The sequence below is a fragment of the Phaseolus vulgaris genome, chromosome 5, assembly GCF_000499845.2.
Source record: "Phaseolus vulgaris cultivar G19833 chromosome 5, P. vulgaris v2.0, whole genome shotgun sequence".
Classification (NCBI taxonomy): domain Eukaryota; kingdom Viridiplantae; phylum Streptophyta; class Magnoliopsida; order Fabales; family Fabaceae; genus Phaseolus; species Phaseolus vulgaris.
In genome coordinates this window covers 20,289,326-20,360,816 of record NC_023755.2, presented here as the reverse complement: position 1 = coordinate 20,360,816, position 71,491 = coordinate 20,289,326, and the positions used below count along the sequence as shown (strand labels likewise).

The 71,491-nt window shown below is 46.4% G+C and overlaps 2 protein-coding genes across 2 annotated transcripts; one reads left to right on the top strand and one right to left on the bottom strand.

The window, feature by feature from the left end:
- The first annotated feature begins 10,765 nt into the window (after window positions 1-10,765).
- On the top strand, window positions 10,766-11,281 carry LOC137834103 (uncharacterized). Its single transcript, XM_068642168.1, has one exon. The coding sequence runs from the start codon at window positions 10,766-10,768 to the stop codon at window positions 11,279-11,281; it is 516 nt and encodes a 171-aa protein (XP_068498269.1).
- A 3,172-nt stretch (window positions 11,282-14,453) lies between these two features.
- On the bottom strand, window positions 14,454-43,714 carry LOC137834102 (uncharacterized). The gene is made up of 3 exons (XM_068642167.1): window positions 43,537-43,714; window positions 43,090-43,422; window positions 14,454-15,028 (listed from the first exon to the last, which is right to left on the bottom strand). The coding sequence occupies exons 1-3, from the start codon at window positions 43,712-43,714 to the stop codon at window positions 14,454-14,456; spliced, it is 1,086 nt and encodes a 361-aa protein (XP_068498268.1).
- Window positions 43,715-71,491: the final 27,777 nt, after the last annotated feature.

The following is a 71,491-nucleotide window of genomic DNA, read 5'->3' as shown; positions in this document are numbered from 1 at the left end:
CAATTGAGGCCATATGGGGGCTGCCTATACGGTTTCGTCGGCAATCAAGTGGAGGTAAGGGGGTATATTGAGTTGAGGACGACCTTCACAGATGGTTTGGCCTCACGGACAGAGAAGATCAGGTATCTTGTTGTAAACGCTCCGTCGGCATACAATATACAGTTGGGAAGGCCAACGCTCAATAGAACGGGAGTTGTGCCTTCGACAAGGCACATGAAGGTCAAACTACCGTCTATGAAGGGTTTGATCATCACCATTTGCTCTGACCAAAAGGAGGCGAAGAAGTGTTACGAAAACAGCCTCAAGAACAAGAGGTCTGTGTGCCACGTAACCACAACACCTCCCCCTGGCGTGGAGCCTGCGCAGGAAACCCGGCGAGTTTCAGATACAGCGTTGGAGGTGGTCGCCGAGGGCGATGTGCCTATGGAGGATATAGAAGCGAGGTCCAAGAGCGTCGCTCGATTGGAGGGAGAAAGAATGATGTGATTCCACTAGCCACATAGAACAAGATTCTTGACATTTTTAGGAATCACCTTGAGCTGGAAAATATAGAGGCACTTTTCTTAGAGTTGGATCATGGTTCTAAGACAAGAACTCACCAATTACTAGTACCAAATCCCAAACTCATTTGGATGAACCAAATATTGTCAAATTGAATCAACAAAGAGATTAAAATTGAAAAGACCGAACAGAAATAAACCAATATTCAATTGAACCGAACAGAATTAAGAAACAAAACAGAATATAGGTGCTGGAAAAATGGAAGAACCGAAACTAAAACAACTCAAAACACAAGGCAACATGAACAATAGAAGAAGAAGAAAGGAAGGAGAAGAGAATGCTCATGAAGATGGAAGGAGGATGGATGATCTCGCCACTAGAAGTGTGGAATGCTCCTAGATGAGAGTGTTGCCGCCACTTGAGGACTCCATGGATCCATCAAGATAAGACTAGGGAAGAAGGCTCCAAAAGCTCTCCAAAGGTCACTCAAAATTTGAGTATAGTTTTCTTAGATTAATTCCAATCTGAATTTTACAAAGAGAGCACATCTATATATAGCCTAAGGTGCTGAAAAAAGCAAGCTAAAACAATTCAAATTTCCCTCCCAAAGCTAGCTAAAACCGGCGCCTATTTCAAGCCATGAGGAAGGTGTGACTCCTTCCTTCACTTTGGCACCTCCTATTCTACTTCTACACCTATCTACTAACACACCCCCCTAAAGCTCCTAACTAAAGCCTAAAAGATGCTATAACAAAAGAGGTTTCTAAAGTTTCCCTCTAAGCACCTTCAACTAAAGAAACTACAAAAAGAGAAAATAAATGTCCTCTAGCTCCCAAAGCTTTGAACATGCTTCTTGTAATCCTTTGAGGTGGACTTTGACCTCCATGGGCGTCCTCCATTTGTGCCTCCACCTCTTCTTGAGCTTGTTGATTGGCCTCCATGTCCTCTTGAGCTTGATCTCCATCATACTCCCCGAGTTGGAGAGAATTCGACCACGAATTCTGGAGACCTACAGAAAAAGGAGTTAGATCGCTGACATTAAAAGTATGACTACCTAAGAATGTATCAGGCATATCTAACTCATAAGCATTGTCATTAATCCTCTTGAGGACTTGGAAAGGTCCATCCCCTCGAGGCATTAGTTTGGACTTCCTTTGAGTAGGAAAACGATCCTTCCTCAAGTGAAGCCAAACCCAATCGCCCTCATCAAACAACAATGCTTTTCTCCTTTTATTGGCAAGTTCAGCATACTTGCCAACCTTCTTCTCAATTCTCTTCTTGATGTCGTTATGCAAAGTTTTCACAAAAGAAGCCTTTTCATCCCCATCTTTGCACAAGACATCTTCAAGAAGGGGAATAGGAAGAAGATCAAGAGGTGTTAGGGGATTAAACCCATAGACCACCTCAAAAGGAGAATGGGAGGTGGTAGAATTTACTACTCGGTTATATGCAAACTCAACATGGGGTAGTAAATTCTCCCACACTCTAGGATTCCCCGAAATAAAGCATCTCAATAGTTGTCCCAAAGTTCTATTCACCACCTCGGTTTGACCATCAGTTTGTGGGTGGCAAGTGGTAGAAAATAAAAGCTTAGTTCCAAGCTTGCCCCACAAGGTCTTCCAAAAGTGACTCAAGAACTTAGGATCTCTATCGGACACTATAGACCTAGGAATCCCATGCAAGCGAACCACTTATTGGAAGAAGAGGTTTGCAATGTGGCATGCATCATCCACTTTGTGGCAAGGAATAAAGTGAGCCATCTTTGAAAAACGATCCACTACCACAAAAATGGAGTCCTTTCCCTTTGATGTCTTGGGTAAGCCTAAGATGAAATCCATAGATATATATACCCAAGGCATTGAAGGGATAGGAAGAGGAGTATAAAGACCATGGGGATGCATTTTAGACTTAGCTTTGCGGCAAGCTATGCATTTATCACACAAACTATGAACATGTTTATGCATATGAGGCCAAAAGAAATGTTCATGCAACACATCCAAAGTTTTAGCAACCCCAAAATGTCCCATTAAACCCCCCTCATGAGCTTCTCTAACAAGAGATAATCTAATAGAGCATTGGGGAACACAAAGACGTTTTCCTTTAAAAAGAAAGCCATCTTGAATAAAAAAGTCTTTGTGTCCTCCTTTAAGACACTCTTGATAGATGGGAGAAAAATCAAGGTCATCATGATAAAGTTCTTTAATGTGATCAAAACCAAGATATTGAGAGGTTAAAAGATTTAGCAAGGTGTATCTTCTAGAAAGAGCATCCGCCACAATATTTATTTTGCCTTGCTTGTGTTTGATCACATAAGGAAATTGCTCAATGAATTCCACCCACTTAGCATGCCTCTTGTTAAGTTTGTTTTGGCTTTTCAAATATTTAAGAGATTCATGATCACTATGTATCACAAACTCTTTGGGAAAAAGATAGTGTTGCCAAGTAAACAAAGCCCTAACAAGTGCATATAATTCCTTATCATAGGTGGAATAGTTGAGATGACTTCCCTTCAATTTCTCACTAAAATAGGCTATGGGGTGGCCCTCTTGAAGGAGAACAGCCCCAATACCTATACTTGAAGCATCACACTCAATCTCAAATGTCTTAGTGAAATTAGGAAGGGCCAAGATGGGAGCATTAGTCAATTTTTCTTTCAAAGTATCAAAAGCATTTTGTTGTGCTTCTCCCCAATGAAAGACCACATCCTTTTTCACTATGTCATTGAGTGGTGCGGCAATGGTACCAAAGTTTGGGACAAATCTTCTATAGAAAGAAGCTAGTCCATGAAAACTTCGGACCTCATTCAAAGATTTCGGTGTAGGCCAATTTTGAATGGCCACCACCTTTGTTTTGTCCACATGGACCCCTTTACAACTCACAACAAACCCTAGGAATTCTATATGATCAAGAGCAAACATACATTTAGCAAGGTTAGCATACAAATGTTCCTTCCTAAGGGTTTCTAAAACTTGCCTAACATGCAACCTATGGTCATTCAAAGATAAGCTATAAATGAGAATGTCATCAAAGTAAACCACAACAAACTTACCAATGAAAGGTCTAAGAACATGATGCATGAGGCGCATGAAGGTACTTGGTGCATTAGTTAAACCAAAAGGCATAACTAACCACTCATATAAACCAAAGTTGGTCTTAAAAGCCGTCTTCCATTCATCACCCGGTTTGATACGGATTTGATTGTAGCCGCTTTTAAGATCAATTTTTGAAAAGATTTTTGAACCATGTAATTCATCCAACAAATCATCTAGTCTAGGTATGGGATGCCTATACTTAATGGTTATGTTATTGATGGCCCTACAATCCGAACACATTCACCATGTGCCATCCTTTTTTGGCACTAAGATGATAGGCATAGCACAAGGACTCATGCTATCTTGCACCCACCCTTTCTCAATCAAAGCCTCAACTTGTTGGCGAATTTCCTTGGTTTCACTTGGATTGGTCCTATATGCTGGACGATTTTGTAAAGAAGAGCCCGGTATCAAATCAATTTGGTGCTCAATCCCTCTCAAAGGTGGAAGTCCATTGGGAGGATCTTGAAACACATCTTTGAACTCTTCTACCAAATTTTCCAAGCAATGAGGACTATCAACAAGTGATTCTACTCTAAGAGTTCTAGGGATGGCTAAAAAAAGAGGATGATGAGCCACTATTTCCCTTTCAATGTCACGCCTAGACACAAGGAGTGTAGGCTTAGAACTCTTATCTTTTTTATCTTTTTTATCTTTTTCACTCTCCCTCTTTTTCTTCATGATAACTTGGTCCTCATGGACTTCTCTTGGAGAGAGAGATTTTAAAGTAATCTTGTGACCATGGAATTCAAAAGATAATTTGTTGGTAAAGCCATCATGTAAAACTTTTCTATCAAATTGCCAAGGCCTTCCCAAAAGAACATGAGTGGCTTCCATGGGCACAACATCACATAATACCTCATCTTTGTATTTTCCAATGGAGAAATGGATGAGGACTTGTTTATTAACAATTATTTCTCCTACTTCACTAAGCCATTGTAACTTGTAGGGCTTTGTATGAGAGATAGTAGGCAATCCAAGCTTATCTACTACTCTTGTACTAGCCACATTTGCACAACTACCCCCATCCACTATCAAGGAAAAAATGTTGTTTTGAATAAGACATCTTGTATGGAAAATATTTTCCCTTTGACTTTCATCAAAAGGTTGTGAAACTTGTCCAAGAAGTCTTCTCACAACTAACAAGTCCCCTTCAAGTGGACATTCGCTCTCTTCCTCACTAGATGCATGAGAATGCAATGAATGCTTTGGAGAATCCGAATCATGCTCACTAACTACAATGCCCTCATGCATGTACATACTTCGTTTGGAAGGACAATTTGCAGCAATATGACCATAACCCATACATTTAAAGCATTTAGTGTTAGATGTTCTAGTGGGAGACTTAGGTCTAGAAGTTGATGGCTTAGATTCCTTGGGTTTGAAAGAAGAATCTTTGGAAGGATGTTTAGAAAAAGAAGTTTTGTTTCTCCAAGACTTGGAGTAGTATCCATCATTGGAAGCATTTTTAAAAGAGTTTTTCTTAGCAAGTTGGGCTTCCACCTTCATTGCAAGATGAACTAAAGAGCCCAATGATGAATACTCTTGTAACTCAACAATGTCTTGAATATCCTTCCTAAGACCACTCACAAACCTAGCAACCATGGCTTCTTCACTTTCTTCTAATTCAATTTTAAGCACAAGCGTCTCAAGCTCCTTATAATATTCATCCACATTTAGCGTGCCTTGTTGAAACCGTTGGAGTCTCAACATGAGGTCTTTCCTAAAATGTGGGGGCACAAACCTAGCGCGCATATGATCCTTTAAAGAGTTCCAAGAGTCCACGGGAGGACCCTTGTGATAGATAATGTCCTTTACAATTCCATGCCACCATTTCATGGCATAATCACTAAACTCTAGGGTGGCTAGCTTGAGCTTATGCTCATCTTGGATCTCATGGATCTCAAAAATTTGTTCACACTTAGCCTCCCAATCTAAATACACATTTGGATCACTAGAACCATTAAAACAAGGTAGTTTGACCGAAGGAAGCTTGGACTTTGCATCATGGTAGAAGCCATTGCCGTAGTGAATTCTTTCCCCTTGGTGATGATGTCTTTGTCCATGGACTTGGGGTGGAGGTCTCCTTCTCCTATGCTCATCTTCACGGCCAACATCATTTGAAGAAGCTCTAGAAGATGGTCTATGAGAATGATGTCCATCATGGATAGAAGGAGATGGTTTAGCTTGTTGTACCTCCATCTTTAGCATTTTCTCCTCCAACCGTCTAATTGTTCTTTGAGCTTCATGTAATTCACCAAGAATTGAAGCTTTGGAAGGAGAATTCTGCTTGTAGGATGCATCACTTGAAAATCCAGCCATTGGTAATTAAAAACAGCAAACACACAAAAACAGCAAACAAGTTAAAAATTAGCAAAAACAGTGAGCTTATGGCAATGAAACTGCCGAAGTGAACTAAGGCTGAAAAGATATCACTCTCAAAGAAATAATGTTCTTGCACCAATCTGATCTTGAGGCCTTGGAATCCTCAAATGAAATATGTCAAAGCAAGCACACCAATCTTAAGAGCAAACCACCACAAAACCAAAGAAACAATAAAGACAAACAAGAAAAGGTATAAGCAAGGAAAGGTAATTGCAAAAGGAATACTATATGTAAGACAAACTCAAAGAGTAAGAATGAAAGACAATCAAGAAAATAAAGAACTCAATGAGAAAAGTAGGCACACAAAAGAATACCTAAGGAAAAGCACTAGAGTAGATGAAGAAAACAAAAAATTTAGCTACTGGAATTTTTTTTTTTTATGCAAACTGTGTTTGATATTCACTGATTTAACTGGAACGTTGTAGAGCGAACTGGATTATGAAATTTATACCACAGAAACTTCAAGATGTTAACTCAATAATGGAACTGGAATCAATTAAAAACAGTAAGCCAATTGAGAGAAATAAATTTTTTAAAATCACTGCCAGATTACCGTATTTTTTTCGGCAGGAATGTACACTTTTTTTATTTTATTTATCATTTTTTGTGTACTTCATATTTTTGAATGATTCTTTTTTCTATTATTTTCTAACACTTTGAATATCTAAAATCCAGAATTTCAGAATTTTACAGTACGTAAATCAGTTGCAATAAGGAAAAACAGTAAGCACTTTTTTCAGAAACAGAGGAATCCTAATAGGAATAAAAAACAGGATGATGAACTAGCAAAGACATAATAGAAAATGATGTATTGGAACTTGTATAGGTCTAGAATACAAGTATGAACTCAAATCTAAAAAGAAAATGCACAAAGGATCAACATCAAATCAGAAAATTATATGACACCAAAGCAAGAAACAATCAAAACAATAAAAGTACTACTAGAAGTAATGACATATATGGAATAACATGACTAAGACAAAACTTGACATGATTCAAAAATTAAAAGACACATCACAAATTGTAACAAGTGAAAGGAAGCTTAAGGTAAACTCTAGGAAGGATAATGCCATTCCAAAAGAGCAACTATACTCATAAGAATTATGAGTGCCATAAACCTTTCCACAAACACTTGGAGCAAAAGAAAAACAGCAAGAATACTCAATTAAAATTCTAAAACAGAAACTTAAATTGCAAGAAATTAAAGAGCTCTTGAAATAAAGTGCACACAACTCAACAATTACACAAGAATGAACCTAAGACTCATGATACCACATGATGTGATTCCACTAGCCACATAGAACAAGATTCTTGACATTTTTAGGAATCACCTTGAGCTGGAAAATATAGAGGCACTTTTCTTAGAGTTGGATCATGGTTCTAAGACAAGAACTCACCAATTACTAGTACCAAATCCCAAACTCATTTGGATGAACCAAATATTGTCAAATTGAATCAACAAAGAGATTAAAATTGAAAAGACCGAACAGAAATAAACCAATATTCAATTGAACCGAACAGAATTAAGAAACAAAACAGAATATAGGTGCTGGAAAAATGGAAGAACCGAAACTAAAACAACTCAAAACACAAGGCAACATGAACAATAGAAGAAGAAGAAAGGAAGGAGAAGAGAATGCTCATGAAGATGGAAGGAGGATGGATGATCTCGCCACTAGAAGTGTGGAATGCTCCTAGATGAGAGTGTTGCCGCCACTTGAGGACTCCATGGATCCATCAAGATAACCGCCAGGGAAACAGGTATCGCAAGGGCGTTGATCTCCAGCAAAAAGAAGCCTTAGCCAGTGGAGGAATGGCTCGAGAAGAAGATCAACGACAAGACGTTTAAGCTGGGGAGAACCTTAGACAGCGAGACGCAAGACCAAATCGCCAAGGTGATAAGTAGAGACTTGGATGCATTTGCGTGGTCTTCTTCGGACATGCCGGGGATCGACCCCGATTTCTTGTGCCATCGCTTAGCAATGGATCCCCAAGTCAGGCCCATCCGCCAAAGAGGGAGAAAGTTCAACGAGGAAAAAAGGTAGGCGATCAAAGATGAAACGCAAAAACTCCTTGCAGCAGACCACATCAGGGAGATCCAATACCCAGAGTGGCTCGCCAATGTCGTTCTAGTCAAGAAGAGTAGCGGAAAATGGCGAATGTGTGTTGATTTCACAGACCTGAATAAGGCCTGTCCAAAGGATTCTTATCCTTTGCCGAGTATAGACGCCATGGTAGACAGTGCATCAGGGTGCAAGCTACTCAGTTTTCTGGACGCCTTCTCAGGGTACAACCAAATCAAAATGCACCCCATGGATGAAGAGAAGACTGCCTTCATGACGGAAAGGTCATGCTACTGCTACAAGGTGATGCCCTTCGGGCTGAAGAATGCGGGCGCCACCTACCAGAGGCTAATGGACAAGGTCCTTGCACCCATGTTGGGAAGGAACGTGCAGGCCCACGTAGATGACATGGTGGTGACGTCCCCGGAAAAAAGCAAACACGTCGTTGATTTAGAAGAGTTGTTCTTTACTATCGCCAAGTACAAGCTGAAACTGAATCCTGAGAAATGTGTCTTTGGTGTGGAGGCAGGGAAATTTCTGGGATTTCTCCTGTCAGAGAGGGGAATCGAGGCTAACCCTGAGAAATGTGCCGCCATTTTGGCGTTGAGGAGCCCCGCCACCGTGAAGGAGGTGCAACAGCTCACGGGGCGTATGGCCGCCCTGTCCCGATTCGTATCGGCCAGTGGAGAGAAGGGCCACCCATACTTCCAGTGCTTGAAGAGGAACAACAGGTTTGTCTGGACGAAGGAGTGTGAGGAGGCCTTCATAAAGCTCAAAGAATATTTGGCAACGCCACTCGGGCTGTATTTTGCCATAACTGAGAGGGCAATAAGCGCAGTGCTCGTCCAGGATCAAGATCAGGTCCAAAAACCCATCTATGGAGATCAAGCTCAAGTGGACATGGAGGCCAATCAACAAGATCAAGAAGAGGTAGAGGCACAAATGGAGGATGCCCATGGAGGTCAAAGCCCACCTCAAAGGCTTACAAGAAGCATGTTCAAAGCTTTAGGAGCTAGGGGACAATTATTTTCTCTTTTTGTAATTTCTTTGGTTGAAGGTGCTTAGAGGGAAACATTAGAAACCTCTTTTGCTATAGCATCTTGTAGGATTTAATTAGGAGCTTTAGGAGGGGGGTGCGTTAGTAGATAGGTGTAGGAGTAGAATAAGAGGTGCCAAAGTGAAGGAAGAGGTCACACCTTCCTCATGCCTTGTAATTGGCGCCGGTTCTAGAACTTTTTAGGAGGGAATTTTTGAATTTTTATAGCTTTCATTTCAGCACCTTAGGCTATAAATAGAGGTGCTCCCTTTGTAAAATTGAGATTGGAATTTAGAGTAAAGAAACTATACTCAAATTTTGAGTGAGCATTGGAGAGCTTTTGAGCCTTCTTCTCTAGTCTTATCTTGAAGGATCCATGGTGTCCTCAAGTGGCGGCAGCACACTCATCTAGGAGCAACCATCCTTCTAGTGGCGTGATCATCCAACCTAGCATCAATCTTCATGAGCATTCTCTTCTCCTTCCTTCCTTCTCTTTCAATTGTTCATGTTGTCTTGTGTTCTTGAGTTTTTTTTTGGTTCGGTTGTTCTTATTTTCCAGCAAGTATTTTCAGTTCTTTGCCTTTTAATTTCATTTTGTTCGGTTCAGTTTGTTTCTTATCCAATTCAATTCGGTGTTTTTAAGTTTTACCTCTTTTTGTTGGTTCAATTTGACAATATGAGGAACTTCCATGTGAGTTTGGATTTGGTGCTAGTTTTGGTGAGTTCTTGACTTAGAACATTGATCCAATTCTAAGAAAAAGTGCCTAACATTTGTCCAACTCAAGTTGATTCCTAAGAATGTCAAGAATCATTCTCTTCTATGCTATTGAAATCACATCATATCAGGCCTTAGAAAAGGCGGCGTTAGCGGTCGTATTTCCGGCGAGGAGGCTGCGCCATTACTTCCAGAGCTTTACGGTGTTCGTAATGACTGACTTGCCCATCCAGAAGGTTTTGAAGAAACCGGATGTAGCTGGAAGAATGGTTAAGTGGGCGGTGGAACTGTCGGAATTCGACATCAAGTACGAGCCTCGGGGATCGATCAAGGAGCAAAAATCTTCGCTGATTTCGTGGTCGAGCTGTCTTCCGAAACAACTCAAAACGCCAAGGATGACTTTCGTTGGGTACTCTCGGTGGATGGGTCGTCTAACCAGCTGGGCAGCGGGGTTGGGGTCATTTTGGAGGGACCCAACGGCGTGTTGATAGAGCAATCACTTTGGTTTGCTTTCAAAGCAAGCAATAATCAAGCAGAGTATGAGGCCTTGATCGCCGGTATCTTGTTGGCAAAGGAAATGGGGGCGAAGGTGCTGATGGCCAAGAGCGATTCGCTGTTGGTCACTGGACAGGTAACTGGCGAGTTCCAAGCCAAGGACCCGCAGATGGCAGCCTACCTGGAGTACGTGCAAGAGCTAAGGAGATCTTTCACTTTGTTTGAAGTGGTACACGTGCCGAGAGAGCAGAATGCCCGAGCTGACTTGCTAGCCAAGCTCTACAGTTCAGGCAAGGGGGACAGACAGAGGACCGTTATTCAAGAAACTTTGTAGACTCCTCGAGCATTCGTGGCAGACCACCAAGTTCTTCATGTTTGCAGGTCGACGGAAAGAACGGCGAGGAGCCATAGATCCCTAACGCAGGAAACTTTGAGGACGCTGAGGGTCAGAGTGCACCCAGCAGAAGAGGTGAGAACGATGCGAGTTTGCGCTATCCACGAACCAGACACATGGATAACACCATACCAACGCTATCTAGCGGATGACGTGCTTCTAGTGGACTCAACAGAGGCCAGAAAGATAAAGAAGAGCTCCAACAAGTTTACCCTTATCGACGGCGAGTTGTACAGGTTCGGATTTACACACCCTCTTCTTGTATGTGTACATGGAGAGAAGTGCATGAGGATTATGGCTGAGCTCCATGAGGGGATTTGCGATAGCCACATTAGAGGTCGATCTCTGGCGACAAGGACTGACCGTGCAGGCTACTACTGGCCCACAATGAGGGAAGATTGCAAGAGATATGCCCAGCGTTGCAAGCAATGCCAGCAGCACGCCGACTGGCACAAGGTGCCCCCAGAAGAGTTAAAGTCAATCTACAGCCCTTGGCCGATTCACATGTGGGGAGTCGACATCCTGGGGCCCTTCTCCGTTGGCGATCAGGAAAATGAAGTATTTGGTTATGGTGATCGAATACTTCACGAAATGGATTGAGGCAGAACCAGTGGCCCAGATCACCGCGCACAAAATCCTGAGTTTTGTGTGGAAGAATATTGTGTGCCGTTTTGGCGTGCCCAAGCGTCTAGTATCAGACAATGGGACCCAGTTCGCAAGTCATCCGTTGAAGAAGCTGTGCGAGGACATCGGGACACAACAGGTGTTTGCTTCCGTGGAACACCCGCAAACGAATGGGCAACTGGAGTCCGCTAATCGGGTTCTGCTGAGAGGATTGAAGAGGAGGTTGGAAAAGGCCAAGGGGTCTTGGACTGAGGAGGTTCCCCGTATAGTGTGGGCATATCATACTACTGAACAATCGGGAACCCACGAAACCCCGTTTAGCTTAGTGTATGGATGCGATGCGATGATCCCAGTTGAAATCCAGGAAAGCTCGCCGAGATTCCAGAACTTCGTGGCGGAAGACTCGAACGAAGAAAGGAGAATGAACTTGGATTTGCTGGACGAGGTCAGGGAGGAAGCGCGGGTGAAGGCGGAGGCAGTAAAGAGAAGAGTTGAGCGTAAGTACAACTCCAAGATAAAGCCAAGGCAATTCAGAGATGGCGACCTTGTGATGAGGAAGCCCCACCAGTACGAGATGGAAAACAAATTGTCACCCAAGTGGACAGGACCGTTCAGAATAACTGAAGCACTCGGGAACGACGCCTACCGCTTGGAGACGTTGGAGGGACGGGCGATTCCTCGCACTTGGAACGCCACCCATCTCAAGTTTTACTACAGTTACGGCCTTGTAAGTAACAATTAACTCCAACAATTTAGGATGTATCAGTTTAAACAATTTTTCAAGGGGGCACTCTTTTTCCCTAAGGAGGGTTTTAACGAGGCCACCCAGTAAAGAAGGTTTCGAAGTTTATCAAAGTTTCCCTGCTATCAAGTTTGCATGCTGTCTGTTTGCCAAGTTTGTGGGGAGAGACCCTATCGCCCTTGTGTAGTGTTAAAGAAAAATGGTAAATCCAAACTGCATGCATCCAGTACAAAATTTTCTAAACATGAAGTTTTTTAAGTCCTCATCGCCATATGGCGATCGGAGGCACAAGAACAAAGTTTTTAAGTCCTCACCGCCACCCAGCAATCGGAGGCACAAGTAGATTTAAAATTTTTCTGACCGCCACCAAGTGAGAAAGAGACTTAAAAGACCTCCTCGCCCTGAGCAAGTGTAGGCGAGAAAGAGATTTAAAAGACCTCCTCGCCCTGAGCGAGTGTAGGCGAGAAAGAGATTTAAAAGACCTCCTCGCCCTGAGCGAGTGTAGGCGAGAAAGAGATTTAAAAGACCTCCTCGCCTTGAACGAGTGTAGGCGAGAAAAAGATTTAAAAGACCTCCTCGCCTCGAGCGAGTGTAGGCGAGAAAGAGATTTAAAAGACCTCTTCGCCTTGAGTGAGTGTAGGCAAGAAAGAGATTTAAAAGATCTCCTCGCCTCGAGCGAGCGTAGGCGAGAAAAGATTAAAGTCCTACTCGCCATGAGCGAGCACAGGCAAGAACAAATTGCAAGACCTCTTTGCGTGAGCGAATTGAGGCAAGTTGAAAGCCCTCAGTGCATCCGGGGGAGGAGGAGATGTAGCCCCTGGGCAAGTTGAGGCATCAGGAAAAGTCCTTATCACCCTCGAGTGAGTTCAGGCAAGATGAAACTGAAAAGTCAGGGGTGTTAACGATCTCAAGTATGGGAAAAAAGGGTTGGAGAAGAACTCTTTCCCCTTGAGTGAGACACCAATATTGACCTAGTAAGACCAGTTAAGTTAGAAGTTAAAGGGTGGTAGGGGAGGTTTGCAGAGGGCATCCCACCACCCAAATCATTGTTCTGAAACTCAGGGAGGTAGAGAAGGATCCGAAAGCCGGCTCTACCCCCAGATGAGGGAACAATGATGTGAGTTATTTCAGGGTAAAGACTCGGGGAAGGTAGAGAGAGATACGAAAGGCAGCTCTCCTCCCAGATGAGCAAAGATGAAATCAGGAGGTGGTCCCGCAGGGGACGTTCTCAGTTAAGAGGAAGGTGACGCAGCCAGAAGCCCATTGCGTGAGATTGAAACAGAAAGAGAATCGCATGGCAAGGGCCGCGTCAACGAAGTTCTGGGCAACGACGTAGAAATGCCTTTGGCCCTTGGTAGATCGGGCGAGAGAGGTTTCAGATACTAAGATCGACCTAAGCCCTTTTTGCCGAGTAAGTGATTTCGTATTAAACGTTATTGTTTCAAATTAACCGTTTGTTTAAGTTAAGGTGGTTTGCAGAGAGTTAAGTACCGGTTGGTACAAGGTACGTTGAGTTGAGAAAAAACCATCCAGTTAAACCAGTTGATGGCACAGCAGATAAACTAGAAGATTATATATATATATATATGTGTGTGTGCACATGAGTATCGAACAGAATGAAAATTATTACATATAGACCAAGGTAAAACATAAGAGGTTTCAAGGCGATAAGTCAATTGGGGGTACGATCTTGCCGTCCACCACCTCGTTGTATATCGAGAACTCGGAGAGATCAAGGTCGGGATATTTGCAAGCAAACTGCTCCAAAGCAGCGCCAAAGCCGGAAGTGAGAACTTGGGCAGCCTCAAGCTGAAGCTCGTCGATCTTCATCTTGAACCCACTGTTCTCTTCACGAACCTGGGTGACTTCAAGCTCGAGCTCGTCGGCCTTCTTCTTAAACCCGCTGTTCTCTTCGCGAACTCAGGCAAGCTCAGCAGCGGTTTCACTTAGTTCCTGGGAGGCCTTATCCTGATCTTGCTCAACCTTTCCCAGAAGGGTCTCCCTCTCGATTGACCTCTTCTCCAGGTTGGACATCTTTTGGGCGTCAGTTTTCTTTGCCTCCTCCAGCGCGGCAATTTTCTCCCTCAGAGGGACGATCCTGTTCTCCAGCTCGACGGCGTCCTGGAGTTTTTCATGAAGTTTCTTGCGCAACTCTTTGTTGTCTTTGCGCACGCTTTGGAGCTCGTCCTTGAGGGCGTTTTCTACCCGCGAAAACTCGAGGCCTTGCATCAGCATGTCGCATTTGGTCTTCTCAGCTTCGGCTTTCGCAGTGCTTGCCACCTCCTGATTGATCTGGTTATCAAGTTCGAACTTCTCCAAGGAGTCCCTTAGCCCTTCGCCGACGATTTGGGGAAGACAATCGTCAACCATGGCACTTAAGCGCACGGTGAAGGACTTCAAGGCTTCTTAAAGAGGGGCTGGGAGGCTTGAGGTTGCTGGAGGAGGTGGAGGTTGGTGCTCACCACCACCCTCACAAGGTTGGATGGCGGGGGGAGCTTCGAGGCGTGGTGGTGAGGCAGGGAGTTCTTCGGCGGCTTGGGAGGAGGCATGCGTATCAGCAAGTTGCTCAGGAGCGGCTTCAGCAACTGAGGCGTTTGAAACGAGAGCATCTCCAGCGGACTCGAATGGTGTGGAGGCGTTGGGGGGGTTCTCGATGAAGTTTGGGGTGGCGCTCTCAATTGCTGGGGGCTTGATCACAGCCATCCTTTTCCTTTTGCAGACTAGCCCATCCTCGGTGCTTTCGTCCGCCTCTTCGTCAGACACTACCCTGGGGGCTTTCCACTTGGCCTTCTTGAGGGGTAGTTTCTTGCGTTGGGGGGCTGGAAGAGCGGCAACTGCGGGTGGACCAGCTGGTGGAGATTGGCCCTGGGCGGCGGCGATCTCCGCAAAAGAGTTCGGGATCGTTTGGGAGCCCGCCGCAAGTTTATGGGACTTGGCTATGGCGCGTAGCTTAGCCATCCTATCCTTCCCCAGTATCTTATCTGCATTAGTGGCCCACAGTTACCAATCAGCACAAAATTTCGGCACTTAACAATGCACCAAAAGGTAAGCAATATAAGACAAGGCATGGGGAAAGTTAAAACTGCACACAAGTCAGAACAGCGACATCAAAGCAAAGGCAGGGCAATGCAAGTATAAGCTAAGGGAACTCAAGGACTTAAGGACGAACCTATATGGACGTCTAGCTGGCCTTCGAGGAACTCGTAGGCGATGATGAAGGAAGTGGGCAGAACCACGTTGGAAGAGGCAACTCTTTTCCAGAAACCGCACAAGTCCTTGTCGAGCTCTCCCATTTTTTCTGGCCCTCTGGCCTTCTTGAAGCTTGACTCTTTCTTTCCCTTGTTCACCCAATACAAGGGGAACCCGTCGAGAAGGGAAGGGTCTTGATCGCTGCAGCATACACGCACGAACTTCCCCTTCCAATCCTTATAGGATTGCTGGAAGATGGAGAGAATGGACCTCCCAGCGACCCCATTGAGGCTGACCCATAGACGATCGCCTGGGTTCTTCACCTCGAACAAGTAAAGGAACACATCCACCGAGGCCAGATGTCCCAAGTGTGTGCAGATGATTTGGTAAGCCCGTACGAACGCCCAGCTGTTGAGATGGAGCTGGGCGGGGGCTATGTCGAGCTCGGTCAAGAGCTCCCTCTCAAAGCGTGTGAAGGGAAACCGGAGCTTGACCTTCTTGAACATAGTGGTGTAAACGAAGCAGAAGGGGGCGTCGTCGCTCCCCTGATCGTCGGTGCAGATGGGCTCACCGGGAGGACAAGGGCGCACGAATACTTTGTCATTGTGCTCTTTGCTCAAAGAGAGGTGTTCCTTATCACCTTTCTTGAGACGAAGGATGTCGCGGTCAGAGTTGACGGATGAAGTCTCACCCAGCAAGGTTGCGGAGGCCCACGGATATTGTCGTTTGTAGTCTGGAAGAGGCTTCACCATCGCGCTGGTTTGTGGTAGGCTTGGTTGTGGTTGGCTAGGATGAGAGGACGCGGGTCTCGCGACTCGGTCGGAAGGGACGTTGGGACCCCTTGGGGGGTCGCGGGAAGAGGAAGGGTTTGCCGTACGGGTTTTCGCCGGAGGGTTGCAAGGAGATGGAGGAGGGTTTGGTGTGATTTTTGAACGAGTCATCGAGGAAGCTGCAAGAAGACGAAAAGGTATGAGAGTTCGTAAACAGAAAGACTCGACAGAAGAGGAGGAGAGGGAAGAACAAGAGGGGCTTGCAGAGAAAGGTTCAGAAACCCTAAACGTAGAAAAGAGAAAACAAAGCTGTTCCGTCCGGTTGACCGGGGCGTCTTCGTGCGCGACCTCAACCGTTAGCTAAGGACTCCTTCCCACTGATTGCCTGTGAATTCCTGCAAAAAAGAGGACAAAGAGGCGCCCTAGCGGCCGTTTGCACTCCGACGCTCAAGTCAGCCAACAAGAAACACCAAAAAACTGTCCACCCACGTATCTGAGCACCGCGTGTGGCACTCTGAAGGTGGTAAAAGAACTGTGTATATGTGTGTGTGTTGTCTCCTTCGGGCAAAAATGTTCTTCAGTCACTTGTACGTAATCTCAAAGCACGGGCAAGCAACTAGAGAGTTTCTCGTAAATTTTCCAAAAGTTCCAACCCTTTTTCCGACATTCCCAGCGCTATTTAAACTGCCCCAGCATTTAAAGCGCCTTAAAGCGCTTTTAATCTCTAACGTAACGCACTCATTAAAGCGCTTAATTACGAAACGTAGCGCATTTAAGACGTTGAAACGCTCGGGAGCCCTAATAGTACCAGAATGCTCGAAAGGGAAACTGTATTGAATATCTTTAATTACCTGGCACCTGACTAGAGGGTGTTTCTATTCTGGCATGGCTGTCGTACACGTGGAGGGCCTCACGACGCCATGACCCCATCTGGGGGCGTTTCTACCCATCTGGGGACGTTTCTACGTGTGAGTCCTCCTGCTTGGGAGTACTACTGCGCTAGGGGTGGCTTTTTGGGTTCCAACTCATGCCCCCAAGTATCTAGCCACTTACTCTGAGACCGTATCTGCCTTCCTCTCGCACCCTGCACCCGGTTATCCTGGGCGTGACCTTCCTCTTGGGTCGTATCTGTCCCGAAGGCGTCTCTGGGGCGGCAGGGGTACTTCACGAGTCAGGCTGCCCTTCACTGGTACTATCACTATGGCCTTGAAGCCACCTTTTCCTTCTCTTTATCACTTTCCCGAGATATCGGGTCCTGAGGCTTTCCCACGGCGTCGCTCCCTCCATGGTCTTTTCTACCCATGGGTATCGGGGAACCATACTGTGATTTGCCTTACTTTTACACTGTTTGATCTGGCCACACCCTGGCTAGGCGACGCCTCCACCCAGGCGACGCCTTGTCTTGGCGACGCCTTGCCTTGGCGACGCCTTGCCTTGGCGACGCCTTGCCTTGGCGACGCCTTGTCCTATCTTGGCGACGCTTCCTCCTGGCGTCTCTACACCTGGGCGACACCTTGAGTTGACTTTGACTTTCCAGTTGTTGACTTTGACTTAGTCAACGCCCTGATACGGGACGGTACACAAGCCCCCCAGTCTTAAGCCGAAGACTTGTCTTCAGCGCAAAGACTAAAGCCTTGCCCCCACCATCCGCGTACCTTCCTGATGACGTGTCATTCTCTGCTGACTCAGCAATTTTTCGAATTACTGATGCGACACTTTCTGAACCACTGGGTATTCTTAATGACCGATTGGACATTCCCTGAAATGGGGATGATAACACCTTTTGGGCTACCCTTGATCGCGCGCCACGTGGCCCATCGCGTGGTCCTCCTTTAGAGACCTTTGCGTTTCCCCTGGGCAATCGACCCTCTGACGCGTGGCCCGATCCTACGGCCCTTAGTTAGCGCCTCTTGAGTCGCGAAATGTAACGTTTAAGTTACTCCAAACCCCGCGCTCACCCTACTGTTACATTCATTCACTCTGCTACTTTGCCCTGTTCATCGCCTCCAAAACCTCTTCTCTCTGCAATTGCGATTCTCCCCTTCCTGCGCTCTTCTACCGCCTCCATTTCAACAGCAAAGGTATGGTTTCGAGCACTCTCAACTCTTCACTTTTGCCGCATTATCGGAAACTGCCTGGGACTGTCGTTATTCTCGTATTTTTCTGGATATTGTTTGTATGCTTCGTTGTTCCTCTCGCTTCCCTTCGTTCTCTTGTGGGTGGGGCGCTCCTAGGGTTCTTCCATTTTCCCCTTTTCTTCTCCCCAAACCCCTTTTCTCTGAACCCTTTCTTTCTCTTTTGATCTTCAGCATTGGCGTTGATGGCGAAAACCAAGACCACCGCGCCTCCCCCGCTCCCCAAGTCTCATTATAAGGGCGAATATGACTTGGCCCCCGACGAACTTCTGGACGAATGTTCCCTCCTGAACTCTGTTGAGGACGTGGAGGCTCATAGGGGGGACCCTGCCCTCTATAACTTCAATGCGTTCCACAAAAATCACGACTCCCAAGTCCTGGTAAGCCGGGTGCGACCTGGGATGCCCGTTTGTGGGGACTCACGGGATACTGGGGGATGTGCTTTCTTCTTCCTCTATCAGATGGTGCTCAAGAGGGTGGGCCTGCGTCTACTTGGGGGCCTTCTTGGCGGTGGCTCTTGAATGGCGCTCCCAGGCCAGAAACGCGGTCCTGCAAGCTCATACCCTCCAAGCCTTGGAAACGAAAGCATCTACTCTGGAGGAGGAAATGAGGACCCTGGGACGCCAGAACGAAGCCTATCAAACTTCCCTGAGACAAATGCAAGAGTCCAAAGCGGAAACAGAGAGGCGACTGGCAGAGGCATTGGAGCTCCAGGCAGGTTTCTACACTCGGGAAGTTGCTCTTCAAGTGCAGGTAGCGGGTCTTCAGGAAGTGGTCAAGGCGGATGCAGAAACTCACAAGGACCTGAAGGACCGTTGCTGTGAACAGGCTGCCAAGGTGGTGCGGATGGAGGAGGAAATGGCCACCCAGGCTAAAGCTATGGACCTTCTCCGAGTTGACTACGACAAACTGCAGGTCGAGGTTAGCCGGCTTCGCGTGGAGAAAGAGGCTCTGGAGAAGCAGGTGGCCTCTGGAGACGCCGCCATTGAGGAACTGGAGAAGGAGAAAAAGTCCCTTATCCAGGAGATGGCGGGTACCTTCGAGGAGGGGTTCCAAGAGGCCCTGACCCAGGCATCCTGCGAGAATCCTGGCGTCAACCTTTCAAACTGCGACCCCACACACCACGTAGTCGACGGGAAGGTCGTGCCCATGGACTTGAACGACTGAACTGCTGCTCCTCATCCGCCACCTTCCTCTTCAAGCTGAACTCTTCATTCTTTACCTTCGTTTTTTGATTTTATCTATCAAAACTTGTAATTCTTTGAACTATCCGCACTCTTGTTACTGATTTGGGACGTTCGCATGGTTGTGTTTATTTCTTTGTCACATACGATTTTGCCTATGGGATCTCATTCTCATCTTTTCCCTTCATGCGCTTCACTTACTTTATCTGGGTTCTGCCCATTTCTTTCACTTCGTTGGGCGGTTTGGTATGATTGGGTAAGGTCGCCCGCCAACCCTTACGCCCATGGAGAGGCTCACTAAGTGGCGCCGTATCGTCCACGGGACGTCTCTGATACCGAAAGGCTCTTTCTTTGATCTTTTAACGCTCGGCGCCCACGCCTAAGGAGAGGCCTGCTAAAGCAGCACCGTATCGTCCCCGGGTGTCTAAAACGCTGAGTGCTGTGGGGTTTTTGTTCCCTCCATGGTCTTTCCTGCCCATAGGTATCGGGGAACACCCTGCCAGTGACTCGCTGGCGTTTGGCGGTCTCGTCTCCCTCCATAGTCTTTCCTACCTGTGGGTATCGGGGAGGCGACGCCTGCGACTAACTTTGCCTTTCTCTGATTTCTTCTCCCTCCTCAGTCTTTCCTACCTGTGGGTATCGGGGAGGTAACGCCAGTCGGTATTTGGGTTGGCGACGCCCGCGACATCTCGCGCTGTCGTCGCCCTTTACGTCCTTCCTGGCAACGCCTCGGGCGTTACCTTTACTTCGACATTGACCTTAATTCTTGCCTTGGTCAACGCCTGATAACAGCGAAGAGCCCAAGGCTTTGCCTGTGCCACCACGTGGCGCTCCTTTGTATAGCTGATGGGACCTTCTGTCATTCGACTTGATCCACGTGGCGCTGCTTGCATGGTTGATGGGGTATCTAGTCACTTCATTTTCTGACTCCTGCTGTACCCTTGGCTCACTTTCGACGGTGCATCGTACCACTGGATATTCTGCTGATACGACGTTTTCTGATTTAAACCAGTGGTGCCAGCGTCATCCTTTCATCTTCTGCCACGTGTATCAATCGCACGGTGCATCCGTTCGCGTCGTTTGGCGCTCTAACCGCTTTATTTAACTCTTGAAACTCTGGAACTATCTTCACCATTTTCTCACTCTTCATAACCTACTTGCGTTCTTTCTCCTTGCACCCTTCCTTCTTGCACCCTTTCTTCTCTGTCGAAGGGTTGTTAACCTTCGCTCCCCTCGCTCAACTCTTGCATTTCTGGCCATCCTGCTCTTGTTAAAGAATGTCCTCGCACGATGCTTCCTCCAGGGTCCGTCCCAAAGACTTGTACCCTTAGGCCTCGAGTGAACTTCTTGATGAGTGTTCATGCTTGCTCTCCACCAGGGCCGTACGGGAACACAAAGGGGAGTTGTGTTCTTATGACCACCGGGCCTTCGCAAGGAGGCACGATGACGACATCGCTGTGCTCCCTTGCACTCTGGGGGAGCCAGTGTGTGGAGACGAACGGGCCAACGACGGGGTCCCTTTCTTTTACTTTTACCAGGTGGTGTTCAAGACCATCGGGGTGCGCTTACCCTTCTCCTGGTTTGAGAAGGAACTGCTGACGGAGATCAACGTTGCTCCGGCCCAGTTATATCCCAACAGCTGGGCCTTTGTCAAGGCCTTCGACGTTCTCTTCGGGTTTCTGGGTTGTGCACCCTCGGTTGACCTCTTTCTTCACTTCTTTGAGGTGAAGAGACAGAGACACAACCTCTGGGTAACTCTCAATAATGTGCCCGGGAGGGTTCTCTTCACACCCTTCCAGAGCTCGTTCACCGGGTGGAAAGGCCGGTTCTTCAAGATCTGCCGTACTGACCTTGTTCCCGACGCTCTGGATGGGTTTCCACTATACTGGGTGAGAGAGGAAAAGGCCCTCAAAGCCAAACCCCTCAAGAATCTGGCTCCAAGTGATCAAATAGCTTGCCGGATTCTTGCTGAGGCGGGAGGCTTTGACTCTGCTACAGTGATCAGCTTGGAGTTCAACGCTAGGACTCTTGAGAAGTACATATGTGAGAACCACTGCCTTAGGCAACTTCGGCCTTCGTTACTTTCTAACTGTGCCTGTCTTTCTTCACGGTGTCTCTAATACATCTGTTCCCTTTGTGCAGGTTCGAAAATAAGCCAAGAAAAGAGGACACGACTTACTCGAGCGCTGCGGGCTGGGAAAGGGGCTTCGCCTTCCTCCAGTGATGACTCTGATGAGCGCTGAGAAGTGGCTTGTTTGTGTTTTTGCATTTTGTACTGAACATTGCTTGTAACAACAACTTTTCAATATCATAACTCTTTACAACGCCACTTTACTTTGCTTATGCTTCATATACCGCGCGACTTCCTTTTGTCTCGTTCTGCCAACGATGCATGCTTTTACTTGGGCGACGCCTTCTTTCTGGGCGACGCCTTCTTCCTTGGCGACGCCATGGCCTAGGCGGCGCATCACATTACTTCTAACAAGGAAAGATAAAGGCTGAAAACCAAGGCACTTCTTTTTCTCAACTGGTTTTTCCATTTATTAGGGTGACCTCATTAAAAAACCCCCGAAAGGGAAAAAGAGCGTCCCCTTCAACTAAATTGTTACATGCTGCTTACATAAGTCAACTGAAATAAAATTTTAAGTTGGCTGCATTCCAACTGCGCGGGATAAGGCCTCCATCTAAAGTCTCCAGGTTGTACGAACCGTTGCCCTTAGCCTCGGTAACTCTGAAGGGCCCGGTCCACTTGGGAGACAGCTTATTCTCCAACTCGTAAGGGTGAGCTTTCCTCATCACTAGGTCGCCCACCTGAAACTGTCGCGGCTTTACTTTAGAGCTATATTGCCGCTCCACTCTTCTTTTCATCGCTTCAGCTTTTATTCTAGCTTCTTCCCTGGCCTCTTCTAGCAGATCTAGGTTTACCCGTCTCTCCTCATTAGATTCCTCCACCACGAAGTTTTGAAAACGCGGGAGCTTTCGTGTATTTCTACTGGAATCATCGCGTCCGACCCGTACACCAAACTGAACGGCGTCTCCATAGTAGAGGATTGGGGCGTGGTGTGGTATGCCCATACAATCCTTGGCACCTCTTCCGCCCACGCCCCTTTGGCCTTCTCTAACCTTCTTTTTAACCCCCTCAGCAGAACTATGTTTGCTGACTCTACTTGTCCATTGGTCTGGGGGTGTTCGACCGACGCGAACACTTGCTTGATTCCCACTTCAGCGCACAGATTTCTCAACTGCTGACTGGCGAACTGGGTCCCGTTGTCAGATATCAGGCGCCTGGGTACGCCAAAGCGACACACGATGTTTCTCCACATAAAATGCTGTACCTTATGCGCAGTGATTTGTGCCACGGGCTCTGCCTCTATCCACTTAGTGAAGTATTCTATGGCGACGATCAGATATTTCATCTGCCTGATTGCCAGTGGGAAAGGGCCCAAGATGTCAATTCCCCATGTGTGGAAAGGCCACGGGCTGTATATGGACCGCAACTCTTCTGGCGGCGCCTTGTGCCAATCGGCGTGCTTTTGGCATTGCTTACACCGCTGGGCGTGCCGTGCGCAATCCTCTTTCACTGTTGGCCAGAAGAAACCTGCGCGTATTACCTTGGAGGCTAAGGACCTTCCTCCTACATGGCTTCCGCAGATGCCTTCGTGTAGCTCCGCCATTATCCTGGTGCACTCATCGCCACTGACGCATGTTAGGATAGGGTGAGCGAAACCGTGCCTGAACAACACCCCATCCACCAAAGTATATCTTGCGGCATTTCTTTTGATTTTCTTACCCTCTTCAGGGTCCACTGGAAGGGCCCCATCCGCCAGGTATCGTTTATAGGGCGTCATCCAGGTGTCTCCCTTGGACAGGACACAAACCTGCATCTGCTCTTCATCAGACACACCCGCGTATATACTGATGCGGGGCGCCCTCTGCGTATCTTGGGTTAATGAGGAATGACTCCTCGGCCTTCCCCTTGATGCATAAATATGGAGGACATCCACCCTGTTGTCTTCCACGAATCGATGCGGAGCTTTGAGAGTCTCCTGGATCACTGTCCTCTGTCTACCCCCCTTGCCTGAGCTGGCCAGCTTTGCGAGCAGGTCGGCTCTGGCATTCTGCTCCCTCGGGACGTGTATTAACTCAAGAGCGTTGAACGCCCCTCTCAACAACTGGACGTATTTTAGATACGCCGCCATCTGGGGGTCCTTCGCCTGGAACTCACCCGACACCTTCCCCGTAATCAACTGGGAGTCGCTCTTCACTAGGAGGTTCTGTGCGCCCATCTCCTTGGCCAAGAGCATTCCTGCAATCAGGGCTTCATATTCTGCTTGGTTGTTACTTGCCTTGAAGGCAAAACGCAAGGCCTGCTCGATCAGTATGCCGTCGGGTCCTTCCAGCACTATTCCTGCACCACTCCCTTGTTGGTTTGAGGAGCCATCAACCGAGAGCAGCCACTGTGAACTCGCTTCCACCTCTTGCTCACCTCCGGGCGAAAGTTCTGCTACAAAATCCGCGTACACCTGCCCTTTGATGGATCCTCTAGGCTCGTACTGTATGTCGAATTCGGACAGCTCCACTGCCCAGCGTACCATCCTTCCTGCCACATCGGGTTTCTGCAGCACTTTCTGTATGGGGAGATTGGTCATCACTACCACCGTAAAACTGTGGAAGTAATGACGGAGCCTCCTAGCAGAAAACACTATCGCCAGCGCCGCCTTCTCCAGTGCTTGGTACCTTGTCTCAGCCCCCTGTAAGGCCTTGCTTGCAAAGTAGATGGGCTTCTGACTCTGGTCCTGCTCTTAGACCAACACAGAACTGATAGCCCGCTCCGTTACAGTAAAATACAACCGGAGGGGCACGCCCGTTACCGGCTTGCAGAGAACCGGTGGCGTCGCCAGGTACTCCTTCAGCTTAATGAAAGCCGCTTCGCACTCATCAGTCCAGGCAAAACGACTGTTTCTCTTGAGGCACTGGAAGTACGGGTGCCCCTTTTCTCCTCCGGCGGAAACAAATCTCAAGAGCGCCGCCATCCGCCCTGTCAACTGTTGCACCTCCTTTACCGATGTTGGGCTCCGCATGGCGATAATAGCCGCACATTTGTCGGGGTTCGCCTCTATTCCTCTCTCGGTGAGCAAAAAACCCAAGAACTTACCGGCCTCTACCCCAAAAACACACTTTTCGGGGTTCAACTTGAGGCGGTATTTGGATATTGTGTTGAACAACTCCTCGAGGTCTGCCATGTGCTGCGCCCTACTCTGCGACGCCACCACCATGTCGTCGACATAAGCGTACACATTCCTCCCAAGCATTGGCGCTAGGACCTTATCCATTAGCCTCTGGTACGTGGCGCCCGCATTTTTCAGCCCGAAGGGCATCACCTTATAACAGTAACTGCATGTCTCCGTCATGAATGCAGTTTTGCTCTCGTCCCTTGGGTGCATCTTGATTTGGTTGTACCCTGAGAAGGCATCCAGGAAGCTTAACACCTTGCTGCCGGACGCGCTGTCCACTAAGGCGTCGATGCTGGGCAACGGATAGGAATCCTTTGGGCACGCCTTGTTCAGGTCCGTGAAGTCAACGCACATTCTCCACTTTCCGTTCGCCTTTTTCACCAAGACGACATTGGCGAGCCACTCAGGGTACTGAATCTCCCTAATGTGGCCAGCACTCAGCAGTTTCTGCGTTTCGTCTCTCACCACCTGTTGTCGTTCCTCATTGAACTTCCTCCTTCTCTGACGCACGGGGCGGACCGTAGCGTCCATGCTGAGGTGGTGACACAGGAAATCAGGGTCGATGCCTGGCATATCCGAGGCGGACCATGCGAAGGCATCCAGGTGGCGCGAAATCACTTCTACCACCCCTTCCTGTTCTTCTGGGCTTAGCGAGCTTCCTAACCTGAAAGCTTTGCCGCCAATCTCCCTTTCTATGGCGTTAGCTGCAGGCTGCTCCTTGCTATCATCTTCAACGGACGCCGCCTCTTCGACAGGCGCCGCCTCTTCTACGGGCGCCGCGTCGTCAGGGCCTTCCTCCATTGGCACACCTGCCTTGGGCCTCGCCCTCTCTGCTATGGCCGCTTCGGGCGTCAACCCAACGGGCGTCGCCTCAACCATCGTCGTGTCCGCTCTTGGCGGACGTTCGTACACCATAAACACGCCTCTTTTCGTCTTCAGGCTGTTTTCATAGCATTTCCTCGCCTCCTCCTGGTCGGACCTGATGACTATCACCCGGCCACTCAGGTCCGGTAGCTTCATCTTCATGTGACGGGTGGAGGACACTGCACTCAGACGGTTTAACGCCGGTCTGCCCAGCAAAATATTGTAGGCAGAATTGGCGTTCACGACGAGGTACCGAATGCTCTCTGTACGGGAGGCCTCTCCGTCTGTGAACGTAGTCCTCAACTCCAGGTACCCCCGGACCTCTACCTGGTTATCCCCAAACCCATACAAACATCCCGTATAGGGACTCAGCATTTCGGGGGACAACCGTAACTTATTAAAGGTCGACAGAAACATGACGTCTGCCGAGCTTCCTTGATCAACAAGCACTCTGTGGACCTTCCTTCCAGCTGTGACAACTGAAATGACAACGGGATCGTTGTCGTGGGGCACCACATCTCGGAGGTCTCTTCTTGTGAACACAATATCTGACTCCCAGGGCTCCCCCGAGAGCCTCTCTTCGATTGAATTCACCCCCCTCGCGTATTTCTTCCGCTGGGAGGCGGTGGGTCCTCCGCTGGAAAAACCTCCAGCAATGGTGTGGACCTCGCCAAGCACAGGCATCTCGTGTGCTGGCTCATCTGCCGGCAGCGGCAGGGTGGCGGTCGTGGTGGAATCTGCGACATAATCTTTCAAAAACCCAGTCCTCACCAGCTCATCTAGCTGGTAGCCCAACGACAGGCAATTATCAATTTGGTGCCCGAAAGCCTCGTGAAATTCGCACCAAGAGTCTTTGCGGGGCCCTAACACCTTGTCGGTCTTCGCCGGTCGCCTCAGCCTCTCGGCTATGTTGGGTACGACGATCAAATCCTTCAACTCAACTACGAAGTTATACCTCGCCGGTCTTGCAGTTTCTCTGGCGGGGCGTTCACCTCCTGCGGGGCCCCGGGGCTGGGCCTTTCTGGCTTCGTAGGGGCGTCTCGCCTCTGGCTTCTTTCTCCCCGTCGTGGTCTCATTGACTCGGACGGGTTGAACTCGCGCTGGTCCCCTCGGGCGTGAGGGCACGGCGCTGGTGCGCTTCACACATACCTCCCCTTCCGAAGCAATATGCTCTACCGCCCTACGCCGTAATTCAGCGAAAGTCCTAGGGCGATTGCGGATAATAGATTCTCCAAAGGGGCCGAGGCATACGCCTTTCACAAATGCGTACACGATCATAGGCTCCTCTGTTGTACCAACCTTCACGACCTGGGCCCCGAAGCAATTGATATACTCCTTCAGGGTCTCCCCCTGATACTGCTTCACGTCAAACAGGTCGTAAGAGACCGGCGGCGGGGCCTTGTTGGCCAAATACTGTTCTCTGAATAACCGCGACAATTGGCGGAAAGACGTGATGTGGCCCTCGGGGAGGCTAATGAACCAGTCCATAGCCATCCCGGTCAGGGTGCTCATGAAGAGCTTGCACTTGGCAGCATCAGAACCGCCTATCAGGACCATCTGCGTGTGAAATGCAGCCAGGTGCGTCTCTGGGTCCTCCATCCTGGTGAAGATCACCTTGGGTCCCGCGAACGTGTTCGGGATCGCTGCGTCCAGGATCTCCTGTGAGAAAGAAGTGGAAAACTCCCTTGGTGGGGACTGGTTCTCCATCTCGTCATGCCCAGGCCGCCTCCTATCGTTTCTCAAGCCCTGACGCAACTCCTCATTCACACGGTGGAGCTCTTCGTTCCGCTCATGCAAGGCGTCAAGGTCTGCCTGCATGCGCTCCTGCTCCATTTTCGAATCCGCCATGTCCTGCTGCAGCCCCCTCATTATTTCCAGGACCTGCTGCATGGATAGGTCTGTTGGGGCTGCGCGCGCTGCTCTTCGTCTGGTGGGGGCCATTGTCGCTCCAAACTCCTTCACCGTTACTGTAATTTGATTAACCTTCTCGAACTTGTGATGGGACTGATGTTTTATATCGGCCTCACGGTGGGCGCCAAATGTTCCGTCCGGTTGACCGGGACGTCTTCGTGCGCGACCTCAACCGTCAGCTAAGGACTCCTTCCCACTGATTGCCTGTGAATTCCTGCAAAAAAGAGGACAAAGAGGCGCCCTAGCGGCCGTTTGCACTCCGACGCTCAAGTCAGCCAGCAAGAAACACCAAAAAACTGTCCACCCACGTATCTGAGCACCGCGTGTGGCACTCTGAAGGTGGTAAAAGAACTGTGTATATGTGTGTGTGTTGTCTCCTTCGGGCAAAAATGTTCTCCAGTCACTTGTACGTAATCTCAAAGCACGGGCAAGCAACCAGAGAGTTTCTCGTAAATTTGCCAAAAGTTCCAACCCTTTTTCCGACATTCCCAGCGCTATTTAAACTGCCCCAACATTTAAAGCGCCTTAAAGCGCTTTTAATCTCTAACGTAACGCACTCATTAAAGCGCTTAATTACGAAACGTAGCGCATTTAAGACGTTGAAACGCTCGGGAGCCCTAATAGTACCAGAATGCTCGAAAGGGAAACTGTATTGAATATCTTTAATTACCTGGCACCTGACTAGAGGGTGTTTCTATTCTGGCATGGCTGTCGTACACGTGGAGGGCCTCACGACGCCATGACCCCATCTGGGGGCGTTTCTACCCATCTGGGGACGTTTCTACGTGTGAGTCCTGCTGCTTGGGAGTACTACTGCGCTAGGGGTGGCTTTTTGGGTGCCAACTCATGCCCCCAAGTATCTAGCCACTTACTCTGAGAGCGTATCTGCCTTCCTCTCGCACCCTGCACCCGGTTATCCTGGGCGTGACCTTCCTCTTGGGTCGTATCTGTCCCGAAGGCGTCTCTGGGGCGGCAGGGGTACTTCACGAGTCAGGCTGCCCTTCACTGGTACTATCACTATGGCCTTGAAGCCACCTTTTCCTTCTCTTTATCACTTTCCCGAGATATCGGGTCCTGAGGCTTTCCCACGGCGTCGCTCCCTCCATGGTCTTTCCTACCCATGGGTATCGGGGAACCATACTGTGATTTGCCTTACTTTTACACTGTTTGATCTGGCCACGCCTTGGCTAGGCGACGCCTCCACCCAGGCGACGCCTTGTCTTGGCGACGCCTTGCCTTGGCGACGCCTTGTCCTATCTTGGCGACGCTTCCTCCTGGCGTCTCTACACCTGGGCGACACCTTGAGTTGACTTTGACTTTCCATTCGTTGACTTTGACTTAGTCAACGCCCTGATACGGGACGGTACAAAAGCAGAGAAAACATCCCACAACGTATGCTCCAGACAGGTAATGGATGATGCAAACCGATTAAAATGCAGCAAATATCAGTATAAGTGATAAAAAAGTTACCTTTAGATGATCAGAAGAGTATTCAGAAAGATGGTGGTTGGGGGAATCGGAGCGTTCGCTGGAGCGTTTCGAGAGTTTGAAGAGAGGTAGAAGATAATGAAACAGTGAAATGGCGCGAAGTATTTAAGAATTTCGAACGTTGAGAGAAGCGCAAACGATAGTGAATAATGGCCGTTGATGACTCCACGTGTCGAATGATCAAAGAAGTTGGTGAAATGTAAAGTCAGTGAACAGTATGAGCGCCAACGCGCAAAAGCCACGTAGGCCGCCGGATTTAAACCTCTTTAGTCTCTTCGCTGAACAAGTCGCAGCTCGACACTGGGGGGCTTGTGTATTGACCAGGTCATCGGGTGTGATGATGTGTCTAGCACGTGACTATGTGGGGCGTGCTCAGCGAAACACGTGGACAAGAGAAAGATGAATGGTTCAGAAGTGAGCGTAGTCGCCGGTTCATGGAACTGGCGTTCTGTAGTGAACATGGTCGGTGGTCGCCGGGTTTATGTGTCATCGACGTGTTAGGCAACGGGAGATCAGGTGGTCTGACGCCGCCGCGAGAAGCACATCGCTGGATTTCCCAGTAAACTCAGTTGAAGCTGCTGAAGGCTCAGAAGAGTAAGTTCAAGCGTATAATTTCAGTAGGATGATTGTTGCGCCAGCATAGGGCGTGAACGGCGTGTGGGCTGAAGGGAACAACTTGCCTATCAGCGACAGGATTCCCAGAGTGGACATTCGTTGATGGCAAGGTTTCCTCAGCTGGAACATGCATGGCGCAGCGATAAGGAGGGTGCCATTAGCGACAAGCGATATCACAGAGATGGTGCACTTTGCTGCACCCGATACTCGCCTTGTCGGGTGGTGTTCTGGAGCATATTGCGTGCTAGCTTGCTCCTTGAGAAGGAGACTTAGCCGCGCGACTGGTTGCTACACAGAAATGACGCTCAAGTTACCTCAACCGAGATGACGACACGTGTAGGGTTGGATGCTACCTGTTATCCCAACCCAGATGATGACACGTGTAGGGCTGGGTGCAATAGAGAAATGACGCTCGAGTTATCCTAGCTCAGATGATGATACGTGTAGGGCTCGGCGCTACCTGCTATCCCAGCCCAGATGGTGACACGTGCAGAGCTGGATGCGAGCCATGCGTCCAAAAGCATAACGACCTGGAGAGAGAAGAAACCTAGCTATAAAGGTAAACTTAACAGAATTTGCAGAGGTACGTTTTCATTACGGCTCATTGCTAGGGTTGTGTGCCTTTAGTACGGTTCTGCAGAGCATATTTTCTCTCAGTTTCTTGGCTGTTCTTTTTACTGACTTGAGCGTCGGAGCGCCACCGGCCGCAGAGGCGCCACCTTGTGTTTTCAGGTTCTCAGAGAGGCTTTCTGTGGTGTGGACCTGAAGGGCACGTGGAGTCAAGCTGGTGAGGAGTTCGTGACGAGGCAACGCTCTAACGCTAAGTCAACCGGCAGGATTAGCTTTATATGCATCATTTTTAGAAGCAAGAAACAAAGTCCATGTATATCTTGAAAAGTCATCAACAATTACCAAAGCATAATAATTTCCAGCTAAGCTAGCAGTCCTAGATGGTCAAAACAAGTCCATATGCAAAACATCCAAAGCCTTATTTGTAGAAACCATATCTTTTGATTTAAAGGTAGTTCTAATCTGTTTGCCCTTTACACAACCATCACACAATCTGTTATTTTGAAATTTTATGTTTGGTAAACCAGAAACAAGTTCCTTAGATTTTAGCTTATTCAAGTGATTTGTGTGAATATGAGCTAGCCTTCTATGCCACAACCATGACTCATCACTTTTAGATAACAAACACTCATTTTCAGAACAGCTCTTTATAATATCTAAGAGATAGATGTTGTTTACCCTTTTTCCAGTGAACAGCACCTTACCAGAAATTTCATTTGAGATTGTACAAGTGTTGGCTTCGAAATTGACCTTGTATCCCTTGTCACACAGCTGGCTAATGCTTAGAAGACTATGTTTTAGCCCTTCAACATACAGTACATTCTCAATAGTGGTTGAGTCTTTAGTACCAACATCTCCTCTTCCAAGAATTTTTCCTCTATTGTTGTCCCCATATGTGACATGCCCTTCAGCTTTGAGTTTCAGATTTATGAACTGAGTCACATCACCAATCATGTGCTTTGAGCAGCCACTGTCCAGGTACCACTGGTTTTTCCTGCTGTTTTTCTGCAACAAAACAGATTTAGCACATATGGTACCCCTTTAGTCTAGGGTCCAACATGATTAATACCTTTCCTTAGGAAGCCATTTGGCCAATCCTTTAGGAACAAGGTACCTCCTAGCTTTACATGTTCTAGATACATGACCAGACTTCATACAATAAAAACATGTTGCAGTATGCATTGTTTTTGAACAACTAAAAGAAGAAAAACCTGTTTTGGAAGGAACAAAGAAACTGGATAGCTTTTTCACATTACTTTTCATTCCAGGATTATATCCTAGACCATTTTTATTAAAAACAACATTCTGTGAACCTAATAAGGTTTCAAGACTTTCTCTTCCTTTAGTGAAATTTGAAAGTGTTTTTAACAAATATTCAACTTGTTTTTCTAGCTTCTTACAATTATCACAGGTTTTAATTGATGCATGAAAACAAGTTAATTTAAGGCTAACCAATTCAGTTTTAGCTTTGTGTAATTCTTCTTCAAGAACTTTGACCTTAGGTTCAAGTACCCTATTTACTCTATTCAATTTGTTGCAAATTATAGCTAACCTGTTTGCTTCATCATGTGTTTCCTTAAAGGCTATTAACAGTGATCATAGTTTTCAGAATCAGTGGAAAAATCACTTACTGAATCAGAGTTGGATCCTTCATCATTCACCATGAAGCACAAATTTGCTTCTTCACTTTCAGTTGAGGAATTACTAGATGAGGATACATCATTTTCTTCCCATGTGATGTATGCTCTTCTACCTTTGCCTTTTTCACTCTTCTTGCTTGCTAATTTTTCTTTATTTTGATTGTTTGGACAATCAGCTTTTATATGAGCTGTTTTACCACATCCAAAGCACGTGTAATTGGAAGAATTTGAATCATTAGGTTTGGAGTACCTCTTTCTTTTGCTGACTTCTGTCACAGTTTTTCTTTCTAAGAAACCTGCTGAATTTTCTGGTGAGCAGACTCACAGTCTCATCATGTTCAGGATCAACTTCTTCCTCACTTGTATCATGTTCCATGGTAGTTTTCAGAGCAATACCTTTGGCCTTCTTCTCCACAGTTTCTTGTTCTTTCAATCTTTTCAGCTCTATTTCATGCTCTATCAGCTTTCCAAAAAGTGCAGCAGTGGACATCTTGGATAAATCTCTGGATTCTGAGATTGTTGTTACCTTAGGCTGCCAGCTCCTATCAAGGCATTTTAGCACCTTTAGGTTAAGCTCTTCCTTGTCAAAGACTTTACCAAGGCCAGTGAGGTGATTTACAATATGTGTAAATCGTTTCTGCACATCTGCAATACTTTCTTCTGATTGCATTCTGAACAGCTCGTACTCCTGAATTAGTGAGTGCTTCTTTCCCGTTTCACATCATCAGTCCCTTCATGAGTTACCTCTAGTACATCCCACATCTCCTTAGCTGAGTTACATTGAGAGACTCTAAAGAACTCATCCATATTCAGTGCAGAGGTGATAATATTCTTGGCTAAGGAGTCATATTGGGCCTTCTTCTTCTCGGTTTCACTCCATTCAGACCAAGGCTTCTTTATTGTTTCATCTTTGACAACTTGCATAGGTATAAAAGGTCCACTGACCACTGCATCCCAGATTCCCATGTCAATAGACTCCATAAAGATCTTCATCCTGATTTTCCAGAAAACATAGTTAACACCACCAAACATAGGAGGTCTATTAATAGACGCACCTTCAGCAAAAGGCATTTTAAACTCAGACATCATGCACACACTTGAGCAAAATACAAGCCCTTGCTCTTGATACCAATTGTTGGGTCTATTAGTGTCTAAGTTCAAGAGGGGAGGGGTGAATTGAGCTTATAAAATTTTCGCAAGAACAAACAATTTTCAGTATATCAGAGGCAAAAGAACAAATTGTTTTTACATGAAATAGATTGATTTTTCATAGCAGTCTAGCACAATTTGAATTTGTTCAAATTAAAATTGTAATCAACAGAGAGTTATAACAGAATCAGATTGGTTAGATTTTATGAGTATGAAGAATACAGCTGATCCTGCCGGTTGACTCGAGTGCAAGAGTCTTGCCACGTCAAAGGTATCTTCTCTCGATCAGCTTCGCACCACGTTAGCTTCCATCCTTCACACCTCGATTCTCCGCAAGAACCTGAAAAAGACAGAGTGGCTCCGCTGCGGCCGATCGCGCTCCGACGCTCAAGTCAGTGACGGAATCACCAAATACTAAGAGAGAAAAGCTAAAACTCAAGGAACCGTGCAAATGCTCTCTCAGCGTACTCAAGTGTTCTCAAAAGCGTAAAGAAGTGTTCTAAACGCGCGTACCTCAGAAGTTCGTTAGAGTTCCTTATATACCTAAGCACTTTCTCTCTCTTGACGGTTACACCTCTGGACACGTGGCTCACATCAAGCTGTACACGTGTCACCATCTGGAGCCACCTTCTACTTGAGCGTCACCTCTACTCTTCAAGCTATTCGACTAAGTTACCCATGCGAGGAGTAACTACAGCTTCCTTGGAGCGCGACCCCTTAAGCGGCGAATACGGGGTGTTATCATGTACACCTTCTCTGTGGTCTCGCCTGCTGCTATCACGATCTGCTTTACTTGCACATCGTGCATGTTCTGGTAAACTATTCCCCCTTGCCTCGACCTCTGGCTAGGGAATGATCATCTGATAACTTCGTCCTACGTACTCGTACCCCTTGAAGGCCCAAAACAAGCCTTCCTGATCCTTCGGTGATGTCCCCCTTTCGGCGGTCTCTCACCACTTGGTCGCCTAAGCTCACATACGGCGACTATGACACAAGCCTAGTGACCGCCGGTTAGATATGCTAGAGATCGGAGAACGCCAACTTAACGATTGGCGACTACACAGACTTCCCGATGTACTTCCCTTCTGTCAGCCAGGTGTTCCGCTCAACACGCCTATATTATCGCTTGCTTCCAAGTCATCACTTCCGACTACCTGGTCGATACACAAGCCCCCCAGTCTTAAGCTGAGACTTGACCAGCGAAAAGACTAAGAGGTCACGTCATCGTCGATCTACGTGGCGCTGGTACGGATTTCTGTACGTCCTTACCCTCTGCTTTTCTGACGCTCCACCAACCTCTTTTTCCATCACTCGACACGTGGCTTCATCAACGTTCGTCTTCAGCTGTCGTTTGCGCTTCCGAAAACGTTCGAAAAACCCTTAAACCCTTTGCGCTTCCACTGTTCCATCATCTTTCTTCACTCTCAAGCGTTCTAAGTATTTTCTCTGCGAACCACGAAGCTTCTCGTCACTCTCAATCTCCAACTTTCTTCAATGCTCATCCGATCACAAAAAGGTAGCCCTTTTACTCCTTCTATGGATATTTGATGCATTTTAATCGGTTTGCATCATCCATTATTTGTCTGAAGCATACGTTGTGGGCTGTTTTTTCCTTTTCTCCTTTTCTTGTAACCTAAAGCTTCGTTCTTCGTAACGTTTATCCCAGTGAACCCCTTTTTGCTCGTCCTGTCTTCTTCGTCCTCAATCGAGTCGTTCTCTTTTGTCCTCATTTCATCCCTTTCTCTTTCCTTTGCAGTTCCTGCGATGGCTCACACGAAGTCCACCGCGAACCCTCCTCCTTCATTGCGAAACCCTCCACCCCAAGCGCGTAGGGTTGCTCTTGAGGCAAATCCTCCACCAGCGCGCAACCCACCACGAGCCTCTGGTGCTCCCTCTAATCAGGCTGAGAGGCCTACTTCTTCTCACGCCAATCCCACTCAGGCAACTCCACCAGTCGCCGGAGGAGCCTCCCTTCCTCCACGAGACTATAAAGAACTCTACCCTTGGGCCACCCCAATTCTGCTGAAAGAGACGTCCTCAATAAACACCGAGTTGGGCGTGCACTGATTGCGGAAAGGGGACCAAGCCGACCTCTCCTTCCACAAAGAGCACGATAGCAAAATGACCGTGCTGCCCTACCTCCCGGGGGAACCGATCTACGCGGAGAATAAGGGGAATGTACCGCCCTGGTAGTCGGAAGTGATGACGTGGCATCAAGCTACAGTATAGGCGTGTTGACGAGGCGCCAGGTTGGCAGAAGGGAAGGAAGTCGGGGGGCTCGTGAAGTCGCCAGTTATGAAGTTGGCGTGCTCCGATCTCCAGCATACCAGAACCGGCGGTCACCGGGTTAAAGATGAAGTCGCCAGATGTAAACTCAGGCGACCAAGTGATTAGAGATCGCCGGAGCAAGCACATCGTCGAAGATGAAGGTGGTGCAGATTATGAAGGTGTACGAAGGCACCCTAGCTCGCCAATCCCAGTAGAGATCGCGCTCCAAGTTAGCGCCCAAGTCAAGGAGGCTCCAGTTGATGGCACGTGTACGACTGGATGCGAGCCACGTGTCCAGGTGCGTAACTGCCAGGAGAGAGAAAGTGACCAGGTATATAAGGGTTTCCCAACGAACTTTCGAGGTACGCACGTTCAGATTGTCTTCTTTACGCTTGCGAGTTCTTGAGCATACTGTGAGAGAGAGAACTGGTTCACGGTTCCTTCAGAGTTCTTGAGTGTTACTCTTGAAGTATTTGGTGGTTCAGTCACTGACTTGGGCGTTGGAGTGCGATCGGCCGCAGCGGTGCCGCTCTGTTCTTTTGCAGGTTCTTGAGGTGGATCGTGACGAAGGACGGAGGTTGAAGCGGTGCACACGTCGATCCAAGTCTGACGAGGCAAGTTCCAACGTTCTGGTCAACAGGCAGGATCATCAGGCGCCCACCGTGGGGCCGTGTAAAACCTGTTCCCATCCACAGCGTGAGTTCTTGGAGATTTTCGTAGTTTTCTGTGTGGTTGTGTGCTGGTGCAACCGCTCTTCGCTGTTCATCTGAATTTTGTTCGGTATTTTCGCGTTTTCCACCGTTCGTTTCGAGTTTTGGTTCGGTGAAGTGGAGTTTTCTGCTGTTTACGCGAGATTTGTTCGCCGAGATTTGAGTTCTTTGGCTCGTTTGGTTTGTCGTGGGAGAAGCGGTGGTTTCTGGTGGAGTTGCAGGTTTCTGTGTGGGTTCGCTGTGTTCTTGAGTTTTTTTGCGGAGTTTCGCGCGGTTTTGACTGATTGATTGCTGAGTTGACCGTCGCTGAAGGAAGTGTTGTTCATTACTCTCTGTGATTTGCTGAGTTTTCATGAGAAAAATGAGAAGCAACCGTTCAAGTCCAGTTGCGCCCGTTGCTGCTGAAGGCGCCGCCGCCATGACCATGGCGCAGATGGTAGAGATTATGCGCTCGTTGCAGGCAACTGTGGAAGCCTCGCGCATAGAACAGGCGAGAATGCATGAGGACCTGGCCGCCTCTCGGGCCAGGAATGATGAGCTTAGCAAAGTGACTGAAGAGCTGCGTCAAGCTCTTCAGGAGCAGCAAGGGCGTCCTATTGCTGAAGAGGTCACGCCGTCAACGCCGCCTCGCGTTTTTCCTATGCCTTTCGCTCAGGCGATTACTGACACGCCTATTCCTGCGAGTGTGGTACCTGTTAAGGCTGTTTTTACCGGCGTGGAGGATCCTGAGGCTCATCTCACTACGTTCCATACGCAGATGATGCTGTCAGGAGGATCGAACGCCGTGTACTGCAAGATGTTCGTGAGCACACTCCAGGGAACGACGCTGGAGTGGTTTGTGAGCCTGCCTACACGTCACATAACCAACTTCCAACAGTTCTCGAAGTTTTTCGTCAAGCAGTACATCGTGAATAAGGCACCGCCCAGGGTGTCTTACGATTTGTTTGATATAAGGCAATATCAGGGAGAGTCCCTCAGGGACTACTTGAATCGCTTTGGGGCGCAGATGGTCAGATCGCCGGCTAAAGATGAAGAAATGCTGGTCTATGCATTTAAGAAGGGCGTGCTGCCGGGACCATTCTGCGAGGCATTGATCAGGGCTCACCCCGCCACGTTTGCTGAGGTTAGGCGACTTGCGGTGGCCCACATCGCTGACGAGAGTGAAGTCGCCGAGAAGAGAGGAAGCGTGGCTCCCGCTAGGCCACGCGCCCAGACGAGGATCCAGCCACAGAGGGTGCTGGAGACAGCGGCGGCCAGAAGGGATCAGAGGACTCGCCATCCTTACGATCCAAGGAAGAACAAGGGTAGGAGCCAAGGACGCCCGCAACCAGCACGCCGGGAATACAATCGCCCGCCTAAGCACAAGTTTGTCTTGGGGTTGGCGGACCTGATCGCCATTCCCAATATATCCGCTAGGTTGAAAGCGCCAGAAAAGGTGGGCGACAAGGTGCTGGGACCAAAGCCAGACGCTTGGTGTGAATTTCACCAGGGCTTTGGCCACACCGTGGATTCGTGCTTGGCTTTAGGATACCAGCTCGACGATCTAGTTAAGAGCGGGTTCCTAAATGACTATTTGCTGGATAAAAGGACGGGGGGCGCGTCGAGCTCCCAACCAGCAGGAGGAGAGGCTCAGCAGCATGAGATGCCTACGCACGGGGAAATCCACACCATTGCAGGGGGTTTCTCAGGGGGTGGATGCACCGCATCACAGAGGAAGAGGTACGCGAGGTCTGTGATGACGGTGGATATGTTTGAGGACCACTCGCCGGAAGTGGACATTACATTCACCAAGCAAGATCTTCGGGACGTTGTGCCTCATGACAACGATCCCATAGTCATCTCGTTGATCACAACAGGAAGAAAGGTCCACAGGGTTCTGGTGGACCAAGGAAGCTCGGCAGACGTGATGTTCTGGCCGACTTTCACGCAGTTGGAGCTGCCCCTTGACCAGCTGAGGCCCTATGGAGGGTGTTTGTATGGTTTCGCTGGTGACCAGGTGGAGGTCAGGGGGTACATAGAGTTGAGGACTACGTTTACAGACGAGGCGGGTTCGAGAACGGAGAAAATCAAATACCTTGTTGTAAACGCCCCTTCAGCATACAACATCCTGTTGGGAAGACCCACGCTCAACAGGATAGGCGCTATACCGTCGACCAGGCACATGAAGGTGAAGTTGCCGTCTATGGAGGGGGTGGTGATCACCATCAAATCCGATCAGAAAGAAGCGAAGAAGTGCTATGAGAATAGCCTGAAAAACAAGAGATCGGTGAGTTACGTGACGACCACACCGCCTCCCGGTGTGAAGCCCAGATCGACGGTAATAGAAGAGACCGCCGGAAGAGACGTGGAGATGGTGGATGCTGAGCTGGGGGAGGGGAATGCCGGTCTGGAGGAAGAAGAGGCAAGGAATCGCCCTGAGGAAGCGAGAGAACTGGGAATCGCAGGGCGGTGATCGCCAGAGAAACCAGATCAAAACCCGTCGAGCGGTGGCTTGAGAGAGAGATCGGGGGAAAGATCTTCAAGCTGGGAAGATCTCTGGAGGTCGAGCTCCAGGACCAGATTGCTAAGGTGATAGAACGGCATCTGGATGCCTTTGCATGGTCCGCTTCGGACATGCCCGGGATCGATCCCGACTTCTTGTGCCATCATCTAGCGATGGACAACTTGGTGAGACCAGTGCGACAAAGAAGAAGAAAGTTCAACGAGGAGAGGAGGCAGGCGATTAGGGACGAAACACAGAAACTCCTCGCTGCAGGCCACATCAGGGAAGTTCAGTACCCTGAATGGCTGGCAAATGTCGTGCTGGTGAAGAAGAGTAATGGGAAATGGCGCATGTGCGTCGATTTCCTTGATCTGAACAAGGCTTGCCCAAAGGATTCATATCCTTTACCAAGCATAGACGCCCTGGTGGATAGTGCTGCAGGGTGTAAGTTGTTGAGCTTCCTGGATGCCTTCTTGGGGTATAACCAGATCAAGATGCATCCCATGGATAAAGAGAAGACTGCCTTCATGACCGAGAGATCGTGCTACTGCTACAAGGTGATGCTGTTTGGGCTGAAGAACGCGGGGGCCACGTACCAGAGGTTGATGGATCGAGTACTTGCACCGATGCTGGGAAGGAATGTGCAAGCGTACGTCGATGACATGGTCGTGACCTCGCCAGAAAAAAGCAAGCACGTTGCAGACTTGGAGGAATTGTTCACGACGATCGCCAAGTTCAAGTTGAAGCTGAATCCAGAGAAATGCATCTTTGGCGTGGAGGCTGGAAAGTTTTTGGGTTTCCTCTTAACCGAAAGAGGAATAGAGGCCAACCCGGATAAGTGTGCCGCCATCTTGGCGATGAGGAGCCCAGCTACCGTGAAGGAAGTACAGCAACTAACAGGACGGATGGCCGCCCTGTCTCGCTTCGTGTCAGCTAGCGGAGAGAAGGGCCATCCCTACTTCCAGTGCTTGAGGCGCAATAACAAGTTTGCTTGGACGAAGGAGTGCGAGGAAGCCTTCGTCAAGCTGAAGGAGTATCTGGCGAGCCCGCCGGTTTTGTGTAAACCGCTGGTGGGAACCCCTCTCAGGTTGTATTTTGCTGTAACTGAGAGGGCGGTGAGTGCGGTGCTCGCCCAAGATCAAGATCAGGCTCAAAAGCCTATTTATTTTGTTAGTAAGGTGCTGCAGGGCCCCGAAACGAGATATCAAGCCCTGGAGAAGGCTGCGCTGGCACTGGTATTTTCGGCGAGGAGGTTGCGCCACTACTTCCATAGCTTCACGATACTGGTGATGACTGACCTGCCCATCCAGAAAGTTTTGAAGAAGCCCGACGTTGCGGGAAGGATGGTGAAGTGGGCAGTAGAGCTGTCGGAGTTTGACATTAAGTATGAGCCCCGATTAAGGGGCAAATCTTCGCAGATTTCGTGGTCGAGCTCTCATCTGAGGCGACACGAGTTGAAGGGGACGATTTCCGTTGGGTGCTCTCGGTGGAACGATCGTCGAACCAGCAGGGTAGCGGTGCTGGAGTCATTTTAGAAGGACCCAACGGCGTGCTGATCGAACAATCTTTGAGGTTTGCCTTCAAGGCCAGTAACAACCAAGCAGAGTATGAGGCGCTGATCGCCGGAATTTTGCTGGCCAAAGAAATGGGAGCCAGGGTGTTGATGGCTAAGAGTGACTCGCTGCTAGTCACGGGGCAAGTAACAGGCGAGTTCCAGGCTAAAGATCCACAAATGGCAGCTTACCTGGAGTATGTGCAGGAATTGAAGAGTTCCTTTGCCTCCTTTGAAGTGGTGCATGTGCCCAGAGAGCATAATGCCCGAGCTGACTTGCTGGCTAAGCTCGCCAGTTCAGGCAAGGGGGGTAGGCAGAGGACGGTGATTCAAGAAACTCTAAAGACGCCGAGAGCATTTGTAGAAAATCACCTGGTTCTTCAGATAAGCAGGTCGACGGAAAAAGCGGCAAAAAGTCACAGGTCTTTGACGCAAGAAACATTGAGATCGTCGAGAATTAGAGCATGTCGAGGAGAGAAGGTGAACATGACGCAGGTCTGTGCTACCCATGAGCCAGACACCTGGATAACACAGTACAAGCGGTGCCTGGCAGATGGCCTTCTCCCGCTGGATCCGGCAGAGGCTAGGAAGATAAGGAAAAATTCTAGCAAGTACACAATGATTGATGGCGAGTTGTACAGGTTTGGGTTCACTCACCCACTCCTGGAATGTGTGCATGGCGAGAAATGCACGAGGATTATGGCAGAGCTCCATGAAGGGATATGCAGAAGCCACATCGGGGGTCGAGCTCTGGCCGCAAGGACTCTCCGTGCAGGTTACTACTGGCCAACGATGAGAGAAGATTGCAAGAGGTATGCACAGTGTTGCAAACAATGCCAACAGCACGCCGATTGGCACAAGGCGCCTCCCGAGGAGTTGAAGTCGATTGACAGCCCTTGGCCGTTTCATACTTGGGGAATCGACATCCTGGGACCATTCCCGTTGGCGATCAGGCAGATGAAGTATTTGGTGGTGGCGATTGAGTATTTCACCAAGTGGATCGAAGCAGAACCAGTGGCCCAGATCACCGCACACAAGATCGAACGTTTCGTGTGGAAAAACATTGTGTGCCGGTTTGGTGTGCCCAAGCGCCTGGTGTCGGACAGTGGGACTCAGTTTGCAAGCTACCTGTTGAAGAAGCTGTGCGAAGGGGTGGGAATTCAACAAGTGTTTGCATCCGTCGAGCACCCTCAGACAAATGGCCAAGTAGAGTCAGCTAATCGGGTGCTGCTAAGAGGTTTGAAGAGAAGGCTGGAGAAAGCCAAAGGAAGTTGGGCTGAGGAGGTACCCCGCATAGTTTGGGCGTACCACACCACCGAACAGTCAGGAACCTATGAGACCCCGTTCAGCTTGGTCTATGGGTGTGATGCAATGATTCCAGTAGAAATCCAGGAGAGCTCGCCGAGATTCCAGAACTTCGTAGAGGAAGACTCGAATGAGGAGAGAAGGTTGAACCTGGATCTGCTGGATGAGGTCAGGGAAGAGGCGAGATTGAAAGCTGAGGCGGTGAAGAGAAGGATTGAACGAAGATATAACTCGAAGGTGATGCCGAGACAGTTTAGAGAAGGCGACCTGGTGATGAGGAAAGCCCACCAGTACGAGATGGAGAATAAACTGTCGCCCAAGTGGACGGGACCGTTCAGAATAACCGAGACGCTCGGGAACGGCGCCTACCGCTTAGAGACATTGGAAGGAGGGGCGATTCCTCGCACTTAGAACGCCACGCACCTCAAGTTATATTACAGTTAAGAACTTTGTAAGTAAAGACAAACACGAAGTTACATTACAATGTCTCTGTTAAAACAGTTTGAAGGGGGCACTCTTTTTTCCCTAAGGAGGGTTTTTAATGAGGCCACCCAATAAAGAAGAGTTTTCGAAGTTTAAGTTGTTTTAGATTGCATGCTTGTTCTTTTCCGAAAGTTTTGAAGAAAGACCTTGTCACTTGTATGTGACTTAAGGCAAGTTAAAGATATATTGCATGCTTTCTAAAAGGTTTTAAGTCCTCATCGTCTTTCGGCGATCGGAGGCATCAGTTAAAGTTAAAGTTAAAGTCCTCATCGTCTTTCGGCGATCGGAGGCACCAGTTAAAAGACCTCAACGCCCTTGCGTGTTCTGAGGCGAGATAAAGACCTCCTCGCCGTCGAGCGAGTGCAGGCGAGGAAGAGTGAAAAGTCCTCAGTGTTTCTGGGGGCGAGAAGATGTAACCCCTGGGGCAATGTAGAGGCACCAGTGAAAAGTCCTCAGTGCTTCTGGGGGCGAGAAGATATAACCCCTGGGGCAATGTAGAGGCACCAGCGAAAGTCCTCAGTGTTTCTGGGGGGGAGGAGATGTAACCCCTGGGGCAATGTAGAGGCACGAGTTAAAAGACCTTCTCGCCTATGAGCGAGTTCAGGCAAGTTAAAGACCTTCTCGCCTATGAGCGAGTTCAGGCAAGTTAAAGACCTTCTCGCCTATGAGCGAGTTCAGGCGAGTGAAAGACCTTCTCGCCGATGAGCGAGTTCAGGCAAGATAAAATCCTTCTCGTCTCGAACGAGTTCAGGTATGGTGTAAAGGGTGGAAGAAGTTTGGAGGGTGGCCAAGGTAGGTTCGAAGAGAGCGCCTAGCCACCCGGTCTCTTGTTCTGAAGCTCAGGAAGGTAGAGAAGGATCCGAAAGGCACCTCTACCCCCAGATAAAGGAACAATGGCCAAGGTATGAAGCCAGAAAGAAGCTGATATCGCCAAGAGTCTTTGGCGACCAGGAAAAGTTCAAGCAGTGGCGAGAAAGTTAAAGACCCGTTTTGATGAAGAAGGTCGGGTGAGCGATGTCTTAAGCCATTAAGTTGAGTTAAAGTTCGTTGTTTGAAGAGTGATTTTACGTTAAGGTTCATTACCTTGAGATTACAAGTTTTAAAGCGATTGTTATTCGAAATCGAAGTGGTTCGAAGCAGTTAAGTATAAGATCGCGCTTACGAAATCGCTAAGTTAATTTCTTGAAGCAAGTTGTGCAGAGAAAGTTAAAGCAACCAGAGAAGTTGCAAAAGGAAATACAAAGACTTTATCATTAAAGTAAGTATCAGATTCAAGGCACATATACAGTAAAAGAAAAAGTTCATTACAATTATATGCAAGGGGAAGGCATAAAGGTAGTGGATGGAGGGAATTGATCAGTCTTCAGCGGGAACAACCTTCCCATCCACCACCTCGTTGTTGAGGGACACCATGCTGAGATCTAGATCGGGGAACAAGCAGGCGAACTGTTCCTGGGCAGCCTCGAATCCAGCAGCAAGAATTTGGGCAGAACTCAGATTAAGCTCTTCGATCTGTTTCTTGAGTTCTTCAGTTTGTTGCTTCAGCCCCTCGTTTTGCTGCTCCAGCTCTTCAGCTTGCTTCTTGAGTTTTTCAATGGTTTCCTGAGCTTGAAGAAGGTCTTCAGCAACCTTCTTGGATTCTTCCTGCACCTGGCCCAGTTCAGCGGCGATTTTCCCTTTCTCTTTGTTAGCTTCAGCAAGCTTGGCCATGGTGTCATCTCTTTCCTTTTCCACCGTCCCCAGGAAGACCTCCCGATCGGCTGACCTTTGTTCGAGCTTCTTTACCTTGGCGGCATCAGCTTTGATCAAGGCCTCTAGGTCAGCCACTTTTACGCGATAAGGCACTAGCTTGCTCTCTAGCTCAATCTTCTCTTGAGCCAAGAGCTGTACCTTATGGCGGAGATCGGTGGCCTCCTTGCGCGCCACCCGGAGCTCGGTACTCATTGCATCTTCTACTCGGGAGTGTTCAATCTCGGCGAGTGTCAGATTGCAGGACAACTTCTCCGCCTCAAGCCTTATAGTGCTGTTCTCAGTTCGAAGGGCGAAGAGGTCATCCTGGAGCTTCCTGGTGGAGCTCTCCACAGCTTTAGATATAATGGCAGGGAAGTCCTCCGCCATCATCTTTAGTTTTGCTGAGAAAGGCTCCCACATCCTCTTGACCTCAAGGGAGAGGTTTGCTTGTGGAGGCACCGGGTGGGTTCGTTGTTGGTTTTCGTCGCCACCCTCTTGAGTTGGTTGCTCCGCAGGTGCTTCTTGGCGTGGTGGCGACGTCGGGGATTCAGTAATAAGAATTGGAGATTGGTGAGCACCTTCATCCCCGATTGGTGCAGCGTTTGCGGTGGAGGCGTTTGAAGGAGGACCCCCTCCAGCTGATATGTAAGGCGTGGAGGCGCTTGGGGGGTCCTCCATGAAGTTAGGCTCGGCGGCCTCAACCACAGGAGGCGCAGATGCCAAAGGGATCGCTTGGACTGGTGAGGCGGGAGCTGGTGGAGGAGGCAATGTTGGAGGCGGGGCAGGTGTAGATGGAGGTGTTGATGTTGGAAGAGGGGGTGGAGCAGCTGGTGAAGAAGGTGCCACCCTCTTCCTCTTCGTGACGAGGCCATCTTCAGTTGCCTCGTCGTCTTCCTCTTCCTCCTCATGGACTACTTGGGGGGCTTTCCTCTTTGGTTTCCTGAGGACAAGCTTTTTGCGTTGGTTGGCGGGTTGGACATCGGGGGGAGTTGGGCCTTTTGGTGGCGATCGGCCCTGTGCGGCGGCGATCTCCACCACAGAGTTTGGCACGGTTTGGGAACCCGATGCCAACCCGTGGGTTCGGGCGAGCGCCCTCAGTTCAGCGAGCTTGCCCTGGCCCCACATATGATCTGCATAAAGCAAAAATGCATGGGTTAGCTCAGAGAGAAAATAAATGCATAAGGCAGTATGCAGCAAAGCAGATAAATGGTGCAGAAAATAAAACCAAAGTCTTGCGCACAACGCACAAGACGCCCAGAAACAGTTAACAGAGGTAATGTCAAGAAAATAAAACTTAGACGTTGAGGTGAGTTCTAACCTATGCGAATTTCAAGTTGATCTTCGAAGAACTCGAAGCAGATGAGCGTGGTGGTGAGGAAGGTAATGTTGGCATCTGCCACACTCTTCCAGAAGAAGCAGAGGTCCCTGTCCAAGGCACCCATGCTATCAGGACTCCTTGGCCTCCTGAAGCTGCTTTTGGACTCTTTGTTCCTCTTGTTTACCCAATACAAGGGGAAACCGTCGAGCAGAGAAGCGTCCTTGTCATTGGGGCGCACCGGGACAAACTTGCCCTTCCAGTCTTTGTAGGATTGCTGGAAGATAGAGAGGATCGACCTCCCAGCAATCCCGTTCAAGCTTACCCACAGGCGATCTCCTGGGTGCTTGGCTTCAAAAAGAAATAAGAAAACGTCCACTGACGCTGGCAGCCCCAAGTGGTCGCCCATTATTTGGACAGCCCGTACGAACGCCCAGCTGTTGGGATGGAGCTGGGCGGCGGCGATGTCGAGCTCGGTGAGAAGCTCCCTTTCAAAGCGAGTGAAGGGAAACCTAAGTTTCACCTTCTTGAACAGGGTGGTGTAGACGAAGCAGAACAACCCGCCGTTGTTCCCCTTGTCGTCAGCGCACACCGGCATGTCGGGAGAGCAAGGCAGCACCATCATCTTCTCGTTGTGCTCCTTGTGGAACGATAGGTGAGGCTCGTCCCCCTTCTTCAATCGCAGAACTGCCCCAGCAGAGTTTACAGAAGACGTTTCCATGGGTACAGTTTTTTGAAATCTGGAGAAGGCACGGAGGCTCCTCCGGCGACGGGTGGAGTGGCCTGAGCCAAGTTGGGGCGGGAGGGTACAGGCCTCTCAGCCTGAGAAGAAGAAGCACCGCGTGCTCGCGGTGGGTTGTGTGCTTGTGAGGAGGGGTTTCGTGACGAAGGAGGAGGATTTAGGGTGATCTTTGAGCGAGTCATTGCGGAAGCTGCAAAGGAAGAAGAAAAGAAAAGGTAATCAGGACTCGCAGAGGCTGACTCGATCAGGAACGAAGGGTGAAAAAACGAACGAACGAAGGTTCGTTGTAACGAAGACGAAGCCCTAAGTTACGAAGAAGGAGAAATAGAAAAAAACAACCCACAACGTATGCACCAGACAGTTAAAGGATGATGCGAATCGGTTAAAATGCAGGAAAAACCAGCAGAAGAAGGAAAGGAAGTACCTTTATATGATCGGAAGAGTGATGAAGGAAGTTGGTGATTCAGGGGGTTGAAGAACGTTGAGAGCTTTTTTGCAGAAGAGAGTTGGAGTGTCTGAGAATACGAAGAAAGTGATGGAACAGTGGAGCGAAATGGGTTTAAGGGTTTTTTCGAAATGGGTTTGGGAAGCGCAAACGTTAACTGAAGGTAACCGTTGATGAAGCCACGTGTCGAACGATGGGAGGAGTGTTTGGTGGAGCGTCAGAGAAGCAGAAAGTACAACCGCTTGAAATTCTGCGCCAGTGCCACGTAGATCGGTATTGACGTGACTCTTTTAGTCTTTTCGCTGGACAAGTCTTCGCTTAAGACTGGGGGGCTTGTGTACCGCCCTGGTAGTCGAAAGTGATGACGTGGCATCAAGCTACAGTATAGGCGTGTTGACGAGACGCCAGGTTGGCAGAAGGGAAGGAAGTCGGGGGGCTCGTGAAGTCGCCAGTTATGAAGTTGGCGTGCTCCGATCTCCAGCATACCAGAACCGGCGGTCACCGGGTTAAAGATGAAGTCGCCAGATGTAAACTCAGGCGACCAAGTGATTAGAGATCGACGGAGCAAGCACATCGCCGAAGATGAAGGTGGTGCAGATTATGAAGGCGGTCGGCGAGACCACAGGGAAGGTGTACGAAGGCACCCTAGCTCGCCAATCCCAGTAGAGATCGCGCTCCAGGTTAGCTATGCACTGGGCGGCACCATGCATAAGTAACTTAGCCAGAAGAGAGTCAGAAGCAGCGCCCAAGTCAAGGAGGCTCCAGATGATGGCACGTGTACGACTGGATGCGAGCCACGTGTCCAGGTGCGTAACTGCCAGGAGAGAGAAAGTGACCAGGTATATAAGGGTTTCCCAACGAACTTTCGAGGTACGCACGTTCAGATTGTCTTCTTTACGCTTGCGAGTTCTTGAGCATACTGTGAGAGAGAGAACTGGTTCACGGTTCCTTGAGAGTTCTTGAGTGTTACTCTTGAAGTATTTGGTGGTTCAGTCACTGACTTGGGCGTTGGAGTGCGATCGGCCGCAGCGGCGCCGCTCTGTTCTTTTGCAGGTTCTTGAGGTGGATCGTGAAGAAGGACGGAGGTTGAAGCGGTGCACACGTCGATCCAAGTTTGACGAGGCAAGTTCCAACGTTCTGGTCAACAGGCAGGATCAGGGAACAACGGCGAGTTGTTCTGCTTTATCTACACGACATTCTTCAAGAAAGTGAAGCTTAGGCTTCCTTTTACCCACTTCAAGAGAGAGCTGCTAACCAAGCTCGATATCGCCCCCGCCCAGCTTCATCCCAACAGCTGGGCATTTATAAGGGAGTTCCAAATCATCTGCGCACACTTGGGGCTGCTGGCTTCAATGGATGTTTTTCTTTTTCTGTTCGAGGCCAAGAATCCCGGAGATCGCCTTTGGATTAGCTTGAACGGAATTGCTGGGAGGTCAATCCTCTCAATCTTCCAGCAATCTTACAAAGACTGGAAGGGGAAGTTCGTCAAGGTGTGCCAAAACGACCAAGACCCTTCCCTGCTCGAGGACTTCCCCTTGTACTGGGTACACAAGGGGAACAAAGAGTCCAAGGAATGCTTCAGGAGGCCAAGGAGTCCTGACAATATGGGGGAGTTAGACAAAGATCTCTGCCTCTTCTGGAAGAGTGTGGCCACCGCCAACATCACCTTCCCAACTGCCTCAATCATCTCCTTCGAGTTCCTCGAGGGCCAACTCGAAGCTCATATAGGTTAGCTCCTACCTCAACACCAAGTCTCCCCCTTCGCGTCAAAACTAACTCTGAATCTTTACCACTCCGTTTTGGCATTCCATTACTTATCCATGTGCTGCTTGTGTTACTTCTGCATGAATATACTTGTATCTTTTGCTTCTGTTTTGGTTGCTCATTTGTTCTTCATCTTGCGCAGATAATATGTTGGGCAAAGGGAAACTGGTTGAGTTGAGGGCGATCGCCCGGTCTCATAAGCTAGCGGCGGGCTCCCAAACCGTGCCCAACTCGGTGTTGGAGATCGCCGCTGCTCAAGGCCATACCCCTCCCCGAGGTGCAACCTCCTCCGGGGTACTACCCGCCCCTCAAAGGAAAAAGCTGATTTTGAGGAAACCAAAGAGGAAAGCTCCTCAAGTGGTACAAGAGGAAGAAGAGGATGATGAGGCGACTGAGGATGGCCTCGTCACCAAGAGAACAAGGGCGACTCCCTCTTCACCACCTGCACTTCCAACACCAACACCGCTCTCACCTCCAGCTCCATCACAACCAGTTCAAGCGACACCCTTGGCCGCCACACCCCCCGTGGCTGAAAGCAGCGTCCCAAACTTTATTGAGAACCCTCCAAGCGCCTCCACGCCATTCGTATCTGCTGGGGAGGGTCCTCCTTCTACCACGTCCATTGCTGGCGCCGCCCCAGGTGGAGATGAAGGCGCTCATAACTCGCCTATACTCATAACAGAATCTCCGACTTCACCACCACGCCAAGAAGCCCCCCTTGCTCTTCAAACTCAAGAGGGTGGTGGTGAAAGTCAGCACCAAGCTCCTCCAGCACCTCCACCAGCAACAACCTCAAGCCTCCCACCCTCCATCGAAGAGATCTTGGGGCCCTTCACAGCCAAACTGAAGATGATGGCGGAGGATCTCCCCCCAATTGTATCGAAAGCCGTGAAGGACTCCCTCAAGAAGCTCCAAGAGGAGAACTCAGCGCTTAAGGAGTCAATCTGATTACGAGGGCTAAAGCTGAAAAGCTCTCGTGCAATCTGCTAATGATGGAGTTGGACCATTCAAGGCTGGAGGACGCCATGGATGCTGAGCTAAGGGGTGCGCGCAAGGAGGCCTTCGATCTGCGCCAAAAACTGCACCTCCAAGCCCAAGAGAAGATCGAGTTGGAGAGCAAGCTTGTACCTTACAGGCTCAAAGTGGCCAACTTGGAGGCTGCAATAAAGGCAGATGCGACCAAGGTGGAAAACCTTGAGAAAAGGTCGGCAGATCGGGAGGTTCTCCTCGAGAAGGTCGAGAAGGCTAGGGACGATGCCATCGCCGAGCTTGCTGAAGCTCGAGAGGAAGCCAAGAAGATTGCTGCAGAGCTGGCTTAGGCTCGGGACGAAAACAAAAAGGATGCTGAAGAACTTGCTTGGGCTCGTGAGGAAACCGAAGAGCTGAAGAAACAAACACAAGAGCTCGAGCAAAGCACTGCCCAAGTCCTTACCGCCGGGTTCGACGCCGCTTTTGGAGCAAGTCTCATGCCAATACGCTGAGCTCGACCTCTCCATGGTGTCCATTTGCAACGAGGTGGTGGATGGGAAGATCTTACCATCTGAAGAATAACTGCCTCTCCCCACCACCTCTCTTTCGAAACTTGTCGCTTCATCTTTCAATTGTAATAGCTGTTTGTGTATAAACTTGTACTGATATTGCTTTATATAACTTCTTCTGCTAAGATGTTGTTTTCTGATATCGTGCCTTAAACGCCTCTTACTCGCTGTGTGATTAACCAACATAACCGGTAGAATTTACTCAAATAAATCAACTCAGCGATACTCGGGCTCAACCATTTACTCATTGCTTTGATCCTGAGCAAACTGTTAATCTCATAACAATTTATCAAACTGTTAACTCAAAGCAAATCTTGAGCAACTATTAACTTTTAAGCGATGACATTTAATATAACTTGCAAACTTAAGGCAATAAGTTACTTACTAGGCAGCAGGTTTTAACTTAAACTAGTATCACAATACAGTTTACCTGATCTGCCCAGCAAAGTGACTCTTATCCCTGTCATCGCCTGGAACTCTTCTGATCGCCGTAGGGTTCTGGCGATTTGAACTTTCTTTGCCTTCATAACTTGACTATTGTTCCCTCATCTGGGGGGTAGAGGCGCCTTTCAGATCCTTTTCTACCTCCCTGAGCTTCAGAACAATGAGCTGGATAGCGAGGTGTTCTCTTTGAACCTACCTTAGCTATCTTTTAAACTTCTTTCACCCTTCATGCCATACCTGAACTCGTTCAGGACGAGAAGGATTTTATCTGCCTTCACACCGCCTACAAGCGTGGAAGCTTTCTCTGGTCTTACTAAGTCAATATTGATGTTTCACTTAAAGGGGGAAAGGCGTTTTCCTTCCCTCCCCACCATTTAAGGTCACAAACACCCCTGACTTTTCAATTCATCTTTCCTGAACTCACTCTGAGGTGAGAAGGACTTTTTCTGGTGCCTCAACTTGCCCAGGGCGTACATCTCCTCCCCCCTGGATGCACTGAGGACTTTTAACCTTGCCTCTATCTTTTTGTGCAGAGAGGTCTTTCAATCTGTTCTCGCCTGCACTCGCTCAAGGCGAGGAGGACTTCTTCTATTCTCGCCTGCGCTTGCTCAAGGTCGAGGAGAACTTCATCTTGCCTGAACTCGCTCAAAGGCGAGAAGGACTTTTTCTTGCCTGAACTCACTTTGAGGTGAGAAGGACTTTATCTTGCCTGCACTCGCTCAAAGTCGAGGAGGACTTTATCTTTCCTGAACTCACTCTGAGGTGAGAAGGACTTTATCTTTCCTGCACTCGCTCAAAGTCGAGGAGGACTTTATCTGGTGCCTCAACTTGCCCAGGGTGTACATCTCCTCCCCCCTGGATGCACTAAGGACTTTTTCTCTTTCTCGCCTTCGCTCGCTCATAGGCGAGGAGGTCTTTTACTCTTTCTCGCCTGCACTCGCTCGAGGGCGAGGAGGTCTTTTACTTTTCTTGCCTCAAGATGCACGAGAGCGTTGGGGTCTTTAATCATCACTGGTGCCTCCGATCGCTGAAAGACGTTGAGGACTTTAAAACTTTAACTACTGCCGCCGATCGCCGAAAGGCGATGCGGACTTTAAAACTTTTAACTGGTGCCGCCAATCGCCGAAAGACGATGGGAACTTTAAACTGATGCCGCCAATCGCTGAAAAATGATGGGGACTTTAAAACTTTTATTTAGAAAGCATGCAACATAACTTTGAACTTGCCTTGAATCACGTACGAGTGATAAGGTCTTTCTTCTAAAACTTTCGAAACAACAAGCATGCAATCTTAGAAGCTTTAAACTTTGAAAACTCTTCTTTATTGGGTGGCCTCATTAAAAACCCTCCTTAGGAAAAAAAGAGTGCCCCCTTCAAACTGTTTTAACAGAAAGCTTGTAAATCTCTTCATGTTCGTTTTTACATACAAAGCTTTAACTGTAATATAACTTGAGGTGTGTGGCGTTCCAGGTGCGAGGAATCGCCCCTCCTTCTAACGTCTCTAAGCGGTAGGTGTCGTTCCCGAGCACCTCGGTTATTCGTAACGATTCTGCCCACTTAGGCGATAACTTGTTCTCCATCTCGTACTGATGGGCCTTCCTTATCACCAGGTCGCCCTCTCTAAACTGCCTTGGCATCACCTTCGAGTTATACCTTCGCTCAATCCTCCTTTTCACCACCTCAGCCTTTACCCTTGCCTCCTCCCTGACCTCATCCAGTAAATCCAGATTCAACCTTCTTTCTTCGTTCGAGTCTTCCGCCACAAAGTTCTCGAACCTCGGCGAGCTCTCCTGGATTTCAACTGGAATCATTGCATCACATCCATAGACCAAGCTAAACGGGCTCTCGTGGGTTGCTGACTGCTCGGTGGTATGGTACGCCCAAACTATGCGGGGTACCTCTTCAGCCCACGATCCCTTAGCTTTCTCTAGCCTTCTCTTCAAACCTCTCAGCAACACCCGATTGGCAGACTCTACTTGGCCATTTGTCTGTGGGTGCTCGACGGATGCAAACACCTGTTGTATTCCCACCTCTTTGCACAGCTTCTTCAATAGGTGACTTGCAAACTGAATCCCATTGTCCGACACCAGGCGTTTAGGCACACCAAACCGGCACACGATGTTCTTCCATACAAAGCTCTCGATCTTGTGTGCGGTGATCTGGGCTACTGGTTCCGCTTCGATCCACTTGGTGAAGTATTCAATCGCCACCACCAAGTACTTCATATGCCTGACCGCCAATGGGAAAGGTCCCAGAATGTCAATTCCCCAAGTATGAAATGGCCAAGGGCTGTAAATTGACTTCACCTCTTCTGGAGGTGCCTTGTGCCAATCGGCGTGCTGCTGACATTGCTTGCAACACTGTGCATACTTCTTGCAGTCCTCCCTCATCGTTGGCCAGTAATAACCTGCACGGAGAGTTCTTGCAGCCAGAGCTCGTCCCCCGACGTGGCTTCCACATATACCTTCATGGAGCTCGGCCATAATTCTAGTGCATTTTTCTCCATGTGCACATTCTAGGAGTGGGTGTGTAAACCCAAATCTGTACAGCTCGCCATCGATCATAGTGAACTTGCTGGAGTTCTTCTTTATCTTCCTGGCCTCCGTCGGATCCAGCGGGAGAAGGCCATCTGCCAGGCAGTGCTGGTATTGCGTTATCCATGTGTCTGGCTTATGCGTAGCGCAGACCTGCGTCATGTTCACCCTCTCCCCCCGACATGCTCTTATTCTCGGCGATCTCAAGGTCTCCTGGGTCAAGGACCTGTGACTCCTCGTCGCTTTCTCCGTCGACTTGCTTATCTGAAGAACCAGGTGGTCTGCCACAAATGCTCTAGGCGTCTTCAGAGTTTCTTGGATCACTGTCCTCTACCTACCCCCCTTGCCCGAACTGGCGAGCTTGGCTAGCAAGTCAGCTCGGGCATTTTGCTCTCTGGGAACATGCACTACTTCAAATGAGACAAAGGAACTCTTCAACTCCTGCACATACTCCAAGTAAGCCGCCATTTGTGGATCCTTGGCTTGGAACTCGCCTGTTACTTGTCCCGTGACTAATAACGAGTTACTCTTGGCCATCAGCACCCTAGCCCCCATCTCCTTAGCCAACAAGATTTCGGCGATCAACGCTTTATACTCTGCTTGATTGTTGCTGGCTTTGAAGGCAAACCTCAGGGACTGTTCTATCAGCACGCCGTTGGGCCCTTCCAGAACGACTCCAGCACCGCTACCTTGCTGGTTAGACGATCCGTCCACCGAAAGTACCCAACGAAAATCGTCCCCTTCAACTCGTGCTGCTTCTGACGAGAGCTCGACCACAAAATCAACGAAAATCTGCCCCTTGATCGGTCCTCGGGGCTCATATTTGATGTCGAACTCCGACAGCTCCACCGCCCACTTCACCATTCTCCCAGCTACATCAGGCTTCTTCAAGACTTTCTGGATGGGCAGGTCGGTCATCACCAGCACTGTAAAGCTGTGAAAATAGTGGCGCAACCTCCTCGCCGAAAATACTACAGTCAGTGCAGCTTTCTCCAAGGCTTTATACCTTACCTCCGAGCCTTGTAACTCTTTGCTGACGAAATAAATAGGCTTCTGAGCCTGGTCTTGATCTTGGGCGAGCACCGCACTCACCGCCCTCTCAGTCACAGCAAAATACAACCTGAGAGGGGTTCCTACTAAGGGTTTGCACAAAACCGGCGGGCTCGCCAAGTACTCTTTAAGCTTCACGAAGGCTTCTTCGCACTCCTTCGACCAGACAAACTTGTTGTTTCGCCTTAAGCATTAGAAGTACGGATGGCCTTTCTCTCCACTAGCTGATACGAAACGAGACAGGGCGGCCATCTGACCTGTAAGCTGTTGCACCTCCTTCACGGTAGCCGAGCTCCTCATCACCAAGATGGCAGCACACTTATCAGGATTTGCCTCTATTCCCCTTTCAGTTAAGAGGAAGCCTAAGAACTTCCCCGCCTCTACGCCAAAAATGCACTTCTCGGGGTTTAGCTTTAATCTGATCTTGGCAATTGTGGTAAACAGCTCCTCCAGATCTGAGACGTGCTTGCTTTTCTCTAACGAGGTCACGACCATATCATCTACATATGCTTGCACATTCCTTCCCAACATCGGTGCAAGTACCTTATCCATCAGCCTTTGGTACGTGGCCCCCGCGTTCTTCAGCCCGAAGGGCATCACCTTGTAACAGTAGCACGATTTCTCAGTCATGAAGGCAGTTTTCTCTTCATCCATAGGATGCATCTTTATCTGATTATACCTCGAGAAGGCGTCCAGAAAACTCAGCAACTTGCACCCTGCTGCACTGTCGACCAGGGCATCTATGCTTGGCAAAAGGTATGAATCCTTTGGACAAGCCTTGTTCAGGTCTTTGAAGTTGACGCACATGCGCCACTTCCCGTTGCTCTTCTTTACCAGTACGACATTAGCTAACCATTCAGGGTACTGGACCTCCCTGATATGGCCTGCGGCGAGGAGCTTCTGCGTTTCATCCCTAATCGCCTGTCTCCTCTCCTCATTAAACTTCCTTCTACTCTGTCGCACTGGTCTGACCTGTGTGTCCATTGCCAAATGGTGACACAAGAAGTCGGGGTCAATTCCCGGCATGTCTGAAGCAGACCATGCAAAAGCATCCAGATGCCGTTCTATCACCTTGGCGATCTGGTCTTGGAGCTCACCCTCCAAAGATCTTCCCAACTTGAAGATCCTGCCCCCGATCTCCCTCTCGAGCCACTCCTCGACGGGTTTGGGTTTGGTTTCCCTGGCGATCACCGCCCTGGCGATTCCCGACTCCCTCGCTTCCTCTAGGCGGTTTCTCTCGTCTTCTTCCCGTCCGGCGCTCTTTCCCTCTACCTCGGCGTCCATCATGGTGACATCGCCTCCGGCGGCCACTTCCATCGCCGCATCAACAACTCGCCATTCTGTTGGCCTGGGCTTCACACCGGGAGGCGGCGTCATGGTGATGTAACTTACTGACCTTTTATTCTTGAGGCTATTTTCATAGCACTTCTTCGCCTCCTTCTGGTCAGATCTGATGCTGATCACCACCCCCTCCATTGATGGTAACTTAACCTTCATGTGCCTGGTGGAGGGCACAGCTCCTATTCTGTTGAGGGTTGGTCTTCCCAACAGAATGTTATACGCTGAGGGGACGTTCACAACGAGGTACTTGATCTTCTCCGTCCTCGAGGCCAGCTCATTCGTGAACGTTGTTCTCAACTCAATGTACCCCCTGACCTCCACCTGATCGCCAGCGAACCCATATAAGCATCCTCCATAAGGTCTTAGCTGGTCAAGGGGTAATTGCAACTTGGTGAAAGTCGGCCAGAACATCACATCTGTCGAGCTTCCTTGGTCCACCAGCACCCGATGGACCTTCCTTCCTGCCGTGACTAGCGAGACAACTATGGGATCGTTGTCGTGAGGCACAACGTCCCTGAGATCCTCCTTTGTGAACGTAATGTCCACATCTAGCGAGTGATCTTCAAAAACATCCACTGCCATCACAGACCTTGCATATTTCTTCCGCTGTGATGCAGTGCATCCACCACCTGAGAAGCCTCCAACGATGGTGTGGATCTCGCCATGAGTGGGCATCTCATGCTGCTGACCCTCACTATGCGCCGACTGAGAGCTCGACGTACCCCCGGTCCTCTTGTCCAGCAGGTAATCATTCAGGAAACCGCTCTTGACCAAGTCGTCGAGCTGGTAGCCCAGGGCCAAACACGAATCAACAGTGTGACCAAAACTCTAGTGGAACTCGCACCAGGCGTTTGGCTTTGGTCCTAACACCTTGTTGCGCACTTTCTCAGGCGCCTTAAGCCTGGCTGCTATGTTGGGAATGGCGATCAGATCCGCCAACCCCATTACGAACTTGTACTTTGGTGGGCGATTGAACTCCCTGGGGCGCCCTGGGCCCCTTCCCTTGTTTTTCTTTGGATCATAAGGATGGCGAGTCCTCTGATCCTTCTTGGCCGCCATCGTCTCCAACACCCTCTACGGCTGGATTCTAGTCTGGGCTCGTGGCCTAGCAGGGGCCACGCTCCCTCTCTTCTCGGCGACCTCACTCTCGTCGGCGATGTGGGCCACCGCAAGTTGCCTAACTCCAGCAAACGTAGCGGGATGGGCCGTAATCAGCGCCTCACAGAAAGGTCCCGGCAGCACGCCCTTTTTGAAGGCGTACACCAGCATCTCCTCGTCTTTGGCAGGCGAGCGGACCATCTGTGCTCCAAAACGATTCAAGTAGTCCCTGAGGGACTTTCCCTGGTACTGCCTCACATCGAACAGATCCTAAGACACCCTTTTTCACAATGTACTGGTCGACGAAAAGCTTCGAAAACTGCTGGAAATTGGTTATGTGACCTGTAGGCAGGCTAACAAACCATTTCAGCGCTGTTCCCTGGAGCGTGCTCACAAACATCTTACAATATACAACATCTGAGCCTCCTGACAGCATCATCTGCGTGTGGAACGTAGTGAGATGTGCTTCAGGATCTTCCACGCCGGTGAAAGAGGCTTTCACAGGTACCACGCTTGCAGGGATCGGCGTGTCCATGATCGCCTGAGCAAACGGCATTGGGAAAACGCGCGGCGACGATGACGGCGCAACTTCTTCAACAACCGTGCGCCCCCTCTGCTCCTGAAGAGCTTGACGCAATTCCTCAGTGACTTTGTTGAGCTCCTCATTCCTGGCCTGAGAGGCGACCAGGTCCTCATGCATCTTCGCCTGCTCTTTGCGCGATGCCTCCACATTCTCTTGCAACGCGCGCATGATCTCCATCATCTGCGCCATAGTCATGGCGCCTTCTGCAGCAGCTGGCACAACGGGACTGGAACGCGTACTTCTCATCTTTCTCATGAAAAATCAACAAACCAAACTTCAGCGAACAAAACCTTCCCAGCGAAACGATCGATCCAGCAATCAATCGGTCAAAGCCTCTCAAACTCCAAAGAACTCCCAAGAACGTAACCACAATAGCATGCCGATCGATTCAGATGCAAAACCTTCACAGAAATTTGCAATCTCAGCACGAACCTACTGCTTCTCCACCAAAACTCCCGATTCACCGGTCAGAAACACGAACGAACGATAAAGTCTTCGATTTACCGATGGAAACTCGCACTAACGGCGAAAAACTTCAACTCTCCGAACAAGAACTCAAACGAACGGGGAAAAACTTCAATTCACCGAACAAAACTCAAGCAAGTGGTGAAAAACCTCAATCCACCGAACAAAAGCTCAAACGAACGGTGAAGAACGTCAAACTACCGATCAAAACTTTGAAGGAACGGTGAAAAACGCCGATTCACCGAATGGAAACTCAAAAGAACGGTGGAATACGCCGAAAATGGTTGCACCAACACACAACCACACCAGAATCTCAGAAACTTCAAGAACTCACACTGTGGATGGGAACAGGTTTTACATGGCCCCACGGTGGGCGCCTGATGATCCTGCCGGTTGACTCGAGTGCAAGAGTCTTGCCACATCAAAGGTATCTTCTCTCGATCAGCTTCGCACCACGTTAGCTTTCGTCCTTCACACCTCGATTCTCCGCAAGAACTTGAAAAAGACAGAGAGGCACCGCTGCGACCGATCGCGCTCCGACGCTCAAGTCAGTGACGGAATCACCAAATACTAAGAGAGAAAAGCTAAAACTCAAGGAACCGTGCAAATGCTCTCTCAGCGTACTCAAGTGTTCTCAAAAGCGTAAAAAAGTGTTCTAAACGCGCGTACCTCAGAAGTTCGTTAGAGTTCCTTATATACCTAAGCACTTTCTCTCTCTTGACGGTTACACCTCTGGACACGTGGCTCACATCAAGCTGTACACGTGTCACCATCTGGAGCCACCTTCTATTTGAGCGTCACCTCTACTCTTCAAGCTATTCGACTAAGTTACCCATGCGAGGAGTAACTACAGCTTCCTTGGAGCGCGACCCCTTAAGCGGCGAGTACGGGGTGTCATCATGTACACCTTCTCTGTGGTCTCGCCTGCTGCTATCACGATCTGCTTTACTTGCACATCGTGCATGTTCTGGTAAACTGTTCCCTTGCCTCGACCTCTGGCTAGGGAATGATCATCTGATAACTTCGTCCTTCGTACTCGTACCCCTTGAAGGCCCTAAACAAGCCTTCCTGATCCTTCGGCGATGTCCCCCTTTCGGCGGTCTCTGACCACTTGGTCGCCTAAGCTCACATACGGCGACTATGACACAAGCCTGGTGACCGCCGGTTAGATATGCTAGAGATCGGAGAACGCCAACTTAACGATTGGTGACTACACAGACTTCCCAATGTACTTCCCTTCTGTCAGCCAAGTGTTCCGCTCAACACGCCTATATTATCGCTTGCTACCACGTCATCACTTCCGACTACCTGGTCGGTACAACAGCTATGCCAAAAAATCAACCAAGTTCATTCAACACAAGGTTTTAAAGAGAGTGAATCTTTCTCAGGTTTTAATGAGTAGATTATTTGTTCACAAACCAATTAAGACTTCGTATACAACTACCTTGTTTGTGATTAGAGACCTTTAACAGATAAGGAAGAACAATTTCTATTAAACCCAGAATTAACAGATTCAATTTCAAAAGAACAGATTTAGTTCTTGATAGAATTAAGCACAACCAGAAATGAGTGCAGGGATGAGAAGAAAAGGCACGCAAGTTTTTATACTGGTTCACTCATACAAAGCTACATCCAGTTTCACCTTACTCCAAGGTGGAATCCACTAAAAACTAGTATCAATCACTTACAACCACACCAATTCTTGAACACTACAAGAACAATACAACCAATGCTGAAAAACCCTATTTCAGCACACCTTGCACTCCAAGAAACCCTATCAAGGAGTGACTAACACTTACACCTTTACAAACCATAATAAAGGAGAGATAACACCTGAAAAGAAGATGCAAGAACTCAAAACCAGTAGTTCAATTTGCTGCAGAACTGCACCAGCACCTTCACCAAGATCAAGGTTTTCCTAAAACAAGCACACTTGAAGAATCCCTTTGGAAAACCTTGCAAAAAACTTTTCAATCCTTCTTCTCACATAGAAAATGTTTAATCTCTGTCAAAAACGTAATTGCTCAGCATTCTTTCATGTGAGAGAGGCTTTTCTTTATATAGAAAACAGTTTCTAACTTCTTTTCAAAAAATAGTTGAAAAGTTGTTATGAAAACAACAGATTCAGTTTTGAACTTAACAGATTTATTTTGTGAAAACTGCCAACTTAGCTAACTGAAATAACTGTCTAAGTTGTACCTTTGGTGCCCTAACTAACTTTCGAAAAACCTTTCAGCAGACCAAAGAATAAACCTGTTCTTTTACAGAGAAACAAATTTATTTGTGTGCAGTATCCTAATTTTAGGAGAAAACTCTAAAAAGCTTTTGGAAAAACTTTTAACCACTTCAAGTGCTTATTCTAGGTTTGGTTAGGTATCTAGGATAGATCATGTAGCAAAAGGCAACCTTACACATACACAAACCTAAATACAAGATCATCTAAACCTATTACAACCTTCAAAGCAAACTAGTTATTTTCTACATCAAACACACTAAAACTAGGTAGAGATGAGCTTCATCCATTTTGAACAGTCAGGGTTTGGAGTGAACCAGTATAAACATTTGTGTGCATTCTCTCTCTCCCTTAACTCTTTAAATTCAGTTTTGTTTTTTGTAAACTGGTATAAACAACCGATTGTTTCTGGGAAACAACCGATTGTTTTTTTAGGTGCTTTTGTTTTTTGCTTATTGATTTCGCAAACTGGATTCCTTGTTAATTGTTTCTTAAGATAATTTCATTCTTGACTTAAAAGTTTTCGAAATCCCTTTATAAACCATTCACCCCCTCTAGTTTAAAGCCATCCATTCTAACAATTGGCATCAAGAGCTTGGTTCTTGAAAGTTATTCAAGTTGATCCTAAAACTGTTTTTAAATGGCTGATAGACTACCTTTTGGGGAAGGTGCTTCAATCAACAGACCACCTCTGTTTTGTGGTTTGAACTACCAATTTTGGAAAGTAAGAATGAAAATCTTTATGGAATCACTTGACAAAGGAATTTGGGATGCAATTGAAAATGGTCCTTTTCTCCCAAAGTTTGAAAAAGATGGATCCTTCCTTGAAAAGCCTTGGTCTCAATGGACTGATTCAGAAAGCAAGAAGGCCAAATTCGATTGCATTGCCAAAAATATAATAACCTCTAGTTTAAATTCTGATGAGCTTTTCAGGGTCTCTCAATGCAAATCATCAAAAGAAATGTGGGATACCTTGGAAGTATCTCATGAAGGTATAAATGAGGTAAAGAGAGCTAGGAAGCATACTCTAATCCAAGAGTATGAGATGTTCAGAATGCTCAAAGGTGAAACAATTGCTGAGGTGCAGAAAAGATTCACGCACATCATCAATCATCTCATGAGCCTTGACAAGACCTTTGAAAAGGAAGAGCTAAACATCAAGATCTTGAAATGTCTTGATAGAGCATGGCAACCTAAGGTAACTGCTATTTCCGAATCTAAAGATCTAAGATCCTTGAGTATGGCTTCTTTGTTTGGTAAGCTTAGGGAACATGAGTTAGAGATGAATCGACTCAATGTTTAAGAAAGCGAAGACAGGCATGTAAGGAGCATAGCCTTAAAAGCTTCCAAGTACAAAGGAAAACAAGAATCCAGTGATGATAGTGATGAGGAAAACCTTAGCTTGCTGTCAAGAAAGTTCAGCAAATTCTTGAAGAGGAACCGCAACAAGGACAACAACAAAGATAGGTATGGAAACAAGAAATCAAATGATTTTAATTCCAATAACTATACTTGTTTTGGTTGTGGTGAACAAGGTCATATAAAGGCAGATTGTCCAAACAAGAGCAAGGAGAAAAAGCCTAGGTACAAGGAAAAGAAAGGCAAGACAAAGAGAGCCTACATAGCTTGGGATGAAAATGAGGTATCATCATGAAGTGAAGATGAGAAAGCTAACATCTGCTTGATAGCTGAAGAAGATGATGAATCTTGTAGCTCAAGTGAGGTTTTCTAAAGAAGTGTGAAGGACTGAGTCATCTGATCAAGTTTTTGGAAGAAAAAGATAAACATTGAAGCTAAATCAATGCTCTGCATCTGTCCAAAGGCCCTCAACAGTTAAAAGAGGCTTCTTGATCATAAAGCACATGACTCATTGAAAGAACAATATAAAGGATAAGACCTTCCTTTCTCATGTTTAAATATATTCTTTAAAATGCTTAACTTCATCTGCTTTGAACTCTTTCTGCTCATGGTTAAAATTCAAAATCATTTTTAACTACTACAAAAAAACAACCGATTGTTTCTTCGAAACAACCGATTGTTTTGAGCCTGACAACATTGTAAAGAAATCAATTTAATTTCTATTTTGAATTTCTATCCGTTGCAGATCAAATTAAAGAGAGAATCCTTGGTTAATGAACCTATGTTGAAAGTTGATCATGTTCAGAGAGAAGTTACAACAGTCATAAAGGAATATATTCCAAAATCTTGGAAATTCAAGAGCCTTAAGGACTAGTCAAAGATCACATTTGAAGACCATTTGATTTTCAACTTTTTCTGACGTTTTCTGTGCAGGGCAGGGTCAAGTCCTCTCTCTCTGAAAATCTGGTACCCACTCATGACAATGAATGCTTTTTAATTCTATTACTGCTATAAAATTTGTTGCGACTGATCTATTCCACAAGAACAACCAACTGCAACATCTATTGCAAAATCTGTGAGTGAGCTTTTCTCTGTTTTCTTCTTTGCCATCTTGGACTCAACTCCTCCCACCTCAAAGAAAGTCAAAACCAGAGCTGTAAGGTCTAGAGGAAGGCTAGAAGGATGGTTTTCTGGAGACAATGATCTAATTGAGAGATATAGGTTTGAAATAAGCACCAAAGTGATAAACAACCCCAAGGTTGTGTGCTTTGATTGGCTGAAAAGCCAAAAGCTGGACAATGTAAGGAGGTTGCTCAAAGATCAATCTCTCAGAAAGTTTCTAGAGATGAAGGGAAACATCTACCCAGATTTAATAAGGGTGTTCTACACAAATCTCAAGTTTGAGGGAAACAACCTAGTTTCTTATGTAAAAGGTGTAGATATGGAGATAACCCATGAGGTTGGGCTGTTGTTGTTGGTCTAAAGTACTCAGGCCTCAGGATTAACAAGGGAAACCTTGGAGTAGTGGAGGATTTCAACAAAATCCAATACTACAAGAGTTGCTTGAAGAACCAACCTTCTCAAGTTAGGACTTGCTCGATTGGAGGCCTAAAGCTTGATGAAAGGTTGCTAGCCCTCATTGTGACTTGGATTCTAACACCAAGGGGGAGCAATCATTATGTTCTTATTGAGGAGGATCTGGTGTACATCTTCTGCATCAAAATCAATTGGATCCACATCATCAAAGAGCACATGCAAAAGGCAATGAGGTTAAGTGACTATCACTATCCATATGTTGTTTTGGTCTCTAAATTTCTACTCTATTTTGAAGTGAACCTAGAGGATGAAACATCTGAGTTGGTCAAGTCAACTCAAGAGTTGAACAATGGATCACTCAGCAAAATGGGTTTTACCAAAGTAGATGGCAAATGGATAAGCAAAGATGGTGATTTTGGTGCCTCATCTAGTGCTGCTGCTGATCATGAACAAGATGAACCTGCTGATATGGATTTTCAACATGAAGATCTACCTGAAGCACATCAAGATGTTGGACCTAGTGTTGGTGCTGGGAATCAAGAAGAAAGGATGCAAACCATGTATCCTTTTGAGAGACTCATGATGAATAGGTTTGATAGCTTTGAGGAGAATCAAACGAATCTCCATGATCTCTGTGTCAGCAATTTCCAGAGGATTGATAACAGGTTTGACAACATGGATGCACATTTCATGACTCTAGATGAACAGATCGAGGCTGTACAGAATCAAATCTCTGATCTTCAATATGCTGATGATGATGAATGAAGAAAAACAACCGGTTGATGTATCGAAACAACCAATTGTTTTTTTGGTGGATGTATCAGTTTTTTTCTTTTTGCTGCTTTTGCTGTTTAATTCTGATGTATTCAAAACAATTATCTTGTGTTATCTCTTCTCTTTGTCTATTTGTGAAGACAAATAGGGGGAGATATATGCTGTGTTTGATTTTAGTTTTTTTTTTTTTTTTTCTGCAAAACAATTTGGATGAGTGAAACCTTATAGGTGTTTGCTCCTATATTTGTTTGTTGATTACTCTGATTTAATGCTCTGAATTTCTATATTTGTTTCTGTGCTAACCAAATATCAGAAGTTCTATGCTTTGCTTAAAACTATGCTTTGTAGGAACTGCTTCATATTCAATAAGGTACAACACAAGCATCAGGGAATTGTCTTCATCAAATAGGGGGAGATTGTTGAACCAAGTGGTGTTCAAGCTTTGAAGAATCCAAACCCTTTGAAGGATGTTGAAGGATTGGTTGTGCTTGCTGTTGCTGAGTTGTCTTAGTTAGGATCTGGGGTAGTTTGAGTTTTGTAATCCACTCTTGATTGAATCCAGAGCATAGGCATTCTCAATCTTTTAAAAGAAAAGTGTTTTTCAAACTAAGTGAAAAACAACCGATTGTTTTGTCGAAACAACCGATTGTTTTATAGTTAGGTGTTTTTAGAAAAGATTGAAAACTGCTTTTCAAATGGTTGAGCTGTTAAAACCAAAACAACCGATTGATTCAAGGAAACAACCGATTGTTTGTTTTGGTACCATAACAGAAAAATGGTTTTTTGTTTCGACTGAGCATTAAATGATTATAACTGTTTACGCTCCAGTCTTTAATGCTTTGACCAATCTTTAAATGCAATGAATAAGTTTGTTAAGATTTGATAACAAACATCTTTGAAGAAATTCAGAAAAACAGATTTGAGAAATAACAATATTTTTAGAACAACAAGATTCTGATTTTCAAAGAGTTGAGATTGCTTAGAGATTGAGATTGATCAAAGAGTGTGAGATAAGATTTCTGCTTGTATTGATTTCAGATTTGATTCTGTAACAAGTGTAATCCTTGTATTTGTTGAACAAGTTTCTTCTGTGTGTTTGCTGAGAAGTGTTGTGTGTTCTTGAGGGGATCAAGATCAGCATTCTTAGTGTTGGTGTGTTGGCCAAGAGAAGTGTGTGTCTTGAGGGGATCAATGTCACTTTCTTGGTTGTGTTGTAAGTGATCTAGGTTTGATTGCTTAGTGGAATGTAGCTCTGGGTTTAGAGTGAACCAGTATAAACATCTGTGTGCATTCTCTCTCTCCCTTAACTCTTTGAATTCAGTTTTGTTTTTTGTAAACTGGTATAAACAACCGATTGTTTCTGCAAAACAACCGATTGTTTTTTCTGGTGTTGTTGTTTTTTGCTTATTGATTTGGCAAACTGGATTCCTTGTTAATTGTTTCTTAAGATAATTTCATTCTTGACTTAAAAGTTTTCGAAATCCCTCTTTAAACCATTCACCCCCCTCTAGTTTAAAGCCATCCATTCTAACACTGGGGAAAAGTTTTACCAGGGTCCCAGGTGGGCGCCAAATGTTCCTACCGGAAATGAGCTTAGAGGGTGTGATGAGAATCAAATAAATGAGGCTTTTATTAATGGAGGAAGAGGACATCCACCCTCACATTTGAAGTTCTTCCTTCTAGTCTTCTCAAAATTAAAAGAAGACATAAAATAAAGATGAGGCCCAAGCCCAAAGCCCAAGCCCAAAGAGCCCAAGTCCATCCCATGAGGGGCAAGGCCAAGCTTTGAAATACTCTTGTATAGTTTTAGGAGGTGTGGTTATTAAATAAAGGAGTGTGAAAATGTAAAATAAAGTCACATTACCCATGTGACTTAGGAGAGTGGTGTAGGTGTAGTTTTTGGGAGGTGTCATAGTAGAAAAAGGTCACACCTCCCATGTGACTTGTTTTTGGTGGGAATTTCAAATGAGTTTATTTGAAATTTCCCACCTATTTTTCAGCACCTTAGGCTATAAATAGAGGTGCTTCCTTTGTAAAATTCAAATTGGAATTAATCTAAGAAAACTCTACTCAAATTTTGAGTGAACTTTGGAGAGCTTTTGGAGCCTTCTTCTCTAGTCTTATCTTGATGGATCCTTGGAGTCCTCAAGTGGCGGCATCACTCTCATCTAGGAGCATTCCTCACTTCTAGTGGCGAGATCTTCCAACATTCTTCCATCTTCATGAGCACTCTCTTCTCCTTCCTTTCTTCTCTTTCAGTTGTTCATGTTGTCTTGTGTTCTTGAGTTGTTTGGTTCGGCTTTTCTAATTTTCCAGCACCTATGTTTTGTTCTTTGCCTTTTAATTTCATTTTGTTCGGTTGAAATGTGTTCTTATGCAATTCTGTTCGGTACTTCTTAATTCTACCTCTTTTGTTTGGTTCAATTTGACTATAATTGGTTCATCCAAATGAGTTTGGGATTTGGTACTAGTTTTTAGTGAGTTCTTGTCTTAGAACAATGATCCAACTCTAAGAAAAGTGCCTCTATAATGTCCAACTCAAGGTGATTCCTAAGAAGGTCAAGAACCTTTCTCTATGTGGCTAGTGGAATCACATCATGTGGTATCATGAGTCTTAGGTTCATTCTTGTTTAATTGTTGAGTTGTGTGCACTTTATTTCAAGAGCTCTTTTAATTTCTTGCAATTTAAGTTTCTGTTTTAGAATTTTAATTGAGTTTTCTTGCTGTTTTTCTTTTACACCAAGTGCTTGTGAAAAGGTTTATGGCACACATAATTCTTATGAGTATGGTTGCTCTTTTGGAATGGCATTATCCTTCCTAGAGTTTACCTTAAGCTTCCTTTCACTTGTTGTTAAAATTTGTGATGTGTCTTTTAATTTTGTAATCATGTCAAGTTTTGTCTTAGTCATGTTATTCCATAATTGTCATTACTTCTAGTAGTACTTTTATTGCTTTGATTGTTTCTTGCTTTGGTGTCATATAATTTTCTGAATTGATGTTGATCCTTTATGCATTTTCTTTTTAGAATTGAGTTCATACTTGTATTCTAGACCTATACAAGTTCCAATACATCATTTTCTATTATGTCTTTGCTAGTTCATCATCCTATTTTTTTATTCCTATTAGGATTCCTCTGTTTCTGAAAAAAAGTGCTTACTGTTTTTCCTTATTGCAATTGATTTACTTACTGGAAAATTCTGAAATTCTGGATTTGAGATATTCAAAGTGTTAGAAAAGAATAGAAAAAAGAATCATTCAAAAATACGAAGTACACAAAAAATGATAAATAAAATAAAAGAAGTGTACATTTCTGCCGAAAAAAATACGGTAATCTGGCAGCGATTTTGAAAAATTTATTTCTCTCAATTGGCTTACTGTTTTTAATTTATTCCAGTGCCATTATTGAGTTAACATCTTGAAGTTTCTGTGGTTTAAATTTCATAATCCAGTTCGCTCTACATCATTCCAGTTAAATCAGTGAATATCAAGCACAGTTTGCCTTTTAAAAAAAATTTCCAGTAGCTAATTTTTTGTTTTCTTCATCTACTCTAGAACTTTTCCTTAAGTATTCTTTTGTGTGCCTAATTTTCTCATTGAGTTCTTTATTTTCTTGATTGTCTTTCATTCTTACTCTTTGAGTTTGTCTCACATATAGTTTTCCTTTTGCAATTACCTTTCTTTGCTTATACCTTTTCTTGTTTGTCTTTATTGTTTCATTGGTTTTGTGGTGGTTGCTTTTAAGATTGGTGTGCTTGCTTTGACATCTTTCATTTGAGGATTCCAAGGCCTCAAGATCAGATTGGTGCAAGGACATTATTTCTTTGAGAGTGACCTCTTTTTTCTGCCTCCATTCACTTCGGCAATTTCATTGCCAAGCTCACTGTTTTTGCTAATTTTTTTTTTCTTAACTTGTTTCCTGTTTTTGTGTGTTTGCTGTTGTTTATTTGCAAAATGGCTGGCTATTCAAGTGGTGCATCTTACAAACAGCATTCTCCTTCCAAAGCTTTAGTCCTTGGTGAAGAAGAACATAAAAGAAGGAGGCATCACCATCATTCTCATGAAGAGAGCTATAACCGTGACCAAAGATATCACCAAGTGTTCAACATTGCTTGTAAAAAAGTCCCTAGTTTTAATGGTGATAGTGATCCTAATGTGTATTTAGATTGGGAGACTAAGGTTGACCATTATTTTCATGTGTATAGGGTCCAAGATGAAGATAAACTTAGGATAGTTTCTTCATCCTTTTTGGGCTATGCCAAAGAATGGTGGCATAAAATTGTAATGGACATTATATATCGCAAGAAACCTCCCGTGGTTTCTTAGAATGCTTTGAAAGAGTGTATGCGCGCGAGGTTTGTTCCTCCTTCTAGGAAGGAACACTTGTTGAAGTTCCAAAGGCTTCCTTAAGGACATAGGATGGTAGAAGAATACATTAAAGATTTTGAAACAACTTTGACTAAAATGAATATGCATGCTAATGAAGAGTCAAAGCTAAAATGGTTTGTACGTGGTTTGAGAAGAGATATTAGAGAAATTGTAGAATTAAATGAGTACTCTTCTTTAAAGAAAGTGTTTCGCCAAGCCATCAAGGTAGAATCCTATCTTTTGAAAACAACTTTCAAAATTACTCATGATTATAATTTCTACAACTCTTCTAGGAAGGATGCCAACAAAATGTCTACTCAAAATTGTCCTTCCAATTTTTCCAAACAAACCATGTTTCCAAAGAAAGTTTCTACTACAAATCCTTCTAATCCTAAGTCACCTACCCAACCTTCAAATATCAAATGTTTTAAATGTTTAGGTTTTGGGCACATAGCTCTTCATTGTCCACAAAAGCAAATCTTAATGATAAAAAAGGTAAAACAAGACCTACCTCACCCACCTACCACAAGTAAAAAAGAAAAAGACAAAGAAGGCCAAGTTGACATGGATCTAATCCTTTCACCTCCAAGGTGTTTTCCTTCCTTATCTTTTTCCTTACCCAAGGTTCCTATTTCACCACCATCTTGGTTAAAAACTGTTACGGATAATTTGTTCATACCTCCTAATGGTTGTCACCATTTAAGAGGCCTTTTTCCAAAACATCACATCATTCCCAAACAAATTTTTCCAACTTGGTCGATTTATAGAACCTCCTTTTCTGAAATCCCATTATTTACAAATGCTAAGTCATGTTTACATTTTTCTTCCACTTTTAATTGTAAAACTAAACTGACTTTGTTATATGCAGGGATTCAGAATTCGTGGACGAATTCTCTCCAACTCGAGGAGTATGATGAGAATCAAATAAAGGAGGCTTTTATTAATGGAGGAAGAGGACATCCACCCTCACATTTGAAGTTCTTCCTTCTAGTCTTCTCAAAATTAAAAGAAGACATAAAATAAAGATGAGGCCCAAGCCCAAAGCCCAAGCCCGAGAAGGCCAAAGCCCAAAGAGCCCAAGTCCATCCCATGAGGGGCAAGGCCAAGCTTTGAAATACTCTTGTATAGTTTTAGGAGGTGTGGTTATTAAATAAGGGAGTGTGAAAATGTAAAATAAAGTCACATTACCCATGTGACTTAGGAGAGTGGTGTAGGTGTAGTTTTTGGGAGGTGTCATAGTAGAAAAAGGTCACACCTCCCATGTGACTTGTTTTTGGTGGGAATTTCAAATGAGTTTATTTGAAATTTCCCACCTATTTTTCAGCACCTTAGGCTATAAATAGAGGTGCTTCCTTTGTAAAATTCAGATTGGAATTAATCTAAGAAAACTCTACTCAAATTTTGAGTGAACTTTGGAGAGCTTTTGGAGCCTTCTTCTCTAGTCTTATCTTGATGGATCCTTGGAGTCCTCAAGTGGCGACATCACTCTCATCTAGGAGCATTCCACACTTCTAGTGGCGAGATCTTCCAACATTCTTCCATCTTCATGAGCACTCTCTTCTCCTTCCTTTCTTCTCTTTCAGTTGTTCATGTTGTCTTGTGTTCTTGAGTTGTTTGGTTCGGCTTTTCTAATTTTCCAGCACCTATGTTTTGTTCTTTGCCTTTTAATTTCATTTTGTTCGGTTGAAATGTGTTCTTATGCAATTCTGTTCGGTACTTCTTAATTCTACCTCTTTTGTTTGGTTCAATTTGACTATAATTGGTTCGTCCAAATGAGTTTGGGATTTGGTACTAGTTTTTGGTGAGTTCTTGTCTTAGAACAATGATCCAACTCTAAGAAAAGTGCCTTTATAATGTCCAACTCAAGGTGATTCCTAAGAAGGTCAAGAACCTTTCTCTATGTGGCTAGTGGAATCACATCAGGGTGTCTTGAAAGGGATTGTATATTCCTCAGTAAATGGGCTTTCAATTGATCTCCGACAAGAGGGGGAAGTCCACCTACAAAAGACTCTTCGATGCTTAAGTTAGTAGGAGCACAAAAATGATGATAAATGCTTAACAATATGAGAGTTAAGAGTATAGAATAGAGTTTAGTGTGTCTCCTTACCAAGAGAGTCATCACCAGACTCAAACCATTAAGAAAAACATAAAATAATTTTAATGAGATATAAATGGATTTTATAATAGTAACCTATAACTGCTAGTAACCTATAACCGAGTTATAATATGATTTATGTGTCTTAATTATAATATTACACAAGCAGTTATTGTCTGAATGTACTCGATTGTAATTGGGAGTATGTACACTAACAATAACATTCTTCAATGCTTAGCTTACCCGATCTTGTTTTGATAATCAATTATTTTATCAATTAATCGATTCTTCCCCATATTTTTGAAGTTTTTCAAAATTCTGCATCACATAGTCAATTATCCTAAAATAATAATCGATTATTGTTATCGTTTTCTCATCTTTGCAATTGTAATAGTCATTTCTACGTTTTTATGTGAAATCAATGTTATTAAATTGCTTTGCTTCAGTACTCTTTGCCTTTAATCTCTTCCATTTCTTCAAACACCTCTATAAAGTTAAAGTACTTCCTTATTAGGGTTTTATCTTTTCACATTTCAATATAAAGCCTCATATTTTCCTCATATCAACCACTTTCACACTCTCAACCTTATTTCTATTCTTGATCTCTGAAATGGCCTCTTCATCAAGATCCAAAAGAATCAGGAAAGTTGCTATCAAAGATCCCTCCCATTCTACTTCTTTGGAAAGATAGATCAGTGATGAACATCAACAAAATGAACATAAGCAGTTTTGGAAAGAGAGGTCCATCATTACCCACAAGTATTTGTTCATAAATTTCTTTAGGATTGATGGTTTCACATTCCAATAACTTTTTTGTGCCCAGGGGTTGGAGAAAATTTGTTTGAGTTGATGGTAAATTTTACCTTGAACTTGTTAAAGTCTTTTATGTAAATGTACATCGTGATGAAGGGGTAGTTAGATCAAGGATTAAAGGTATTGATGTCATACTTGATGATAAAATTTGAATAAATGTGGCTAATTTAATCTTGGTGGTGAGAAAGTCACTGTTAGTTTTGAAAATTTTAACAAGCTTGTTGTTTATCAATCTTGTTTAAGAGATCTTACTGCTGAACGAAATTATTCTATCTTCAAAATTAGTGGCATGAAGATTAATGCGAGGTTACTTGCATTTTTCATTGCATGAGTCATTATTCCTAAGGGGAGCAATCATGCTCAAATGACAAATTAGGATACATACATGCTTTCAAGAGCAACATTCCAATCAACATCCTCTTCCATACTCTATTTCCTCTCTAGGGATTTTGAGTGTTACAAAGTTGATTTTAGGGAAAAAAACCCTTTATAATATTGTTCTCTTCTAACAAGACAAAAAATCAGCTCTTCATCATATGAGTCTAATCAAAAGAGAAAATAATTGGCTCTTTAAGGATGAACCACATGAAGTAGGTTTTAAAGTTGTTGATCCTATCACCTATGAACAACCACCTAGTGTGATGTAGACTAAGGAGAGAGGACGCCTGAGGTCCAAGCCCAACAAATCCAAGCCCAATCTAAGGCCCAAGTCTAACCTATGATTACATCTTCCACCATGCCTCAGAGAATTACTAGGAGAAAGGCACTAGCATTAGGAGATGAGCATCAATTGTTGTCTCTTTTTGTAATATCTTTAGAATAGATTTAAAATAGAACATAAAAGGTAAGTATGAATAGGAGTATAGGACTTATGTGAAGTAGTAGAAAATTCACATTTTTCCATGGAGTATGTGACTTGTTTGGGCGGCATTTTCAAATGCCTTTTCATTTACCTTTGCCTTGATGAATGACCGACCCTCTACACTATATATAAAGGTGCTTGGCTCTTCTAAAGACACATTGAAATTGAAGTAAATTTACTCTTCTCAAATTGAATGAGAATTTGTGAGACTTGTTCTCCTTTTCCTAGTCTTATCTTGTGAGTCTTGGGAGCTCTCAAGCGGCGACATCCTTCACTCATCTTGGAGTCTTTTTCTTTTTCCATTTCCATTCCATATCAAATTCTAAAACACGTCTTGATCATTTGTTCTTGATTTTTAATCGGTAGATTCTTGTTGTTTCTTGATTCTAATTGGTTGAATGTGTTTGTTGGATGTTTCAATCGGTTTATCTTCTTTACAATTTGTTTCAATAGATTCATTGTTTTGTTTTCCTAATTCTAATCGATTCAATCTTCTTGTTGTTGTTTTAATTGGTTAGTTTGTTCTTGTTCTTGTTTTAATAAGTCTGTATCTTGTTTTTGCATCCTTTCACCATAGTTGCTTAAGAATCTTGATTCTAATTCTAAAAAGTGTCATCTAATGAATCAACCTAAAATCAACTCACATCATAGTGCCTCTTCTAGACCACCTTTGTCTGCATTTGAAAAGTATTTGTTAAGAAAATTTAAAAAGATTAAGTATTGGCAAGTTGAAAAACATGTTGTACCGACCAGTCCTCGGTTATCGACTCCAGTGACTGACCTCAGACATCGCACACCGGTGCCAGATG

Coding starts and splice junctions, on each gene's coding strand:
- LOC137834102 (XM_068642167.1), bottom strand. CDS start 43,714: ATGGCGGAGGACTTCCCTGCCATTATATCTAAAGCTGTGGAGAGCTCC. Junction 43,423..43,536: donor CCGAGTAGAAGATGCAATGA/GTACCGAGCTCC, acceptor ATCGCGTAAAAG/TGGCTGACCTAGAGGCCTTG. Junction 15,029..43,089: donor GATCGAAGAGCTTAATCTGA/GTTCTGCCCAAA, acceptor CCACTAATGCAG/ATAAGATACTGGGGAAGGAT.
- LOC137834103 (XM_068642168.1), top strand. CDS start 10,766: ATGCGAGTTTGCGCTATCCACGAACCAGACACATGGATAACACCATAC.